General features: G+C 38.9%; 1 protein-coding gene across 5 annotated transcripts; it reads left to right on the top strand.

The window, feature by feature from the left end:
- Positions 1-27,560: 27,560 nt before the first annotated feature.
- Positions 27,561-58,445, top strand: LOC101136009 (zinc finger protein 486-like). 5 transcript variants are annotated; one of them, XM_055372297.2, is made up of 5 exons: positions 27,634-27,696; positions 42,520-42,646; positions 43,433-43,528; positions 53,415-55,019; positions 55,096-58,445. In XM_055372297.2, exons 1-5 carry the CDS (start codon positions 27,694-27,696, stop codon positions 55,299-55,301), a joined length of 2,037 nt encoding a protein of 678 aa, XP_055228272.1. In that variant the 5' UTR covers positions 27,634-27,693; the 3' UTR covers positions 55,302-58,445. The 5 variants fall into 5 exon arrangements, 1 of the variants encoding a protein (XP_055228272.1); XR_008674276.2 differs by lacking the exons at positions 42,520-42,646; positions 43,433-43,528; positions 53,415-55,019; positions 55,096-58,445 and adding exons at positions 34,704-34,821; positions 36,832-37,211 and having other exon boundaries at positions 27,622-27,696; XR_008674272.2 differs by lacking the exons at positions 27,634-27,696; positions 42,520-42,646; positions 43,433-43,528; positions 53,415-55,019; positions 55,096-58,445 and adding exons at positions 31,499-32,047; positions 34,704-34,821; positions 36,832-37,211.
- Positions 58,446-72,089: the final 13,644 nt, after the last annotated feature.

The following is a 72,089-nucleotide window of genomic DNA, read 5'->3' as shown; positions in this document are numbered from 1 at the left end:
ATCCAAAGTAATCTATAGATTCAATAAAATTCCTATCAAAATTGCTGTGATTTTTTTTCACAGTAATGGAAAATACAATTCTAAAATTTACATGAAACTAAAATAAATTTTGAATAGCCAAAGCAATCATGAAGACAAAGAACAAAGCAGAAGGATATCATACTTATAATTTGAAACTATATTTCAAGGCCATATATAATAAAAACAGAATGGACTGTGCAGAAAAATGAACAAAAAAATGCAACAGAAACTACTACTTTCACACATTTCAAACCTGATGAAAAAAAGGGAACTTAAAACATAGTTTTAGTTTCTCAACATCATGCAGATATTTGTGTGTCCCCAAAATAATGGAAAAGCAGTCAGATTGTGCAGTCTCTTCTATGCCATGAAGAGGACATTGGCTCTCACTGTGAACTTGAAGGAAGCTCACCAAAAGAAAAGCAGAATCCTTAGAGAATTTAAAAGCATAAGACAGAAGATGCCCCTTTGTGAGAGCAAAAAAAAACACCTACCTGTGTGTTTGGCAATCATCACCTGTCTCTTCATGGTCAAAGTTTCTTTTCCTTGCTCTAAACAGGTGATCAGGTCTGGGTTAGAGACAACAATACCTGTTTTATTAAAAATAAATACATAAATTTTTCTCATATTCTCCAATTACAAGCTAGTAATGTGCTCAGCAGAGAGAATGTGATAAAATATTCTAGTAAATTAATAGCAAAATACTAAGTTATAACAGAAATTTCTAAATATTTAGAAAATACTTTCAATTTGTGGGTTTCTTAATTTTACTACCTGGTACTGCTGAATCAAAAATTGGTGGTGGCAATTCGATTTTCAGGTGGGGACAAAAATATTTTATGCCACTAAATTTCTGGAATTACCACTAATTTAGAGTGAAGAATACAGCTCAACTCAGGAATGTGGAAAGTTTGGATTAAAATGAAACATCTTGAAGAAATTCTTTACTAAATGAACAAATTTTGAAGATTTTCTGGAAAAAGGGGATCTGAAAGCTTTTTAAGACAAGAATGAATGACTAAAAACATTCTACAAAAAAAAGAAATAGGCTGAGCATGGTGGCTTATGCCTGTAATTCCAGCACTTTGGGAGGCCAAGACGGGCAGATCACCTGAGGTCAGGAGTTCAAGACCAGTGTGGCCAACATGGTGAAACCCCATCTCTACTAAAAATACAAAAATTAGCTGAACGTGGTGGCAGTCACCTGTAATCCCAGCTACTCGGGAGGCTGAGGCAGGAGAATCACTGAGCCCAGGAGGCTGAGGTTGCAGTGAGCAGAGATTGCACCATTGCACTCCAGCCTGGGCAACAGAGTGAGACTCCAACTCAAAAAATAAAAATAAAAAGAAATAAAACCTTTAGGATATATTATGAATTATGTACTCAAGTTATCCTCACCAAGGAAGACCAGGTTTCTGTAGTTCTTTAATATCACATCCCTATAAAAATTTCACTGTGCAGAGTCCATGCAATGCCACTCCTCCAGAGAGAATTCTATGGCCACATCTCTAAATTGCAGTGGTCACTGTAAAGCACACACACATGCATTTTTACTAAGTTGCCATGAGCGGAATTTTTAATTTGACTTAAGGTGAAATGAGAGAGAAAAGAGCACTCATTCTGACTTACAGGACTGACTAAAATTATCCAATAAAATAATTTTCAACACAAATATTTTCTAATGTATTCTTTATCTCTGAGAAAAAAGAGCAGCATAATATCCACAAGATCAGTTCATATAATGATATTTTTCTGGATAATAAAGTATAAAATTAAGGACATGAACACAGACATGTATATTTTTGAGTGCTATATTTACATCTTACAAAATGACTTGTGAATATTTTTCAGATGGAAAAGACATGTTGAGTTACAAGGCACCTCTCAAATTTTGATGTGTAGAATAAGCTGAAGACCTTGTTTTGCAGGGTTTTGTTTTTTTTTTCCAGAAGATCTGGTATAAAGTCTGATTTTTAAATTTATTTACTTTAACAGAGTTTCACTCTTGTTGCTGAGACTGGAGTGCAATGGCGTGATCTGGCTCACTGCAATCTCCACCTCCCGGATTCAAGCAATTATCCTGCCTTAGTCTCCCGAGTAGCTGGGATTACAGGCATGCGTGACTACGCCTGGCTAATTTTTTTTTTTTTTTTTTGTATTTTTAGTAGAGATGGGGTTTCTACATGTTGGTCAGGCTGGTCTCAAACTCACATTCAGCCTCCCAAAGTGCTGGGATTACAGGCATGAGCCACCATGCTCAGCCAATTATTTGAATTTCTAACAAGCTCACCAGTAATGCCAATGTTTTTGTCCCAAGAAGGATATTTTGTCAAATATTCAGTAAGTGCAAGAGTCGGTGTTTTTCCCAGTTTTTCAAGCCTGTAAACAAAACTAAGAGCCTTCATTTACCAAAGAAAAATATGTAGAAAAACATAAGAAAAAAAGACAGCTGCCAGATTAAATGTGATCATTTATGCACATCAGCTGCATAAAGATAGTTAATAATAAAGAGAAAACTAATTAACTCCATAGTAAAAAAAATCTGTCAGCAATTTCACTAAGTGATTCATTAATCATTAACTGCAGGAGGACAAATTTTGATGATGTGCTAATGCACACAGGAGAACACAGCATCAATGTTGAAATATTCTTTCCCCAAAAAAGTAAATAGAATCTGAATTTAACCATAAAGAAACATCAGTTTTATGGAAACTTCAAAATACAAATAACTCCTATGTTCTGTAATTGTTAGTAGTAATTTTAAGGAGGCTTCATTTACCACCCTAGAGAGCAGATATCTCCTAATTTTTTTTCAGAACTTTCTGAGTAATAAATGCCATCCCAGTTAAATAAGGATTTTCTTAATCTTCTTCTGCATAGAGCTAATGGAACACACAGATGGAGCCTCAGCATTACATTTTCTCCATCTTTACTAAGTACCACAGTTTTCTCCAGTAGAAATCTTGAGTATCCACATCTTTTCATGTTCAACAGCCACAAAGGGAATATTTTTAATATTGCTGATCATAAATTATTGCTGAGAATCCTGCATGACATATAAGAAGCTATGATGTAGAGAATGTAGGGAGGGCTCTGGGATACAGGAAAAAAATATTTTTCAGAGACCTTTGACTATAATAAGAATTTTAAGAAGTAGATAAATCAAAGTCATTAGGGAGGAAAAACACAAGTAGAGAAGTAAAGGTTTGTGAGTACTAAATGCATGGCAGTCCAGGAGGCAGAGTGGACACAGCTCTTCATCTGACACATGTTTACCTGAAGAAAAGCCTTTTTTTCTTTCTCCTCCTTCTCTAGAATTCCTTCTCAGATGAGATTCTCTGAACAAATTACACCTGCATATGGAGAATATGCCTTTAAAGCTGTCAGTACCACATGTTTACCTGCTAGCATGACATCAACTGGCAGAAAAAGACAGAAAAAGTCCACCCATTTCTGTCATTTAAAACAGAAGAAGTTCAGGAACAATGAGCTGCTCCATGAAGATAAAAATATAAGTTTCTCCTTTTCTGTTTTTAGGTACCCTCCCCTGCCACAGACACCAGCAATTTCTGCTACAGTAATGCAAATATGTGCCACACTGACCTGTCCCTACCAACTCCAAACAGCACCACCCCTGTGACTGCTGTTTAGTGCAAAGGTGGAACTTAATGCTCAAGAATGTATTTTGAAACCCTCATACTTGATTCTGGCCTCACCTTAGAGTCACATGAGGCCCTTCATTAAAACAACATGGATCCTTCCACCCACAACAATAAACAGAAGCTGTGGGGAGGGCACAAGAGATTTCTGCAAATTAGCCATTTGATCCTAATGAGAAGCCTGGGCTGATAACCACTAAGCTAAGCATTGCCTCTCAGGCTTTAACGAGCTTATAAATGACTTGGTAATTTTGGCCCCACTTTATGTAATGTGATTCTGCAGGTTTGAAAAGAGTCCATGAATGGGCATTTTAAACAAGTCCCCTGTCAGTGCTGATGTTGCTTCCCCTTGTCTCATTACTAGCATTAGTTAGAGAAAGCAGGCACAGCCCATGGTCTCTTACACTCAGCACTCTTGTCACAATCAAACACTTCTGGGTACAAATATGGACAACCCAACTCCATCCTAAAGTTTTATATTCTTTGCTGTCTCTTTAAAGTTTACAGAGGAAACAGAAGGCAGTAATGTCTGAATAAGTCTGGATTTTAAAAACAGCATGTACACATGTACTAATACAATGCTTATTAAACAGGTACTATGTGCTCAAAACTAGGATATGGAGGACTGTACTGGGCATAACATATTATGTGATTTAATTCTCATAATGCCCTGAAATCTGGTACTCAATTTTTTTGTTTGTTTTTTGTTTCTGTTTTTGTTTTTTTGAGATGGAGTCTTGCTCTGTGCCCAGGCTGGAGTGCAGTGACACAGTCTCGGCTCACTGCAAGCTCCACCTCCCGGGTTGATGTCATTCTCCTGTCTCAGTCTCCTGAGTAGCTGGGACTACAGGCGTCCACCACAGCACCTAGTTAATTTTTTGTATTTTTAATACAGACAGGGTTTCACCGTGGTCTCGATCTCCTGACCTTGTGATCTGCCCACCTCGGCCTCCCAAAGTGCTGGGATTACAGGCAAGAGCCACCATGCCCAGCTGGTACTCAGTGTTTAATAATGTCCAGGATTCAGATAAAGGGCCCAGCATTTTTATTTCTTCTTCTATTTCTCTGTCATCAAATTTTTAATAAAATTGCACAGAATAAAAGCTAAATATAGACAGGTGAAAGAGATATAATAAAGGAAGAGTTTAATGTAGTTTAGAGAAAATTTTATTCTCTTTATATTTACTTTTTTGTGACTTGTGGAGCAACTACTGGATCTGCAGGGGAAAAAAACCAGTTGCTAAATAGAATGTCTCTCCAAGCACTGGTTTTAATAGAGCATTTAAAAACTAAGACCCTAAAATACATTCTTTATTTTTCCCATTTATCTGCTTTTGGGTTTCAGGAAATTGTGAACACCAGCTCTAGAAAGGCAGCAGGATTCAGCAGCCAAAACTCTGATCTCTTCTACTCAGTTCTGTGAGTCAAGACTCCAAGGTACAGTCAGACCTAAATAAGGCCTCCAAAAAGGATAAATCTGAACAGGTCTGAGACACTGCAGTGAGGACCCTATGTTGAATTCTGTTCTCTATGCTACTGAAGTACTACCAGTTTTGTTTTTTCTAAGCTTACCTAAAAGAAACTTAAATCCCAGAGATTCTGTAATTTTAATCCTTTCTAGACACTGCTTTGTCAACTTTATACTATGTACTAATATGCAATTTAAACAAATCCCTTAAGGTTTTCTAGGCTAGTTTTTCATTTATTTATTTATTTATTTATTTATTTATTTATTTATTTATTTGAGAGGGAGTTTCACTCTGTTGCCCAGGCTGGAGTGCAGTGATGCCATCTCAGCTCACTGCAACTCCCACCTCCTGGGTTCAAGTGATTCTTCTGCCTCATCCTCCAGTGTAGGTGGAACTACAGGTGTGCACCACAATGCCCAGCTAATTTTTGTATTAATAGTGGAGACGGTGTTTCACCATGTTGGCCAGGCTGGTCTCAAACTCCTGACCTCATGATCCACCTGTCTGTGCCCCCACAAAGTGCTTGGATTACAGGTTTCAGCCACCATGCCTGGCCTTTCTAGGGAAATTTTATTAGAAAATAAATATGTACACTTAGCAAGGTAAAAGAAATAGAAATTATAAGGCTGGGCATGGTGGCTCACACATGTAATCCCAGCAATTTGGGAGGCCAAGGCCAGTGGATCATGAGGTCAGGAGTTTGAGACCAGACTGACCAATATGGTAAAACCCCATCTCTACTTAAAATACAAAAATTAGCTGGGTGAGGTGGCAGGCACCTGTAATCCCAGCTACTCAGGAGGCTGAAGCAGGAGAATCACTTGAACCAGGGCAGCAGAGGTTGCAGTGAGCTGAGATCACACCACTGTACTCCAGCCTAGGCAACAGACTCTGTCTCAAGAAAAAGAAAAAAGAAATTATAATAACAAGGCTGTTCATAAATATGCCTTCAGATGTAGACATCAGAAGTCACAACAATATAAAGAAAGTGGCCTAAATAAAGCCCAAGATTTTGGACACATCTATTTGTTGGACCAAGCATATGATGCACAATTCAATTTTTTATCCAGTTGCTAGTCTAGACTAAAAGTTTCTGGATTGTAGGAACCATGACTGCTTCAAGTATTTTTTTTAACGGCCATATAAAATGGAAGAAACTAGTTTATCTATTTGGGCCTCCAGATTTACTCCTTGTTTATCATCCAAATACCAGGACACTGGAGAAATTGTCATCTGGGTACCAACTGAAGACACCTCTTGTATGAGGGGAGGAACAAACACAGGATGGTTCATTTCTCTTATACTAAGACAGAAACAGAATTAGCCACTCTTCTCAGCCTGACACAATTCTGCTCTGGACATCCTCAAATGCCTCAAAGACATCTAGGTGATTTTGAAGGAATTCCCAGTGACCCTGGGCTGATAGCCCAATGATAAGCCAGTCGGGAGAGACTCAGGCTGATTCTAAATAGAAAATGAAACTGCCTTGGTGGAGCTCCAGAACCTGGATTACCTGTCCTGATTTGCTAGCTCGTGCATAAAAGAAAGAAAAAAATACTCATTTTACAGGTAAAATACAAAAATCACATTTTACAGGTAAACATAGTTGTGGTTATAGCTCTGGATACTTTGTGGCCTTGATCTCTTACTCCTAAGATGCTTATTTACACTTACAGATTCTGCCATCAGATTCTATTTCCTCCTGGATACTCTGACATAACAGTAGCAGGTCAATGAACAAGATGTGAAAAATCTCATAATTCCACACTCCCAAATGGAGGCTGTAAGATATCTATGTTGACATCTCACAATGCAGAAAATGCCTTTTGTTAGTTTTCTGTACATTTTCTATCCAAAGTTTGGCCCTTTTTTGTAAATCCCAGGCAGTAGCCAGACCTTATCTGCAGATTCTAGGTAAAATAAACTTGTCTCTGCATCCTTTGGTGTCACAGCAAGAGGAGTACAATCAAAGGACAGATGCCCTCATAGAGGCCCCTCTAGCACATTCTAAATGATAAGTCTACATTAAAAAAAAAAAAGGCAGACAGGCGCTGTGGCTCACACCTGTAATCCAAGCACTTTGGGAGGCCGCGGTGAGTGGATTGCCTGAGGTCAGGAGTTCGAGACCAGCATGACCAACACGGTGAAACTTCTTCTCTACTAAAAATACAAAATTTAGCCAGGTGTGGTGGCAGGCACCTGTAATCCCAGCTACTCGGGAGGCTGAGGCAGGAGAATCACTTGAATCCAGGAGGCAGAGGTTGCAGTGAGCCGAGACAGGGCCTTGGCACTCCATCCAGCCAAGGCAACAAGAGCAAAACTCCGCCTCAAAGAAAAGAAAAAAAAAGCTGACACAACATAAATATAAGTAGACAGTTTATTTGGGTCAACTTAAGGATTGTAATCTGGGAGCAAAGATTCATTGCCTGGAATCTACACTTTGATTAGTATTTTCAGGTAAAATGGAACTTAAGATAAAAATCTCAAGACCTTGATTAAAAATTTGGAGCTATAGATTTAAGGTCTGAATTGCTGGAGTCGCAGCAGGTTTTCCCTGCACATTTGTGGGCATTTTAGCATGAGGAGGAAGGGGAAAGTGGAGATTCTCATGTGTATATGTCTACTCAATGCACACATGTTACTCTGAATAAGTTTCTGGGCTTCACAGTATCTGAATCAGTTTCAGGTCTGAACATACAAGAGTCCATGAAAGAGGTAAAGTGATTGATTGCTGCCCTGTGAAGTTTGTAGAAATGTGGTCTAGCCTCTCTAGAAGTGACTGTAGAGGACTATAGATACCAAATAGGCAGAGACACAATTCTGCCTGTGTATTTAGGGGACAGCATGCACTTTGCTGCATAAGTATAAGTTGACTGGAAGCCTGAGAAGGAAAATCCCCTCTAGAGTAAATTCTGGTCGGCATTTTATGTGTTTATATCATGTCTGGTAATTCTAGACAGTGTTTGGAAACAATAGTTAACAGAAAAATCGGGCTGGGTGTGGTGGCTCACACCTGTACCACTGCACTCCAGCCTGGGCAACAGAGTGAGACTTCTGTCTCAAAAAAAAAAAAAAAAAGAAAAGAAAAAATAAACAGAAAAAAAAAGCTCTCCGGCCCCAGAGAAACTTCCCAATAATAGAACAGAAAGAAAATGGTTTTATTACACAACTAACCTTGAATGTAACAAGCATCATAGTCAATCTGTTTAACAGATCACAAAGACAGAAAGATGGTCACCATAATTAGTCCACAATTAGAAGAATTTACAGCACCATGTCATACATAGTTCATCCTAAATTCACCTGGAGAATGAAGAGGCCATCTGTGTATGCTAATTACTTATATTCAATGACAAATAAACTTTTCACATCTTCATAACAGGAAGTAGTTTAGCAGCTTAAAGCCAGGTGCCTGCTGAAGGTAGGATTTCGCTTTGCCACAAAAATGGTTTAATAGTGTTCTCTTTTTGGCTATTTACATTTTAGAGCAGTGGCTCTGTACTCCCTGGCACTGGGCTACAGAATTCCTGCTTGCTTTCTCCTGGTTGCTAGTGTTCTCTCTGGACCTCTATCATCTGCCACTGAGGCACAGCCCAGAGCATAGCTGACATTTTATGTGAATCCCATTTGCCACAGCAGCACTCTAGTGTCATATCAGAGAGCTAAGCCTAAGCTGCAGGAGGAGAGCCTACAGGCCCCCTGGATAGAATTGAACCTTCACAATAATGGAAATGGGAGCAGTGTTTCAGGCTTAGTTTCTACTTTTAATGGTGACACGGAAAAAATACTGCTGAATTTCCAGCGTGTCTCTAGATAGTGATAGCTCCAAAAGTTCTCACTGTGACAGCCCACTTTATTCAGACACCATGGGATACTAATAGGGCTTCTGAAACAGAAAAAGCATTGGAGAGAAAAACAGATCTCCATCTGAGCAAGATTATTTTGAGAGAAGAAAGTTAAAAAGATCCTAAGAAAAAGCTCTGACAAGATGTAAGTTTAATCAAGTGAGTCAGAAAATATTCCCTTAAAAGAAATTTCTCTGTAAACACCCAAAGTGCACAGCTACTCTCAGCATGAGAAACATGAGCAATATGAAGAAAGGTGGCAGAATTTCAGAAGAATTTTATAAAGTTTCTTTTCCGTCTCTGCTACTCTCATCTCCTAGTGATTGAATGGGGGTCCTATCTCTTTTTCACTCTCTCTCTTTTTGAATGTATTCAACAGCTTTTACTTCAGTAACAGTGTATTGTCAACACTAAAGCTAATTTTAATAAAACCTTATAAATAAATCAAATTTGTCATTTTTGGCCACTCCAGGTTTACATACATATTTTGTAATTTCTTCTAATATTTTTAACTCTACAATTTATTTTTATTCACTTTCTTTTTATTTTTTCTACTTGAAACAAACTTTAAGTAATTTCAAACTGTTATAGGAGATAGAAAGAAATCATTTTTGGGAGTCTGAGGTGGGTGGGTCACCTGATGTCAGGAGCTTGAGATGAGCCTGGCCAACATGGTGAAACCCTGTCTCTACTAAAAATACAAAAAAAAAAAAAGAAAGAAAGAAAGAAAGAAATTATTTAGGGCACACTGGCACACGCCTGTAATCACAACATTTTAGGGGGCCAAGGTGGGCAGATCACTTGTGGTCAGGAGTTCAAGACCAGCCTGGCCAACATGGTGAAACCCCATTTCTACTAAAAATACAAAAAATTAGCTGGATGTTGTGGTGCATACCTGTAGTCCCAGCTATTCAGAAGGCTGAGGCAGGAGAATCGCTTGAACCCAGAAGGCAGAGTTGTGTAACTGTCCAAGGGGTTCACCTTGCCCATTGCCTAGACACAGCCAATTTATCAAGACAGAGGAATTTGTGGAGGAAAAGTTAAATATTAAATTTGAACTCATGTGAACGTGGACACAATCAATGATCAACAAGTCCTAGAACAAGTTGTGTGAGCCCCTTGAGGCATTAATCCAGTGCTCTTTTGGAGAAATCTCTATTTAAATCTATTCCTATATATTAGTTGTTCAAAAAAATAGACAATTGTAAAAACAAGTTGACTTTTTTGTGTTACTTGAGCCCAGTCGCAAACAGCCCTCGTGACTGAACCTTAGGCCAAACAACTAGTTACAAAAGATCTAGGGTGCAGACTGTACCGAAGCTTCATGAGACCTATCCTCATCTGTGCACAGACTAGTGGCTTACTCTGAAGCCCAGACTGTTGCTTCCCAGTCTGCTGGTGAATCCTCCATAGTCTGGTGGGCATTATATATATATATATATATATATATACACACACATACATATATCTTTTCCCTTCTCCTCTTCCCATTGCAATTTGCTTATTATATAAATCTGCTTATTACATTGATTTGCTTATTATATCATTTGCTTATTATATCTGCATCCCCATTTACATGGGATAAAACTTGTTGACCCTTAACGGTATTGTGTGTGTGTCTTTTCTTCTCCCCTTGTGAGTTTCCCACACAGAACATTTTTGGCGTCATAAACAGAATTCGAAAACAAAAGTGTTCCGCTTTTTGGCCAGAAGGACAGGGATGGAAACTCAAGGAATTCCCATATCCAGGGATGGGAACTCCCCCAGTTTTCCCCTTTGGTGATTGAATGGTCCAGGGGAACTGGCCTTTGTGAGAATTGGAAATCTAAATTAGCGCAATTTAAAATTTGACTGTGCATGAAGTGCTGCAGGGGATTCCAGTCAGCAAAGGAGATGGTGAGGGGATCTCCCAGAGTGGATGGTGTTTGCTTACTGCTTATAAGTTAATGTATCAAGATAGGGGATGGTTGCTACAAGAGAAACGTAAGATGGAAAAGGAAAATGCTAATCTGACTTCCAGACTGGCCCTGGCCCAATGTCAGGCCTATGTCTTGACTGATAAGGCTCAGAAATATCAGCCTATTGATGAAAAAAGCAGCTGTCCCAGTGGCCCCATCAGGATAAAATTGAATAACTAGGCAGCCAGGGTTTGGGGTTGGTAAAAACCCAGCTCCTATCTCAAGGATGGGAAATTAACCTTAGTAAAATTCAAGGACAGGCACCTAGTGTAAAATTCCTTTACATCCTATGGAATGCAGGGAAATCATCCATTTTACCAAAGGCTAAGACCAAATACTAGAATTTGCAACCCCTACCACTAAAAAGGAGGCCCAGAAATTTATTGGCTTGTTTGGTTTCTGGAGACATGATATTCTCCACTTGGGTAACATTTTACAACCTCTGCATGCAGTCACTAGAAAACACGATGACTTTCACTGGAGAGAGAAAGAGAGCATGGCTTCTGAACAAGCTAAACAAGCAAGTCAACTGGCCCTGGATCCATAGCCCTTATGGGATATGCCAGTAGAACTGCAAGTAACTATCCTAAATCAACATGCTAATTGGAGCCTTAGGCAGAAACAAGATGGGAAGAGGGTACCTTTTGGGTTTTGGACCCAGAAACTGCCAGAGGCTGGAAAACCTTATACTCCTTTCAAGAAGAAATTCTTAGCTTGCTATTGGGCTTTGCTGGAAACAGAACACCTCTGCTTCAACCATGATGTCTTTATGAGACCTGAAATTCCTACTATGACTTGGGTCATGAGTTCCACACAATCTCATCAGATAAGGCACACCCAAGAAAGTAGCATCATAAAATGGAAATGGTACATACAAGATCAGGCTAAGCCAAAACCAAAGGGGTTATCACTTTTACATGAGGGTGTAAAAAACTTGACAGCTCAGTAAACCACCAATGAAGTCATGCAGATAGGCAAGGAAATCTCCCTTGTCCAATGGGGCAACTCCTTTAAAGAACTAAGCCCAGAGGATCACAAGCATGCTTGGTTTACTGATGCATCCACAAAATACATTAGTGGGACCTGATGGTGGAAGGCCGTGACCTACAATCCTGTTAAAAACATAAGAATTTCTGATGAAGAAAGGGGTGGGAGCAGCCAGTTAGCTCCCAGTTAGCTGTCTTTTGAGCTATTCAGGAGGAAGTCAGAAACATTTGTCACTTGTATGCCAACATTTGGTCAGTAGTAAATGGTCTTGCTACCTGGATGCTCCAATGATAATGAAACAAATGGTTAATTGGGAATAAAGAGGTTTGGGGTAAACAATACTGGGAAGATATCTGAATCCTCTTGCACACTACCATTATCGCTGTTTTCCATGTTGATGTTTATGTGTCTCTGCTTTCTTTTGATAGACTATTTAATCACCAGGAAGATCAACAGGCCAAAATTTTTATTATAACTGCAAACTTGAATGTGGATGAATGGATTACAATGTGTTCCAAGCCTTGCAATGACAGGCATTATAATGTATGGTGATATAATTGATAGTGATTAGTGGCCTTAATGCTCCACTTAAAAGATACAGAATAGCAGAATGGATAAGAATTTAATAACCAAAAATCTGCTGTCTTCCAGAGACTCACCCAACACATAAAAACACACATGAAGTTAAGGTAAAGGGTTGGGAAAAGATAGTCCATGCAAATGTACCCCAAATGCAAGCAACAGTAGCCATTCTTACATCAGACAAAAAGACTTTAAAGCAAAAACACTTAAAAAAAGAAAAAGACAAAGTGGGACATTATATAATGATAAAAGGACTAGTCCAACAGGAAAATATCACAATTCTAAATATATATGCCCCTAACACTGGAGCTCCCAATTTATTAAAAAATTACTACTAGACCTAAGAAATGAGATAAATGGGAACACAATAATAATGGGGAACTTCAATACTCTACTGACAGCACTAGACAAGTCATCAAGACAAAGTCAACAACAACAACAACAAAAGGACTTAAACTATAACCTAGAACAAACGGTCTTGACAAATATTTACAGAACATTCTACCCAACAACTGCAGAATATACATTTTATTCATCAGCACATGAAACATTCTCCAAGACAGACATATGATAGGCCACAAAACAAGTCTCAATAAATTTAAAACAATCAAAATTATATCAACTACTCTGTCAGAGTACAGTGGGATAAAAGTAAAAATCAACTCCAAATGAACCCTCAAACCAGGCAAATACATGGAAATTAAATAAAACATAAAATTTATGATCAACCTGTTTTTGAATGATTGTTGTACGAAATCAAGATGGAAATTTAAAAATTCTTTGAGCTGAACAATAATAATGGCACAATCTAACAAAATGTCTGGGATACAGCAATAGTGGTGTTAAAAGGAAAGTTCATAGCATCAAGTGCCTACTAAAAAGTCTGAAAGGTCATAAGTAGACAATCTAAGATAACACCTCAAAGAACTAGAGCAACAAGAACAAGCCAAACCCAAACCCAGCAGAAAAAAAGAAATAACAAAGATCAGAGCAGAACCCTAGCAGGAGGGGTGGCTGCAGTCTCTGTGGACCACCAAACTTAGCCTTTCCTCCTGCTAGTTTTGAGGGATTTAAGCAGCCCAGATGAGTGGATTTTCCCCCAGCAAAACACCTCCCTCCACCAAAGGACAGTCAAAGTGCTTCATTAAATGGGTTCTGCTCCCCATCTGCTCCCCATTCCACCTTCAATAGGAATTGTCAGACACCCTATACGGGAGCAATTCTACTGGTATCAGGTTTGTGTCTCTTGAGGTCAGAGATGACAGAGGAAGGAACAGACATTCTTCTTTGCTGTTCTCCAACCTCCTTGAGTAACATCTCTAGGCACGGGAGTGAACCAGATGGATAGGGCCTGAAGTGAACACTAGCAAACTGCAGCAACCCTACAGAAGATGGACCTGACCATTGAAAGAAAAACAAACAGAAAGCAACAACAACAGCATCAACAAGAAAAAAAAGTACCCACAAAAACCTCATCCAAGGCTGCACATGGTGGCTCACACCTGTAATCCCAATACTTTGGCCAACATGGTAAAACCTCCTCTCTACTAAAAAATACAAAAATTAGCCAGGCATCTTTGTGCATGCCTGTATTCCCAGCTACTCAGTAGTCTGAGACATGAGAATCACTGGAACCTTGGAGGCAGAATTTGCAGTGAGCTGATATGGTGCCACTGCAGTCCAGCAAGGGTGACAGAGACTCTGTCAAAAAAAAAAAAACCATCCAAGGGTCAGCACCCTCAAATGATCAAAACTAGACAAACTCAAGATGAGAAAGAATCAACAAAAAATGGCTGAAAGGCCAGAGTGCCTCTTTTCCAAATTATCAAAATGTCTCTTGAGCAAGGGTGCAGAACTGAACAGAGAATGAGATGCATGAATTGACAGAAGTAGGTTTCAGATGATGGTTAATAACAAACTCTGCTGAGCTAAAGAAACATGTCCTAACCCAATTCAATGAAGCTAAGAACCTTGATAAAAGGTTAGAGGAACTGCTAACTAAAATAACCAGTTTGGAGAGGAATATAAATGACCTGATGGAGCTGAAAAACCCAGCATGAGAACTTCATGAAGCATACAAAAGTATCAATAGCCAAACTGACCAAGCAGAAGAAAGGATATCAGAGTTTGAAGACCACTTTGCCAAAATAAGGCATGCAGACACGATTAAAGAAAAAATAATAGAAAGGAACCAACAAAGGCTCTGAGAAATATGGTGTTCTTTGCAGGAAATGAGTGAGTGGAGAAGAAAAGACATACACACAAAATACCTTTAAAGATAAACAAGATTTATCCCGCGTAAATGGCAATGCAGATATAGTAAGTAAATTGATATAATAAGAAAATTGCAATGGGAAGGGGAGAAGGGAATATATATATATATTTACACTCACCAGACTATGGAGGATTTATCACCAGACCAGGAAGCAACAGTCTGGGCTCCAGAGTCAGCCAACGGTCCTTGCACAGACTAGGAGAGGTTTCTTGAAGCTTTAGTGTGGTCTGGGACCCTAGCTCTTCTTGTAACAAGTTGTTTGGCATGAAGCCCAGTCACGAGGGTCCTTTGTGACTGGGCTCAAGAAACACAAAAAGGTCAACTTGTTATTGTGATTGGCTATTGTTTTACAATAACTAACATATAGGAATAGATTGAAATAGAGACTTCTCTGAAACAGTGCTGGATGAACGTCACAAAGGGGCTCACACAACCTGTGCCAAGACTTGGTGACCTTTATTTGTGTCCACGTTCAATTGAGTTCAAATTTAATATTTAACTTTTCGTCAACATTCGGCATCAATTCGGTACTCAATTGTATTAAAATACCGTTATAGATACATGGGGAACTCATAGTTGACATAGATTACAGATACAGGGTAAGCATAGGAGAATTAAAAGCACAATTTAAAAAAAAACCATACTCATGGCTTTGCAAGGAGACTAATATGGTGAGAATTGCCAGGGATATACACACAACATCCAGTATGCAGTAAGGCGCAAACCCCTCCTTGGGCTGCGGTAAGCATATCTAATGCCATTTGATTTTGCAACACAACAGTACGCAGCTGAGCAAATTCATCTGATAACAGCATAAGTCCAGTGCTACCATCATTAAGAGCTTTTTCTACATATAAGCTTAATATTTTAATTTGTTGGTGAAGCAGGATTGTTCCAGCGGCAGGGGAGAATACTGTGATAAGGTATCGCCACCAAGGAGGCCGGCACATTCATAACCAGTGGTGTTTGTAAGCATCCAGATTACTTGGGAGGGGGATATTATCCCGGATGGTGAATGGAATTAATGGCCACCCACAAGTGATCTCCCCACCCAGTGTGGGGGCAGGTATCACCACCCACAGGATCTGCATACCCAGAGGGCCCCCCAGGGGACAGCCATGGACCTACTGTAATCATACTGTACTAATGTGTTATTAAAATAGGAAAGAGATTGTGGTTCATTGGGGGCAATGTTGTTGATTTGGAGTATGTGTTGACAATTGTCTGGAGAAACCCCAGAGTAATATTAGAGGAGCCATTTAAGGCCTCCAGATGAAGCAGGGGCTGTGTGGAATCCAGCCACCAGCACAGCAGGTTTCCAATATATACCATTCCAGGAATATTGGGCAAAATACCAAGGCTTTTGATGGAAGGTGAGGGTGGAATTCACCTTTTGTCTGACCTGGGCAAAGGCAGATTGCTTAGTGTGGTGAAAGGAAGTCCAGGTTGGATTACAAGTGTTGTTGTTGTGGCCCCATTGGTAACGACATAGCCATTCAGAAATATTGTCAGGGACGATTCTTCAAGGTAGCCCATTCCTGGCAGCCTCTGACAATTCGATGTACAGCCAACATTCTCTGTGATTGGCTTTTGTTGCAGCAGTGGCTACCTAGTAAATGAATTTATTCTTGGCTTTAGACACAAAGACACAGGTGCTGACCATTAGTAGATAGGTTATTCCTTGTAGTAACAAAAATGGAGGGGAACATATTGTTTTTCATCTTTAGGAAATTGTACTATGCCTTCATTTTCTGCTTTCATAGCTACAAGGTCACCAGCCTTAGGGGCAGGATCTGATGGACCCTGTATCCATATATTGGCTTCAGGATTTAAGCTACCTGTAGGAGTGGATCTGAATCCCCCAATTCTGTATGTAGCCTCTGTTGGGGCAGAGATTTCCTCACGGGATAATTGTTGACAAGGTACCACTAATAATTGAGCAACATGCATCTGCGGTCTTATAGCAAAAAAATCTGGAGTGGTATTGTATAAAATGTCCTTTAACTCTCCCCGGTAATCACTACCAATTATAGCACCATACATTATAATGCCTCTCATTGCAAGGCTTGAACACATTGTATTCCATTCATGCACATTCAAGTTTACAGTTATGATGGAAATTTTGGCCTGTTGATCTTCCTGCTAATTAAATCGTCTGTCAAAAAAAGCAGAGATGCATGAGCATCAACATGGAAAAAGGGCCAGGAACGATGGCTCATGCCTGTAATCCCAGCACTTTGGGAGGCTGAGGTGGGCAGATCACGATGTCAGGAGATCGAGATCATCCTGGCCAACATGGTGAAAACCTGTTTCTACTAAAACTACAAAAATTAGCTGGGGGTGGCAACGTGTGCCTGTAATCCCAGCTACTTGGGAGGCTGAGGCAGGAGAATGGCTTGAACTGGGAGGTGGAGGTGGCAGTGAGCCTAGATTGTGCCACTGCCCTCCAGCCTGGTGACAGAGCTAGACTCCGCGTTAAAGAAAAAAAAAAAAAGGAAAACAGTGATAATGGTAGGCTGTGCCAGGATTGAGATATCTTTCCAGTATTGTTTTCCCCAAAACACTTTATTCCCAATTAGCCATTTGTTTTGTTGTCATTGGGGCATAGAGGTAGTAAGACCATTTGCTACTGACCAAGAGTCAGTATACAAGTGACAAATCTCTCTGGCCTCTTCCTGAAGAGCTCAGAATATGGATACTAGTTCAGCTAACTGGCTGCTCCCACCCCTTCCTTCATCAGGAATGCTTATGTTTTTGTTTGTTTGTTATGTTTTTTTTCTTTTTGAGATTGAGTCTCAGTCTGTTGCACAGGCTGGAGTACAGTGGTGTGATTTTGGTTCATTGAAACCTCTGATTCCTGGGATTCCAGTGATTTTCCTGCCTCAGCCCCCTGAGTAGCTGGGATTACAGGTGCACACCACCACCCTGGCTAATTTCTTTAATTTTTAGTAGAAATGGGGTTTCACCATGTTGACCAGGCTGGCCTCAAACCCCTGACCTCATAGTCTGCCCACCTCAGCCTTCCAAAGTGCTGGGATTACAGGCATGAGCCACTGCATCTGGCCAGTAATGCTTATGTTTTAACAGGATTAACAGAAGCCACAGCCTTCCAGCATTGGGTCCCACCAATGTATTTTGTGGATCCATCCATAAATTAAGCATGTTTCTGATCATTTGGGCTTAGTTATTTAAAAGATTGGCCCCTTTGGGTGGAGTGTGGGGGGGTTTTCTTTCCTATCTGCAGGATAGTTTGGTGTTTTTTGAGCGGACAAGTTTCGTACATCCTCATGTAAAAGTGATAACACCTTTGGTTTTGGCTTAGCCTGGTCTTGTATGTACCATTTCCATTTTATGATGCTACTTCCTTGGGCATGTCCTATCTGGTGGGTTTTGGGGAATTCGTGACCCCAAGTCATAATAGGAATTTCAGGCCTCCTAAAGACATCAAGGTTGAAGCAGTGGTGTTCTCTTTTCAGCAAAGCCCAATCACAAGCTAACAATTTCTTCTACAAAGGGGTATAAGCTTTGCCAGCCTCTGGCACTTTCTGGGTCCCAAACCCGAAAGGTTTCTGCCTAAGGCTCAAATTAGCAGGTTGATCTGGGACAGTTACTTGCAGTTCTACTGGCCCATCCCATATGGGCCACAGATCCAGGGCCAGTTGCACCGCTTGTTTAGCTTGTTAAAAGCCATGCTCTCTTTCTCTACCCAGTGAAAGTCATAGTGTTTTTTAGTGACTACATGCAGAGGTTGCAAAATGTTACCCAAGTGGGGAATATCATGTTTCCAGAATCCAAACAAACCAATAAATTTCTGGTCCTCCTTTTTGGTGCTAGGGGTTGCAAATTCTGGTATTTTAGCCTTAGCCTTTGGTAAAATGGGCTATTTCTCTGCATTCCATAAGATGTCAAGGAATTGTACACTTTGCGCAGGTCCTTGAATTTTACTAAGGTTAATTTCCCATCCTTGAGACAGGAGCTGGGTTTTGCTTATTTTGTTTGTTTGTTTGTTTGTTTGTTTGTTTTGAGACGGAGTCTCACTCTGTCGCCCAGGCTGGAGTGCAGTGGTGCAATCTCTGCTCACTGCAAGCTCTGCCTCCCTGGTTCACGCCATTCTCCTGTCTCAGCCTCCCAAGTTGCTGGGACTACAGGGAGCCACCACCACGCCTGGCTAATTTTTTGTATTTTTTAGTAGAGACTGGGTTTCACCATGTTTGCCAGGATCGTCTCAATCTCCTGACCTCATGATCCACCCACCTCAGCCTCCAAAAGTGCTAGGATTACAGGCATGAGCCACCGCGCTTGGCCAGGAGCTGGGTTTTTACCTGCTCCAAGCCTAGCTAACTAGTTCTTCAGTTTTACCGTGATGGGGCCATTTGGACAGCTGCTTTTTTCATCAATAGGTGGATATCTTTGAGCCTGATCCATCAAGACATAGGCCTGGCATTGGGCCAGGGCCAGTCTGGAAGTCAGACTAGCATTTTTCTTTTCCAGCTTACATTTCTCTTGTAGCAACCATCCCCTGTCTTGATACATTAACTTATAAGCAGTAAGCAAACATCATCCACTCTGGGAGATCAACTTAGCATCTCCTTTGCTGACTGGAATCTCCTGCAGCACTTCAAGCACAGGCAAAGGTTTAAATTGCACTAATTAAGATTCCCAGTTCTCACAAAGGTCAGTTCCCGTGGACCATTCAATCACAAAGGGGGAGAACTGCGGGAGTTCTCATCCCAGGTTATGGGAAGTCCCGTAGCCATCAGCCCTGTCCTTCTGGCCAAGAAGTAGCACACTTTTGTCTTCGATTTCTGTTTGTAATGACAAAAATGTTCTGTGTGGGAAACACGGAAGGGGAGAAGAAAAGACACACACACAATACCTTTAAGGGTAAACAAACTTTATCCCACATAAATGGCAATTCAGATATAATAAGCAAATCAATGTAATAAGCAGATTGATAAAAGCAAATTGCAATGGGAATAGGAGAAAGAAAAAGAGATGTATATATATTTACACTCACCAGACTACGGAAGATTCACCACTAGAATGTGAAGCAACAGCCTGGACTCCAGAGTCCGCCACCCATCTGTGCACAGATGAGGAGATGTCTCATAAAACTTTGGCCCCCTCTGGTGAGGGAAGAGAGAGACCCTCTCATATTGTTTTATTGTTTTATACTCAGTACCTGTTTTAAGAAAAAAACAAGGAAGCGAAATCAAAAACAGGCAGCCTGGTGCCAGGCCCAAAACCAGCCCTGGGCCTGCCTGGCCTAAACCCAGTAGTTAAAAATCAACTCATAACTTAAAAATCAATGTTATTCATAGATTCCAGACATTGTATAGAAGAACACTGTGAAACTCCCCGCCCTGTTCTGTTCCTCCCTGACCACTGGTGCATGCAGCCCCTGTCACATACCCCTTGCTTGTTCAAATCAATCTGACCCTTTCATGTGAAATCTTTAGTGTTGTGAGCCTTTGAAAAGGACAGAAATTGTGCATTCAGTACAACTCAATGTCTGAGAGGTTTTGTCTGCGGATTGTCCTGCTACATTTCTTGGTTCCCTGACTGGGAAATGAGGTAACTGATGGACAGCCAAGGCAGCCCCTTAGGTGGCTTAAGCCTGCACTGTGGAGCATCTCTGCGGGGGACTCCAGCCAGCCTGAGTTACATGATCCAAAGAGTGCTCCCAGGTAGGAAATTGCCCTGGCGGAACACCTCACCAGAGCAGCGCGTAGCAGGTCCCCACAGAGGATTAACACAGTGGCTGAACACCCAGAAGGAACTGGCATTTGGAGTCTGGACATCTGTAACTTGGTAAGACTAGTCTTTGGAACTTGCCCCACTCCATCTGAGTGGAAGTGTGGCCTGATTACCCATAGTGTGCCTGTATTGGCACTTTTGTTCTGGTTTTGACTTGGCTTGACTTGGTAAGATTAGTCTTTGGAACTTGCCCCACCCCATCTGAATGGAAGAGTGGCCTGATCACCCACAGCGTGCCTGCATTGGCACTTTTGTTCTGGTTTTGACCTGACTCAGATTGCATGATACTTTAGTTTTGGTTTTGACCTGGCTTAGATTTCTGGATACTCTGATTTTGGTTTTGATTTTAGTTTGGTGTAAACTGCAAAAGTGTGTGTGTGCCCTTTTTACCTGTTTTTTTTTGTTTGTTTGTTTGTTTTGTGATGTGTGTGTGGTGTAAGCATAGTGTTTTGTCTCAAAGAAGCATGGGTCAGGCATAAGTAAGCCCACTGCATTAGGAACTATGTTAAAACATTTTCAAGAAAAGATTTAATAGAGATTACAGTGTTACTATGACACCAAGAAAACTTAGAACTTTGTGTGAAATAGACTGGCCAGCATTAGAGGTGGGTTGACCATCAGAAGGAAGCCTGGACAGGTCCCTTGTTTCAAAAGTATGACACAATGTAATCTGCAAGCCAAGGCACCCAGACCAGTTTCCATACATAGACAGTTACAGCTGGTTTTAGACCCCCTTGCCCCCTACAGTAATTAAGAGAACAGCAGCATAAGCAGCTGGCAGAGGCAAGGAAAGACCAGCAGAGAGAAAAAAAGGCCATCTATACCAATTCTAAGTTAATTTAAACTAAACGAGGTCTTATTAATAGCAAAGGATAAATAAAATCTCAAACTTACAAAGTTTTCAACAAAAGTGAAGTTTGCTAAAAGTTAACAGTGTAACGTGTATTATGGTAACTTCTAATCTTGTGGCCTTAGACAGTCTAGTCCAAAGACATAAAGAAATTTCGCTTTAAAAAAAGGAATGGTTATCTTCAAAAAAAAAAAGGCGGGGGGGAGGTAGAATTTACATAAAAAGAGTGTTATATGGTAAATTCTTGTCCTGAAATAAATTAGCTAGTTGTTTAAAGAAAAAATAAATGTTTGTAATAAGTCAAAAAGTTGAGACATGTTGAAGAATTGTTGGTGAAAGTTGTGAAAGAGAAAGTGTTATAAAAAATTAGTCAAAAATGTTATATAATTTAAAAGTAATAAAGCCTCCTGAGTACTATTTAAAAAAAAGTTTATGTGCAAAGTGTATAAGTAAAATATACCTTTAGTAAAAAGATTATAAAAAGGCATAAGAATGTAGATTTTTACCAACATTAAAAGGTTAAAAAAATTATTGTTTTAAAAGTTTAAGCAAGTTTTAAAACGTTAATTATAAAGAAAATTCTGTGTGTAAACACATTAGATAAGTTAAAACAGTATCATCCAGTTTTTCTGTGAACTGGACATTAAAGTATAAATGCAACAGGTTTTTCTTAAAGCATCAACCTGCTCTTTAACAAAAATTATAAAAGGTTAAAAAATAGTCTATAAAATCTTACCTTATGGTCAAACATGAAAAATTTGATAAATATGTCTACAAGGTTATGTTAAAATTAAGATTAATATTAATAACACACTAATATAAAGGTAAAATTTAGCTTATCTGGTATAAAAATCATACAAGAAACATTATTAAATATAAAATGGTGTTTAGCTTTCTTTAGTCTAAAAACTAATAAAAATTGGTGCTAAAGGAGACGTTCATTTTACTAGAGGATCATAAAAGTTAAAGAGTTAAAACAAACTTTGGCAATTAAGACAGCATACCAAGATGCAAATTCCTGGTTAAAATAGATCACATATTCCATTTGCACCTTAAACAAAAGCAACTGTTATGCTTGTGCACATGGCAGGCCAGAGGCCTTGATTGTCCCCCTTCCACTAATGTGGCTCTCCAGTTGACCAGGCATAGGCTGCATGATAGCTCTTTTCCAGGATTCTACAGTCTAGAGTAATAAGTCATGCCAAGTTCTCTCTGCTATATTCTGAAGTCCCTGCAGGTCAGTCCCCGAAGGCCATCCAGCTTCCATCTCCCAACACTAAGTTCACTTCCTAACACTTAGGAACACTAAGACTTAGCATTCCTTAGAGATCTGAAAGGATGCAGTGAGCTTAAGAATTTTCAAGAGCTTATCAATCAGTCAGCCCTTGTTCATCCTTGAGCAGATGTGTGGTGGTATTGTGGTAGACCTTTACTGGGCACTCTGCTGAATAACTAGAGTGGCACTTGTGTTTTAGTCCATTTGGCTATCCCTTTCACACTGGCATTTCATCAAACAGAGGAAATAAATAAATAAATAAATAAATAAATAAATAAATAAATAATAAGACATCATAAAGCAAGAGAAGCCCTTATAGGTCTTTCAACTCTCACATCTATTTAGATGCAATTAGAGCCCTGCAAGGAATACCAGATCAATTTAAAGCCTGAAATCAAATAGTTACAGGATTTAAGTCAATATTTTAGGAGATGACAGTCAATAAAAATGTAGATTAGATAAACTACATCTATTACAACCAACAGCAATGAGCTTTTCATGAGTTAAAAAAAAAAAAAACTCTTGTCAGCCCCAGCCCTGAGGCTACCTGACCTGACAAAACTCTTTACACTCTATGTGTCGGAAAGAAAAAAAAATGGCAGTTAGAATTTTAACTCAGACTGTGAGGCCCTGGCCAAGGCCAGTGGCCAATCTCTCAAAACAACTAGTTTGGGTTTCCAAAGGCTAGCCCCCATGTCCAAAGGCCCTAGTAGCAATGGCCCTGTTACCACAAGAAGCAGATAAGCTAACTCTTAGACAAAACCTAAACATAAAGTCCCCCCATGCTGTGGTGATTTTAATAAATACCAAAGGACACCATTAGCTAATGAATGCTAGACTAACTAGATACCAAAGTTTGCTCTGTGAAAATCCCCACATAACCATTGAAGATTGCAACACCCTAACCCTGCCACCTTACTCCTAATATCAGAGAGCCCAGTTAAACATAAACTGTGTAGAAGTATTAGGCTCATTTTATTCTAGTGGGCCCAACCTCGGAGACCACCCTTAAAAGTCAGTAGACTAGGAGCTGTACGTAGATAGGAGCAGCTTCGCCAACCCCTGCAAAGTGACTCTGAAGAAGACCACAAGCCCTGCTCCAGTCAAACCCGGAAGCTAACTGGTCCACGCATGGCCGAAGCATGAAGAAACTCATTGCAGCACTCATTTTCCTTAAAATTTGAACTTGTACAGTAAAGACTTCAACTGACCTTCCTCAGACTGAGAACTGTTTCCAGTATATACATCAAGTCACTGAAGTAAGACAAAAGATTGCTACAGTCCTATTATTTTATAGTTATTGTAAGTGTACCAGGACTCTAAAAGAAACTTGTTTGTATAATGCTATTCTATCCAAGGTATGTAGCCCAAGAAATAACCAACCTGATGCGTGTTATGACCCATTTTAAGCCTCCCATGATCACAGTTTTTAAAATAAAATTAAGGACTGGTCCTTTTCTAAGTGACACAAGTAAAGTAATAGCTAGAACAGAAGAAAGAGGGGTCCCCAAAAATGTAACCTTAAAATTTGATACTTGTGCGCTATTGATAGTAAGCAGCATGGAATAAGATGCAGTTCTCTAAATTAGAAAAAAAAGTTACACAGTAAAAAATTACATATATGTCTGTCAAGAATCATATTTATCTAAGATGTGTCAATACTAGTCTTGTGTCATTTAGGCTACTTGAAAAAAAGATAAAAAAGATCATGTTTAGCTCCAAAAAGGAAAAGTCAGCCCCTCCTGCACAAGTAGGAGCTGCAACCTTTTAAAATTGATAATCACAAACCCCTCAGACCCAAAGTAGAATAAAAAATATAATGTAACATTAGGCATTGATGGAAAAGGACTAGATCCTAGTATAACCATGCTAATAAAAGGAGAGGTTCAAAAATGCTCTCCAGAACCAGTAGTTCAGACTTTCTATGATGAACTAAATGTGCCAGTACCTGAGATTCCAGGAAAAACTAAAAATTTGTTTTTGCAATTAGCCGAGCATGTAGCCCAATCTCTAAATGTCACTTCATGTTATGTTTGTAAAGAAACTGTAATAAAAGATCAATGGCCATAAGAAGCCCAAGAATTAGTGCCTATGGACCCAGTTCCTGATGAATTCCTGGCCCAAAAGAATCACCCTGATCATTTCTAGGTTCTAAAAGTCTCAATTATTGGACAATATTGCATAACCAGAAAAAGAACAAAATTCACTCGTTCTGTAAGTTGACTTAGTTGCCTAGGACAAAAGCTGTGTAATAATACCACAAAAACAGTTACATGGTGAAGTTCCAATTACATAGAAAGAAATCCATTCAGTAAATTTCCAAAGTTGCAGCCTGTTAAGTCCACCCAGAATTCCACCGGGACTGGACGGCCCCCACCAGGTTATACTGGATCTATAGACACAGAGCTTATGCTAAGCTACCTGATCACTAGATGGGTAGCTGTGTAATTGGCACCATTAAGCTGTCTTTCTTCTTGCTGTCCATAAAAACAGGTGAACTTCTAGGCTTCCCAGTCTATGCTTCCCACGAAAAATGAAGCATAGCCATAGGTGATTACAAAGATAATGAATGACCCCCTGAAAGAATCATACAATACTATAGACCCGCCACTTAGGCACAAGATGGCTCATAAGGATATCGAGCCCCCATCTACAGGCTCAACCAAATCATAGGGTTACAAGCTGTTTTTAAAAATTATTACTAATAAAACTGGTCAAGCCTTGACTGTTCTTGCCCCGTGAGAGACTCTGATGAGAAATGCTATCTATCAAAATAGACTAGCTCTTGACTACTTGCTAGCAGCTGAAGGAGAAGTTTGTAGAAAATTTAACCTTACTAATTGTTGTCTACACACAGATGATCAGGGGCAAGTAGTTTAAGATATAGTTAAAGATATAACAAAACTAGCACATGTACCCGTGCAAGTGTGGCACAGACTCACTCCGAGAGCCATGTTTAGAAATTAGTTCCAGAAATAGGAAGATTTAAAACTCTTATAATAAGAGTAATAATAGTAACAGGAACCTGCTTACTGCTCCCTTGTCTGATACCTGTATTTCTCCAAATGATAAAAAACTTCGTCGCTACCTTAGTTCACCAAAATACTTCAGCACAAGCATACTATATAAATCACTATCAATCTATTGCACAAAAAGACATAAGTAGCAAAAATAAGAGTGAGAACTCCCACTAATAAAAAGTGAGAGTCTCAAACAGAGGAAATGAGGGAAGAGAGAGACCCACTCATATTGTTTTATTGTTTTATACTCAGTACCTGTTTTAAGAAAAAAACAAGGAAGTGAAATCAAAGACAGGCAGCCTGGTGACAGGCCCAAAACCAGCCCTGGGCCTGCCTGGCCTAAACCTAATAATAAAAAATCAACTCATAACTTAAAAACCGATTTTATTCGTAGATTCCAGACATTGTATAGAAAAACACTGTGAAACTCCCTGCCCTGTTCTGTTTCTCTCTGCCCCTGTCATGTAACCCTTGATTGCTCAAATCAATCACGACCCTTTCATGTGAAATCTTTAGTGTTGTGAGCCTTTAAAAAGGACAGAAATTGTGCATTCAGAGAGCTTGGATTTTAAAACAGCAGCTTGCTGATGCTCCCAGCTGAATAAAGCCCTTCCTTCTACAACTCGATGTCTGAGAGGTTTTGTCTGTGGCTTGTCCTGCTACACTGGGACCCTAGCTCTTTTTGTGGCAAGTTGTTTGGCATAAGGCCCAGTTATGACAGCCTTTCGAGACTGGGCCCAAGGAACACAAAAAGGCCAGTTTGTTTTTGTGATTGTCTATTGTTTTTCAATAATAAATGTATGGGAATAGATTGAATTACAGATTTCTCCAACACAGCACTGGATAAATGCCTCAAGGGGCTCACACAACCTGTTCTGGGACTTAGTGACCATTGTCTGTGTCCACATTCAATTGAGTTCAAATTTAATATTTAACTTTTCCTCCACAAATTCTCCTGTCTTAATTAATAGGCTTTGTCTAGGCAAAAGGCCTGTCTTGATAAATCAGCTCTGTCTAAACCAAAGGCAAGGTGTACCCCTTGGGCCATTACACAACCTCTGCCTCCTGGATTCAAGTGATTCTCCTGCCTCAGCCTCCGGAATAGCTACAACTACAGGTGTGCACCAGCATGCCCAGCTAATTTTTTGTATTTTTAGTAGAAATTAGGTTTCACCATGTTGGCCAGGCTGGTCTTGCACTACTGACCTAAAGTGATCTGCCCACCTTGGCCTCCCCAAGTGCTGGGATTACAGGCGTGAGCCACTGTGCCTGGCCTTAAATGATTTCTATCTCCTACAACAATTTGAAATTACTTAAAGGTTGTTTCAAATTGAAAAAATAGAATGTAGATAAAAATAAAATATAAAAAGTTAAAAAAATTACAAGAGATTACAAAATATATGTGTAAATCTCGAGAGGTTAAAAGTGGCAAATTTGATTTATTTATAAGGTTTTATTAAAATTAGCTTTAGTATTGATAATACACGATTACCAAAGTAAAAGTTGATTTTCTCTTGAACAAAAATATTATGTATTATTCATATGACAGAAAAATACTCCTGTTCACCTTTTGAATACATTCAAAAACAGAGAGAGTAAAAAAGACACAGAATTGTTCCCTTCTCTGGGGTGAGCCTGGCTCAGCTCAGGGAGGAAGCCCTGTCTGGAAAGGCTGCATCTTAGGCTGTTACTCCTTCACTCAGCCCAGAATCTGATTACACCTTCTGTCACTCAGGGACTGAGGGGGCAGAGCCTTAAGCATAATCCAATCAGGGACGCTGGTCTGGAAACCCTCCAATCAGGCAGGCAGCTGGAGCAAAGAGGACGGCTTTCTGGTTTGGCGCCGCCTTTGTCTCTTGCTGCAGATGGAGCTCCAGATCTCTTGTTCACTGCTCTGTGTTCTCTGCTCATAGAGGCCCAGCCTCTGAGGCCCTTTGACCTGCAGGTATTGGGAGACCCACAGCCAAGAGCCAGGACCCCCTAGAAGTCTAGAAATGGTAAGAGTGCCGGTCCAACATCCCCAGAGAGGGGAGGGGCTGGTTGATGGGAAGTGGCTGTGGCGGGACTCAGGCCTCCCCGCAGTCAGCTCCACAGTCTGTGTCCGGAGTTCTCCTTGCCCAGCTTGGCCTTAGTCCCCACCATCCATAAGATGGCGGCTGCTCGGCCGGGCGTGGTGGCTCATGCCTGTAGTCCCAGCCCTTTGGGAGGCCGAGGCGGGCGGATCACGAGGTCAGGAGATCGAGAACATCCTGGCTAACACGGTGAAACCCCGCCTCTACTAAAAATGCAAAAAAATTAGCTAGGCGTGATGGCGGGCGCCTGTAGTCCCAGCTACTAGGGAGGCTGAGGCAGAATTGCGTGATCCCGGGAGGCGGAGCTTGCAGTGAGCCGAGATCGCGCCACTGCACTCCAGCCTGGGAGACAGAGCGAGACTCCGTCTCAAAAAAAAAAAAAAAAAAAAAAAAAAAGATGGCGGGTGCTCTATAAGCCGGTCCCGGGCGTCCTGACTCTTCCCTTCGCAGCGTGTGTGCCCCGGCCTGGAGCCCTTTCTGGGCAGCTCTGCACCCACAGCTCCGGGTATCTCCCAGATTGTGCAGGAACCACGAGAGGGTCTTTAGGGGAGAATCTTGGCTCGGGGTGCGGGTTCCCGAATGGGAAGAGCTTTGGTCCGTGGGGCTCACAGTTTCTCTTTTCTCGTATTAAAAATTTATGGGGCCAGGCGCGGTGGCTCACCCCTGTAATCCCAGCATTTTGGGAGGCTGAGGCGGGCGGATCCCTTGAGGTAAAGGGTTGTTAGGACAACTAAGTTCCTCTTGAAAGATTCAACTTCCAGGTCATAAATTGTAAAAATTGTAAATCAAGCCTACCCCTTCTTCCCTCTTCTTTCCCTGCAAATCTCGCGTTTATCCTATTTGGAAAAAGCTGGGGTCTAAGCCAGTCGGAATCAGTTTAGATGATCTGGTCTGACCCCAGGCAATAGGGGAAGAACACAAAAGCAAAACTGCGTTAGGGTTAAAAAACCACTTCCTGGTCGGGCGCGGTGGCTCACGCCCGTAATCCCAACACTTTCAGAGAGCGAGGCGGGCGGATCACGTGGTCAGGAGTTCTAGACCAGCCTGGCTAACATGGCGAAACACCGTCTCTACTAAAAATACGAAAATTAGGCGTGATGGCAAATGCCTGTAATCCTAGCTCCTTGGGAGGCTGAGGCACGAGAATTGCTTGAACCCGGGAACCGGAGGTTGCCGTGAGCCGAGATCGTGCTGTCGCATTCCAATATGCGCGACAGAGCGAGACTCCATCGCAAAAAAAAAAAAAAGTAAGGATCTTAAAATTTCCTTCCTTTATGTAAACCGGGAGGCGGAAGTTGCAGTAAGCTGAGATCGCGTCATTGCACTTTAGCCTGCATGAGAGAGCGAGACTCCTGTTTAATAAAATTTTTAAAAAGTATCTTAAAATCTCCGTTTATGTAAACACTATGTTTGAGTAATTTCACTGGATTTTTCAAACACTTAGTTTCAAAAACCAGGTGAATAACACTGACATGGAAACTGAAGCTTGAACCTCGTAATTCCAAGCTAAGGCTAATATTAAGACTGCAAAAAGAAGGTGTTTTTATTTTGTTTTTTGTTTTTTTTAAATTTTGAGATGGAGTTTAGCTCTTGTTGCCCAGGCTGCAGTGCAATGGCTCGATCTCGGCTCGCCGCAACCTCTACCTCGGGTTCAAGGGATTCTCCTACCACCGGCTCTCGAGTAACTGGGATTACAGGCCTGCGCCATCACACCCGGCTAATTTTGTGTGGTAGTAGAGAGGAGGTTTCTCCATGTTTGTCAGGCTGGACTCCAACTCCCAACCTCAGGTTTTTCGCCCGCCTCGGCATCGCAAATTGCTGGGATTACAGGCTTTAGCCAGCGCACTCGGCCAACAGGAGGTTATTAAAGGCCCAGTTCGTTTTTTGCTGGGGAGACTTCCCTGCAGATGTCCCAGCCTGCTCACCCCAGCTATGGAAAGAGACTTTATCCTGAGAGAAGCTACAGAGCCCTGGAAAGCTGGAGCCCCACAGGCAGATGCAGTTAAGATTAAGATGAAAGGAAACTGGGAGGGTTTTACTGATAATGAAGTTTTTGTTTTGAGGCAAGTTTTAGACTTTGTAAGATAACAACGTTAGATTTATGTAAAACAATGAATTCCAAAAAAGTATTGCAATAGGAGAAAGTCTCAACTAACTATAAGGTCTTTGTGGCTTGCAAAACTGTAGGCACAAAAGGACTTTCTTTCCTAAGGAGGATTAAACAAGATTAGAAAGGAGGTGGGAGGGGAATGGCAAATGGAGGGTGAAAAGGTCAGATTTTAGATCACAGAATGTCTTACCCTGAAATCAGCATGTTCTTAGGAGGGACATAAATGGGGTTGTATGTCGACTCAGACCGAGGGTAGCTCAAAGTTCAGGAGCCTGACTGAGGGAGATAAACTTAAGTAAATTTCATTAAGAATTACTTTATTTTAGGCCGGGGTGGTGATTTACGCTTGTAATCCCAGCAGTTTGGGAGGCCGGGGCAGGCAGATTACCTGAGGTCAGGAGTTCAAGACCAGCCTTCCCAACATGGTGAAACCCTGTGTCTACTAAAAATACAAAAATTAGCTGAGCGTTGTGGAGGGCGCCTGTAGTGCCAGATACTGGGAAGGCTGAGGCAGGAGAATTTCTTGAACCTGGGAGGCGAAGGTTTCACTGAGTGGAGATGGTGCCACTGCACTCCAGCCTGGGCAGCAGAGCAAGACTCGATCACACCAAAAAAAAAAAAAAATTGACCACTGAAGAAAAAATCAGCTGATTTTTATAATGAGAAATAGGAGAAAATGTGCAGAGTGTGTTTGCCTGTGTGATAGGTAAGAAAAAAGAGCACCATTGAAGTCATAAGGTGAAGGGTGTTTCCATAAACTGTTCCTGGAGTACACAAAGGATGGACAATTTATTTTTTATTTATTTATTTATTTAGACGGAGTCTCTATCTGTCACCCGGGCTGGAGTGCAGTGGTGCAATCTCCAATCACTGCAAGCTCTGCCTCCCGGGTTCATGCCATTCTCCTGCCTCAGCCTCCTGAGTAGCTGGGACTACAGGCACCTGCCACCACTCCCGGCTAATTTTTTATATTTTTAGTAGGGATGGGGTTTCACCGTGTTAGCCAGGATGGTCTCCATCTTTTACCTCGTGATCCACCCTCCTCGGCCTCCCAAAGTGCTGGGATTACAGGCGTGAGCCACCGTGCCCAGCTGGAGAATTTTATTAATCACAAACATTTTTCATGATTATCTATGTGTTTCATCTTTCCCCATCTCTTTTCTTTGTTCTATGCATTTCTTCCATTTGGCTTTTCCTGGGCTGCATCTTATATATTAAACCGGTAAACATAACTATAGTGTTTTGATGAGTTCTGTGAGTAGCTCTACCAAATCATTGAACTTCAGGGAGGTTTTGGGAGCCCCCAGTTTTCAAACTAGCTCAGAAGCATAGATGGGCCCATGGGGTTTGTGACTGGCATCTGCAGTGAGGACAATGTTGTGGAACTGAGCCCTGAATCAGGATCTGTGCTGACTCTGGGTGGTGTCAGAATTTAAATGTTAGACAATAAGTTGTTGTTGGAGAATTGTTTGATGCTCGGCAAACTCTACAGATTTGGTGCCAGAAAAAAGATATCACAGAGGTCTGGACTGGAACAAAGCTCTGGGTGTTTAGAAATGGGAAGCTCTGCTCTCCTGTACACAGGCTGTCACATTGCCCATTGTCCTGTGATTCCAGGTCTTCTCCCAGGGTGACAGAGGACTGAAAACTCAGAAGAAAGAAGCTCTTATGACAGACCCCCTTTTCTTGCAGCTGCTACTACAGGATTCCCACCCACTCACAAACACACACACTAGGAATTGAGGTATCCACACTCCTCCCAGGACTCGGCACCACCCTCAAGAACTTCACCATGGCATTTTTGATCCTAGTGTTTCTTGCCAAGAACCCAAAAATCTCTACAAGTCTCCTGGCATATCCCCACCCCTAGATACTAAATCTGCAGCAGCAACCTGTTTTCTCCACCAGCATAGGGTCTGGGCCACCTGTTTATAATTTCATCTGCCTGCATTCACACAGAAATAAATCAGAGTACGGCCCCACCTGGGCCACTATCTATAGTGAAAAGCAGTCCATGCACCTACATTGCACTCTCCCCCACCTTGGAATATTTTTATTTGTGGTTCGGTGTACATGTGTGGGTTTTTTATACAGCTAAAATTATGTCATGGGGATTTGGTGTGCAGATTATTTTGTCATTGAGGTCCTACCCGTAGTACCAAACAGGTATGTTTTCTGATCCTCTTAGTTTTCCCACCCTCCACCCTCAACTAGGCCTCGGTGTCTGTTGTTCTCCTCTTTGTGTTCATGTGTTCTTATTATTTAGCACTTACTTAAATAATAACATGCATTTGGTTTTCTGTTTCTACATTAGTTTTATTTATTTATTTATTTGTTTCATTTTGTTTTGTCTTTTGAGATAGAGTTTTGATCTTATTGCCCAGGCTGGAGTGCAATGGTGTGATCTTGGCTGACGGCAGCTTTTGACTCTCAGGTTCAAGCAATACTCCTGCCTCAGCCTCCCAAGTAGCTGGGATTACAGGTGCACACAACCATGCCTAGCTAATTTTGTATTTTTAGTAGAGACGGGATTTCTCCATGTTTATCAGGCTGATCTTAAACTCCTGACCTCAGGTGATTAGCACACCTCAGCCTTTAAAAGTGCTGGGATTACAGGTGTGAGCCACCGCACCCAGCCTTTGCCTACTTTTTTTTTTTTTTTTTTGAAACGGTTTTGCTCTTGTTACCCAGGCTGGATTGCAATGATGTGATCTCAGCTGGCTGCAACCTCTGCCTCCACCTCCTGGGTTGAGCGATTCTCCTGCCTCAGCCCCCTGAGTAGTTGGGAGTACAGGCACCTGCCACCACACCCAGCTAATTTTTGATATTTTTAGTAGAGACGGGGTTTCACCATGTTGGCCAGATTGGTCTTGAACTCCTCTCCTCAAGTGATCCACCCTCCTTGTCCCCTCAAAGTGCTGGGATTACAAGCGTGAGCCACCGTGCCCATCCTGACTACTTTTTAAAGAGGTTGCTTGGTTTTTTCTTGTAAACTTGTTTAAGTTCTTAATAAATTCTGGAAAATCGACCTTTGTCAGAGGCAAATATTTTCCTTTATTCTGTAGGTTGTCTACTCTGTTGATAATCTCTTTTGCTGTGAAGAAGCTCTTAAGATCTTCACAATTGAAAAATAGGTCCCATTTTTCAATTTTTGCCTTTGTTGCAGTTGCTTTTGGTAGCTTCCTCATGAAGTCTTTGCCAGTTTCTATGTCTAGAATGGTATTTCCTAGGTTATCTTGGAGGGTTTCTCATAATTTTAAGGGTTTATTTGTTTGTTTTCTGTTTGTTTTTTTTTTCAGACGGAGTCTCGCTCTGCCGCCCAGGCTGGAGTGCAGTGGTGCAATCTCGGCTTACTGCAAGCTCCACCTCCTGGGTTCACACCATTCTGCCTCAGCCTCCCGAGTTGCTGGGACTACAGGCACCCGCCACCATGCCTGGCTAATTTTTTGTATTTTTAGTAGAGAGGGGGTTTCACCGTGTTAGCCAGGATGGTCTCAATCTCCTGACCTCGTGATCCACCCGCCTCGGCCTCCCAAAGTGCTGGGATTACAGGCATGAGCCACTGCACCCCGCCATAATTTTAAGTTTTACACTTAAGTCTTTAATTTATCTTGAGTTGATTTTTGTATATGGTATAATGAAGGGGTCTAGCTTCAGTCGTCTACATAATGTTAGGTAGTTATTCCAGCACTGTTTATTAAATAGAGAATTCTTCCCACATTTCTCTTGTCAGCTTCATCAAAAATCTGATGGTTGTAGGAGGGTGGCATTATTTCTGGGCTCTCTATTCTGTTGCATTGGTCTTGTGCACTCATGGATTTTTTATAACATCTTTCTCTTTTCTGGTTTTTCCTTCATAAACATTCTGTCAAGTGCATAGAATGTGCAAATTTCAGATGTCCAAGAGTTCAAAACTCTTCAATAAGTTCCAAAAAAATATTTTGCTATTCCCTCATTGCTTAAGGGATTTAGATTATATATAGACAATTTTCTCTGCTTTTTTGAAATATATGTAAATCATATTAACAGCTAAATAATACCTTTTGTCATTTTTTGTTTTTCATTTTCTTTTTTTTTTTTTTTAAGACAAGAGTCTCACTCTGTCGCCCAGGCTGGAATGCAGTGGGGCAATCTCGGCTCACTGCAACATCTGCCTCCCAGGTTCATGCCCTTCTCTTGCCTCAGCGTCCCAAGTAGCTGGGACTACAGGCGCATGCTGCCACACCTGGCTAATTTGTATTTTTAGTAAAGATGGGGTTTCACCGTGTTAGCCAGGATGGTCTTGATCTCCTGACCTTGTGATCCGCCCACCTCTGCCTCCCAAAGTGCTGGGATTTACAGGCCTGAGCCACCATGCCCAGCCCCTTTTGTCATTTTTCTGACTCCAGATTATTGTTATCTAGTACTTCAGATTTATTGGTTTGTTTTTGGTTCTGAAAACTTTATTTTTTTCATTTTTTTTCCTTTAAAATAGACACAGATTTGTTTAGGTAAAAGCTAATTTTTAGAGCACAAAAAAGCTTAGCACAAAGATAGGATTAAATTTAGTAACACAGAATGGTAAACAATAAAAGATACTATGTTTCTTTGACAGAAACCTGATGATCTAAGGAAATTATCCAATATTTGCAGGCTGAAGTACTTGCACTGCAAAAACAAGAACAGTCTAGTGTGTAAACTTAACAGTGGAGTCAGTAGTTGTACCTTGCTTTCTATTTATTACTTCAGAATAATTAGCATAGTTATACGTAATGTTTGTAGACAACCTGCATTTATATACATTTAACAGTATTCTCCTTTTTTTTTTTTTTTTTTGAGACAGAGTCTTACTCTGTTGCTCAGGCTGGAGTGCAATGGCATGATCTCGGCTCACTGCAACCACTGCCTCCCGGGTTCAAGCGATTCTTCTGCCTCAGCCTCTTGAGTAGCTGGGATTACAGGTGTGCATCACCATTCCTGGCTAAGTTTTTGTATTTATAGTAGAGATGGGTGTCACCATGTTCTCCAGTTTGATCTTGAACTTTTGACCTCAGGTGACCCACCCATTTCAGCCTCCCAAAGTGTGGACAAGGCATGAGCCATAAACAGTATTTTCTACAGTAACATGAATATAAAGCCACAATACTTACTTTGAATGAATCACTTACATGGTTATTTTAATATTGTAATTTATACTTTTGAAATATAAAGTGTTTTAACTGAAGTATAGTTGCAATTTTTAAAACTACATATATTATTACTAGTTTATTAAAATTATTCATACTGATATTTATATCTAATATCTAAAGAAAATTTACTACCAAATTGTCACAGTAAGTAGATATTAGTGTGACATGTTTATTACTTTATTCAATAGGGATAATTATGAGTAAAATTTTAATATCTTTTATTTCACTAAATTGGTATGCTGCTATTACATGACAAATAAGGACAGGTGATGTGGCCACCAAAAACCATAGTAGCTCTTCAGTTAGCTATGTTGCAAGTTCTAATATATTCCAATAAATGAACACAGTCAGATTCTATTTCTTCATCAGAAAGTGTTGTGGGAAGTTGTCAGATGTATTTCAATACAGAACCCCTATTCAATGACTAGGAGATGACGGAACAGCAGAGTTAGAAAAGAAACTATAAAATTCTTCTGAGACTTTGCCCCTTTCTTCATAATGCTAATGTTTCTCATGCAGAGAGTAGCTGTGCACTTTGGGTGTTTAGAGAGAAATTGCTTTCAGGGGAATATTTTCTGGCTGACATCATCAATCTTACATCTAATCTGAGCTTTTTCTTAAGATAGTTTTAACTTTTTTCTCTCAAAATCTTGCTCAGATGGAGATCTGTTTGTCTCTCCAAAGCTTTGGGTGTCTGTTTCAGAAACCCTATTAATATCCCATTTTTTTCTGAATGAGGTGGGCTGTCATAGTGAGAAGTTTTGGAGCTATCTCTATCTTGAGTCATGCTGGAAATTCAGCAGTATTTTTTCTTGTCACCATTGTAAGTAGAAACTGAGGCTGAAACACTGCTCTCATTTCCATTATTGTGAATGTGTAATTCTACCCAGGAGGCCTGCAGGCTCTCCTCCTGCAGCTCAGGCTTCACTATCTGATGTGACACTAGAGTGCTGCTGTGGCAAATGGGATTCACATAAAATGTGAGCTGTGCTCTGGGCTGTGCCTCAGTGGCAGATGGTAGAGGTCAAGAGAGCATACTAGCAACCAGGAGAAAGCAAGCAGGAGTGCTGTAGCCCAGTGGCAGGGAGTACAGAACCACAGCTCTAAAATGTAAATAGCAAAGAAGAACCCTATTCAACCATTTTTGTAGCAGAGTAAGAGGCTACCTTCAGCAGGCACCTGGCTTCAAGCTGCTAAACTACCTCCTGTTATGAAGATGTGAGAAGTTTATTTGTCACAGAATATAAGCAATTAGCATACATAGATGGCCTTTTCAATCTCCAGGTGAATTTAGGATGAACTATTTATGACATGGTGCTGGAAATTCTTCTGCTTGTGGACTAATATTGGTGACCATCTTTCTATCTTTGCAGTCTCTTAAGCAGACTGACCATAATGCATGTCACATTCAAGTTCAATTGTGTAATAAAACCATTTTCTTTCTGTTGTATTATTGTGGAGTTTCTCTGGAGCTGGATAAAATCTGTCTTAATTATTGTTTCCAAACACTGTCTAGAATTACCAGACATAATAGAAACACAAATAAGGTGCCAACCGGAACTTACTCTAGAGGGGACTATTCCTCTCAGGCTTCCAGTCAACTCACACTTGTGCAGCAAAGTGCATGCTGTCCCCTAAATATGAAGGCAGAATTGTGTCCCTGCCTATTTGGTATCTAGAGTCCTCTACAGTCACTTCTGGAGAGACTAGATCAGACTTCTACAAATTTCACAGGGAAGCAATCAATAATTTTTTCTCTTTCAATGACTCTTGTATTTTCAGACCTTAAACAGATTCAGAGACCGTGGGGCCAACAAACTGACCTGGAGTAACATGTGAATTGAGTAGACATGTAGACAACAAAGTCTCCACTATCCCGTTTCTACTCTTGCTGAAATGCTCACTAATGTGCAAGTAACACCTGCTGCTACTCCTGCCATTCAGGACCTAAATCTGTAGCTCCATATTTTGAATCCAGATCTTGAGATTTGGAAAACAAAAAACTTTTATCTAAAAAGTGCAAGCCCTTTTGGTTATCAAACTTAGAGAGATGTTAAAATGAAAGAGCAGTTACATCGTTCTCTCCCCTTTGAACTATGTATTCATCCCTTGAAACTGTTCACTATTGCCACAAGTAGCTATAAAGTAAATTAACAATGCCACATTGGATACTATATTCTATACCCTAAACAATAATGATATCAATAATCAATGTTATTTATGTAAATAAATAAAAACTTCTGACAAACAACTTTGTATCAGACCACTCTATGTCCCTCTCTTGTCTTTACAAATCTTGTAACTGCTGCTAATCAAAGTGTAGATTTCAGGCAACTTGAATCTTTGCTCCCTGGTTATAATCCTTAAGTTTAAACCAAATAAACTGTCTACTTATATTCTTGATATGTCAGCTTTTTTAATTTAGACTTATCACTTAGAATGTGCTAGAGCAGCCTCTATGAAGGTACTCTCCTTTGATTGTACTCCATATGCTGTAACACCAAAGGATGCAGAGCCAGGTTGATCCTATCTAGAATCTACAGATTAGGTCTGGCCTCTGCCTGGGATTTAAAAAGTGCCAGACTTTGGATATGGAATGTACAGAAAATTAACAAAAGTTATTTTCTGCATTGTAAGTTGTCAAGATAGACATCTTACAGCCCCCATTTCAGAGTGTGGCATTTTGAGTTTTTTTACATCTTTTTCATTGACCTCCTACAGTGATGTGAGAGGCTCCAGGAGGAAATAGAATCTGATGGCAGAATCTGTAAGTGTAAATAATCATCTTAGGAGTGAAAGATCAGGCCACAAAGTATCCAGAGCCATGACCACAACTATGTTTACCTGTAAAATGGGATACTGGAGTAGAGTATTTTTGTTCTGTCTTTTACCCAAGTGCTAGCATATCAGGACAGGTGATCCAGGTACTGGAACTCCACCAACGCAGTTTTATTTTCTATTTAGAATCAGCCTGAGTCTCTCCAGCCTGGCTTATCATTGGGCCATCAGCCCTGGGTCACTGGGAATTCCCTCACAATCACCTAGGTTTCTTTGAGGCATTTGAGGATGTCCAGAGTAGAATTGTGTCAGGCTGACAAGAGTGGTTAATTCTGCTTCTGTCTCAGTGTAAAGAAAAATGAGTCATTCTGTGTTTGTTCAACCCATCATACAAGAGTTGTCTTTGGTTTGTACAGGGATGAGAGTTTCTCCAGTTTCCTGGTACTTGGATGATAAACAAGGAGATCTGGAGACCCAAGTAGATAAACTAGTTGCTTCCATTTCTTATGGTCATTAAAAAAAATACATGAAGCAGTCATGGTACCTATCACCTGAAGGGATATTTATGAACAGTAGAATTGTTATAATTAATTTTTCTTTTTTTGAGTTGGAGTCGTAGTCTGTCACCCAGCCTGGAATGCTGTGTCATGATCTTGGCTCACTGCAACCTCTGTCACCTGGGTCTAAGCGATTCTCCTGCTTCAGCCTCTCAAATAGCTATGATTACAGCTGCCTCCCACCACAGCCAACTAATTTTTGTATTTTTAGTAGAGGAGAGGTTTCACCATCTTGTTCAGGCTGGTCATGAACTCCTGACTTCATGATCCATCTACCTTAGCCTCCCAAAGTGTTGGTATTATAGATGTAAGCCACTGTGCCCAGCCGTATAATTTCTGTTATTTTACCTTCGTAAGTGTACACACTGATTTTCTTATAAAATTACCCTAGAAAACCTTAAGAGAATTGTTTAAATTGCATATTAGTATACAGTATAAAGTTGACAGAGCAGTGCTAGAAAATATTAAAATTACAGAAACTCTGGGGTTTTTCTTTTAGGTAAGATTAGAAAAAAAGAAAACTTAGTACCCCAGTGGCATAGAGAACAGAATTCTATAGGATCCTCACCTTGTCCCAGACATGTTCAGATTCACCCTTTTTGGAGGCCTTATTTAGGTCTGACCCTACCCTGGAGTCTTGCCTCACAGAACTGATTAGAAGATATCAGAGTTTTGGCTGGTGAATCCAATTTCCTGAAACCCAAAAGCAGATAAATGGGAAAAATAAAGTATGTATTGTAGAGTCTTAGTTTTTAAATTTTCTGTTAAAACCAGTGTTGGCAGAGACATTCTATTTAGCAACTTGTTTTCTATTCCTGCAGATCCAGTAGTTGCTCCACAAGTCACAGAAAAGTAAATATAAACAGAACAAAATTTTCTCTAAACTACAATAAACTCTCTATATCTCTTTCATCTGTATATATTTAGCTTTTATTCTTTACAATGTTTAAAAAATTTGGTAACAGAAACAGAAGAAGCAGTAAAAATGCTCTGCCCTTTATCTAAATCCTGGAAATTATTAAACCCTGAGTACTAGCTCCAAGAATGTTACAAGAATTAAATCACATAATATGTTATGCCCAGCATAGTGCTCTATATCATACTCTTGAGCACAAAGTACCTGCTTAATAAACATTGCATTTGTACATGTGTACATGTTTTTTAAATGCAGACTTATCCAGACATTGCTGCCTTCTGTTTCCTCTGTAAACTTTAAAGACCCAGCAAAGAATATAAAACTTTAGCATAGATGTGTTGTCCTTATTTGTACCAGAAGTATTTGGTTGTGACAAGAGTTCTAAGTGTAAGGGACCCTCTGCTATTCCTGCTTTCTCTAATGCTAATAATGAGCCAAGGAGAAGCAACATCAGCATTGACAGGGGACTTGTTTAAAACACCCATTTATGGACCCTTTTCAAACCTACAGAATCACATTACATAAAGTGGAGTCAAAATTACCAAGTGAATTATAAGCTCGTTAAAGCTTGAGAGGCAATGAATGCTTAGCTTAGTGGTTATCAGCCCAGGGTTCTCATTAGGATCACATGGCCAATTTGCTGAAATCTCTTGTGCCTTCCCCACAGGTTCTGTTTATTGTTCTGGGTGGAAGTATCCATGTTGTTTTAATGAAGGGCTTCATGTGACTCTAAGGGGAGGCCAGAATCAGGTATGAGGGTCTCAAAATACATTCATGAGAGTTAAGAAGTTGCACCTTTGCACTAAATGGTGCGCACAGGACCTGTTCTGTTTGGGTTTGGTAGGGGCAGGTCAGTGTGGCACATATTTCCATTACTGTAGCAGAAATTGCTGGTGTCTGTGGCAGAAAGGGCACAGAGGACATGAAAGGAGAAACTTATATTTTTATCTTCATGGAGCATCTCATTGTTCTTGAATCTCTTTGTTGTAAAAAACAGAAATGGGTGGACTTTTTCTGTCTTTTTCTGCCAGTTGATGTCATGCTAGCAGGTAAACATGTGGTACTGACACCTTTAAAGGCATAGTCTCAAGATGCAGGGGTAATTTGGCCAGAGAATCTCATCTGACAAAGAATTCCAGAGGAGGAGGTGAAAAAAAAAGGCTTCTCTTCAGGTAAACATGTCTCAGATGAAGAGCTGTGTTCACTCTGCCTCCTGGACTGCCATGCATGTAGCACTCACAAACCTTTACTTCTCTACTTGTGTTTTTTCTCCCTGGGTTTGGTTTAACTACTTAAAATTCTTAGGATAGTCAAGGGTCTCTGAAAAAATATTTTTCTTCTGTATCCCAGAGCTTTCTCTGCATTCTCTGTGTCATAGCTTCTTATATGCCATGCAGGATTCTCAGCAATAAGTTATGATCTGCAATATTAAAAATGTTCCCTTTGTGGCTGTTGAACATGGAAAGATGTGGCTACTCAAGATTTCTATTGGGGAAAACTTTTGTCCTTAGTAAAGATGGAGAACTTGTAATGTTGAGGTTCCATCTGTGTGTTCCATTAATTTATGCAGAACAGGATTAAGAAAATACTTATTTATATGGAATGGCATTTATTACTCAGAAAGTTCTGAAAAAAATTATTAGGAGATACCTGATCTCTTGGGTGCTAAATGAAGTCTCCTTAAAATTACTACTGAACATTACAGAACATAGGAGTTTTCTATACTTTGAAATTAGCATAAAACATGTTTCTTTATGGTTAAATTCAGATTTTATTTACTTCCTTGGGAGGAATATTCCAACAGTGATGTTGTGTTCTTCTGTGTGCATTAGCACATCATGAAAATTTGTCCTTGTGCAGTTAATGGTTTATAATTCACTTGGTGAAATAGCTCTCTGACAGATTTTTTTCACTGTAGAGTTAATTATTTTTCTCTTCATTATTAATTATCTTTTTTATTTTTAATTTTTGAGACAGAGTCTCGCTCTGTCACCCAGGCTGGAGTGCAGTGGTGCAATCTCAGCTAACTGCAAGCTCCGCCTCCTGGATTCACACCATTCTCCTGCCTCAGCCTCCCGAGTAGCTGGGATTACGGGCGCCCCCTACTATGCCCGGCTAATTTTTTGTATTTTTAGTAGAGACAGGATTTCACCGTGTTGGCCAGGATTGTCTTGGTCTCCTCACCTCGTGATCTGCCTGCCTCAGCCTCCCAAAGTGCTGGGATTACAGGCATGAGCTACCGTGCCCAGCCCCATTATTAATTATCTTTATGCAGCTGATGTGTATAAACCATCACATTATATCTGGCAGCTTTTTTTTTTTCTACATACTTTTCTTTGGAAAATGAAGGCTCTTTGTTTACAGGCCAGGAAAACTGGGAAAAACACATGCTCTTCCACTTACCACATGTTTGACAAAATATCCTTTTTGGGACAAAAACATTGACATTATTGGTGAGCTTGTTAAAAATTCAAAAAATCAGACTTTATGCCAGATCTTCTGGAAAAGAAAAAAAACCTGCATAAAGTCTTCATCTTATTTACATATTAAAATTTGAGGCCAGGCGCGGTGGCTCACGCCTGTAATCCCAGCACTTTGGGAGGCCGAGGCGGGCGGATCATGAGGTCAGGAGATTGAGACCATCCTGGCTAACACGGTGAAACCCCGTCTCTACTAAAAAATACAGAAAAAATTAGCCAGGCATGATGGCGGGCGCCTGTGGTCCCAGCTACTCTGGAGACTGAGGCAGGAGAATGGCTTGAACCCGGGAGGCGGAGCTTGCAGTGAACTGAGTTCACGCCACTGCCCTCCAGCCTGGGCGACAGAGCGAGACTACGTCTCAAAAAAAAAAAAAAAAAAATTTGAGAGGTGTCTTCTAACTCAACATGTCTTTTCCATCTGAAAAATATTCATAATTCCATGTAATGTAAATATAGCACTCAAAAATGTACATGTTCATGTTCATGCTGTTAATTTTATACTTTATTATTTAGAAAAATATACATGAAATAATGTTGTAGATCTTATGCTGCTCTTCTCAGAGTCAGAGAATATAATAGAGAATATTTCTGTGTTGAAAATTGTTTTATTGGATAATTTTAGTCCTATAAGTCAGAATCAGGTCTCTTTACTCACTCATTTCATCTTAAGTCAAAAATTCCACCCATGGCGACTTGGTAAAAATGTGTGTGTGTGTGTGTGTGTGTGTGTGTTTTTCAGGGGCCATTGCAATTTACAGATGTGGCCATAGAATTCTCTCTGGAGGAGTGGCATTGCCTGGACACTGCACAGCGGAATTTATATAGGGATGTGATGTTAGAGAACTACAGAAACCTTGTCTTCCTTGGTGAGGACAACTTAAATACATAATTCACAAAAAACCCTAAAAGTTTTATTTCTTTTTTAGTGGAATGTTTTTTAATAATTTATTCTTTGCATAAGAGTTTCAGATGGTCTTTTTCCAGAAAATCTTCAGAATTTGTTCATGTAGAAAAGAATTTCTGCAAGATGTTTCACCTTAATCCAAACTTCTGCATTCCTGAGTTGAGCTCTATTCTTCACTCTAAATTAGTGGTAATTCCAGAAATTTAGTGGCATAAAATATTGTTGCCCCCACCTGAAAATCTCATTGACACAAGCCATTTTTGATTCAGTAGTACCAGGTAGTAAAATTTAAAAAACCTATAAGCAGGGCCCAGTGTGGTGGCCAGGTACCAGCACTTTGGGAGGCTGAGGCAGGCAGATCACCAGAGGTCCGGAGTTCCAGACCAGCCTGACCAATGTGAAGAAACTCCATCTCTACTGAAAATACAAAATTAACCAGGCATGGTGGCTCAGGCCTGTAATTCCAGCTACTCCAGAGGCTGAGGCAGCAGAATCACTTGAACCTGGGAGGCTGAAGTTTTGGTGAGCCAAGATTGAGTGATTGTCCTCTAGCTTGGGCAACAAGAGCAAAACAAAAGAAACCTACAAGTTGAAATTATTTCTTAATATTTAGAAATTTCTGTTATAAATTAGTATTTTGGTATTAATTTACTAGAATATTTTATTTCATTTTCTCTGCTGAGCACATTACTAGCTTGTAATTAAACAATATAAGCAAGATTCATGCTATTTATTTTTAATAAAACAGGTATTGTTGTCTCCAAGCCAGAGCTGATCACCTGTCTGGAGCAAGGAAAAAAACCTCTGACCATGAAGAGACATGAGATGATTGCCAAACCCCCAGGTAGGTGCAAGTGAAAATGAATACAACAGATGACACAGATAAGAGGTAGCAACATCCAAGAGAAGGCCAGTCCATAAAATGTGATCTGGGAAGCTGTGTTCTAAAGGAAATAGTTCCTGGGCAGCTGTTTTTTGTTTGTTTGTTTGTTTGTTTTGTTTTTAATTTTGTTCTCACCAAGGGACATCTTCTGTATCATGCTTTTAAATTCTCTAAGAATTCTTCTGGTGAGCTTCTTTCAAGTTCACAGTGAGAGCCAAAGTCCTCTTTATGACATATGAGTCTGCGCAATCTGGCTGCTTTTCCATTGTTTTGGGGACACAAAAATATCTGCATGATTTTGAGAAACTAAAACTATTTTTTAAGTTCTCTTTTTGCATCAGATCTGAAATGTATAAGAGTAATAGTTTGTATTGCATTTTTTGTTCATTTTTCTGCACAATCCATTCTGTTTTTATTACTATGTAGTCTTGAAATATAGTTTGAAATTATATCTTTCTGCTTTGTTCTTTTTCCTCAAGATTGCTTTGGCTATCAAAGTTATCTTAGTTTCATGTAACTTTTAGAATCGTATTTTCCACTACTATGAAAAAAATACCACTGCAATTTTGATAGAAAGTTTATTGAATCTATAGATCACTTTGGATAATATGCCAATTTTTAAATTTATTTGGATCTTCTCTAATTTTTTCTTATTTGTTTATTGTAAAGATTTTTTATCTCCTTGCTTATTTTTTTCTAAGAAGTATATTATTTAATGCTATAGTAAATAAGGTTTTTGTCTTTATTTTATCAGATAGTTTGTTTTAAATGTATGAGACCATACATATACTTGTATGTTAATCTTATATATACTTGTATGTTAATCTTATATTTCGCTAATTTACTGAGTGTATTTATCAGTTTAGACAGGTTTTAATGTGCTGTTTATGGTTTTTTAAATATAAGATTGTATGATTTACAAACAGCAATTTTTACTTATTTTTCTTTAATTTTAATGGATGTTTTTTATTTCTTTGACTAATTCTGCCATGTTTCCAGTGCTACATTAAAATAGAAATATTGACAATGGGCACAATATAGGTTTGTATTGGTGTCTGAATTTGATGGAGCAAACACTTCATGTTTTCATAAACTTATTTTAGAAGGTAATGATCTTTTGTTGGGCCCTTAGGGTGATGAGACACCCTCTGAATTTGTAGTGAAGAGGGGTTGTAGCTTGGTCACAAGGCTGCTGGGTCTGCACTAGGGTCCACCCTTAGTTGGCTTGTTACAGGGGCTTGGGTAGTTGTAACTCCCATTTTATTTTTGGACAGACTGAATATCCTTCAGGACTTTGCTCAGTAGGGCAGACACTACAGCATGTTTTTGCAGTCGGGTCTGCATACGCTCAGCCTTATATCAGGATGTGGATGAGTGTGGCTTTTAGTGAGTACCAGAGAGCATTTCCTCAGGTAACTGTGTGAGTTTCTATAAAGGCAGAACTGACCATAAAATTTTCTTGTTTAAGTGAGTAGTCATAGACACAGTCTTATTTTCACCATGTGTTTAATGATGAACATATATTTTCTTTTGTGAGAGAAACATTTTTGTGATTTGAAGGTAATTTTCAAAATGATTTATAATTCTGGACATTTTTCAGTTTTTCTTTAAAAAAATTGTTTTAAGAACATGTAACATAAAATTTACCATCTTAAATCTATTCAAGTCTATATTTCAGGGTCATGCATGGTTGTGGCTCCCATCTGTATTCCCAGGATTTTGGAAGGCCAACACAGGAGGATCCCTGGAGCTCAAAAGTTTGAGATCAGTCTTGGCAACATATGGAGACCCCTCTATATAAAATAAATTTAGTAATAGCTAGGCATGGTGGTGTGCAGCTGTGGTACCTGCTACTTGGGACGTTGAGGAGGAGTCAAAGTTGTGCCACTACACTTTAGCTTCGGTGACAGAGTGAGACCTTGTCTCAAAAGAAAAGCTGTTCATTTCAGGGATGTTAAGTATATTCACATTGTTATGCAAAAGACTTCTAGAAACCTTACATCTTGTAAAATTTAAACTCAATACCCATTAAGTAACATCTGCTCATTTTACCCTCTCTCCTGTCCTTGACAGACAAACCTTCCACTTTGTTTTTATGATTTTGATTACTTAAGGTATCTCATATGAGTGGAATCATACAGTACCCATAATGTTCTTACTGGATTAATTCAAGTGACATAATATTCTCAATGTTCATCTTAAAATGTGACAAGATTGTTCTTTTTAAGGTGGAACGATATTCCATTGTATGTATATGTTATATTTTTTGATATGATTATAAATCAAGAGAAATTTGAGTTGCTTCAGCCTTTGGGCTTTTGTGAATACTGATGCAATAAACATAGATTTTCTTTTCTTTCTTTCTTTTTTTTTGTTTTTGTTTTTGAGATGGAGTCTTTCTCTCTCACCCAGGATGCAGTGGCACAATCTTGGCTCACTACAACCTCCACCTCCCAGGTTCAAGTGATTCTCCTGCCTCAGCCTCCTGAGTAGCTGGGATTACACGTGCCCACCACCACACTGGCTCATTTTTGTATTTTTAGTAGAGACAGGGTTTCACCATGTTAGCCAGGCTGGTCTCGAACTTCTGACCTCAGGCAATCTACCCACCTTGGCCTCCCAAAGTGCTGGGATTACAGGCATGAGCCACCAAGCCCGGCCATGGATTTTCAAATAAGTCTTCCTGGTCCTCTGTTGCATTTATTTATTTATTCATTCATTCATTCTTTCTTTCATTCCTGTGATTTATTTATTTATATATTTATTTTTGTAGAGATGGAGTCTCGCTCTGTCACCTAGACTGAAGTGCAGTAGTGTGATCTCAGCTCACTGTAACCTCTGCCTTTTGGGTTCAAGCAATTCTTCTGCTTCAGCCTCTCTAGTAAGTCGGATTACAGGTGCCCGCCAAAACGTTCAGCTAATTTTCTGTATTTTTAGTAAGATAGTGTACATTATGTTGGCCAAGCTGGTCTCAAACTCCTGACCTCAGGTGATTTCCCCACCTTGGCCTCCCAAAGTGCTAGGATTACAGGCTTAAGCCACTGCACCTGGCCTGTGTTACATATTTTGTATATAGATATACAAATGAGGAACATTAATAACATTTTAAAATAATGGCTACATCTTTGTTTTCCACCAACAACCAACATGGGTTTCATTTTTATTGCATCATCAACAGAGTTGGCATTTTTTTAAAAATATATAGTGGCCATTCTAATGGGTGTGAGATGATTTCACTGTCATTGTGGTTTTTTTTCATTTCTCTGCAAATGAGTAATTTTGTGCATCCTGTCAAATGTTTCTTCCCATTTGTGTAGTTTTTTGATGAAAGTTTTGTTTGTTCATTTATAAATCAAGTTATTGAACTTTATGGTTTAGTTTTTAGAGTTGTTGATACATTTTTAATATTAACTTTTTTCACATGTAATTTGCAAATATATTCACCCATTTTCTAAGTATGTTGTCATTCTCAAATTTTCTTTTGATGTACAGAAATTTTGACGTCTACTGTAGTTAATGGTTTCTATTCTTGTATTTGTTACTCATGCATTTAATGTCATATCTAAGAAAATGGTGTCAAGACAATGTCATGTCTTTTTCCTGTATTTTTTCTAAAAGATTTGTTAGTTTTTTATGTCTAAGTATTTTATTTAAAATATATTTTTGTATCATTCAAGAAAATAATCCAACTTTGTTTTATCGATGTTGATATTCAGTTTTCAACATCATTTTTTGAAGAGATGATTTTTCTCTATTTTGTACTCATGGCAACCTTTTGGAAGATCATTTGATCATACACAAAAGGGTTCATTCCGGAGCTCTCTATTCTGTTCTTTCATCTGTTTATCTTTGTGTCAGTATCACATTGTTTATATTACTGTAGCTTTTAACTGTAGGTTGTATTGACATCTTTGAAAAATAGTTTTTTGACCCCTGAGCAAGAATATGTTGAAGAATGTGTCTTATATTCACATATTTTTGAATTTGCCTGTTTGGCTTGTGCTTTTAATTCCTAGTTTCATTCAGTTTTTGTTAGAAAACACAAGAGTGTATAATTTTAGTGTTTTTTAATTGATTTGTTGTTGTTTTGAGACAAGATCTTATGGACATTGAGGCTGGAGTGCAGTGGCATAATTTTGGCTCACTGTAGCCTCAGCCTCCTGGGCTCAAGTTATCCTTTCACCTCAGTTTTCTGAGTAGCTAGAACTACAGACATGCACTACCATGTCTGGCTAATTGTTTGCTTATTTGTAATGTTAGGATCTCACTATGTTGCCCAGGCTAGTCTCAAACTTTTGGCCCCAGTGGATCCTCTTACCTTGGTCTCCCAAATTGTTAGGATTATAGGTGAGAGTCACTGCACCCAGTCAGTACTTTTAAATTTAATAAAACTTGGTATATGTCATAACAGAATACACCAGATGCAAGTGGGAATATTATGTATTATCTTGGTTTTGACTGGAGAGTTTTGTGTGTGTCTGTGAAGCCTAGTTGGTCTATAATATGGTTTGGATGTCCCTGTTCTCCAGACCTCATGCTGCAAGATAAATCCTCAATGTTGGATGTGGGACCTGCTGGGACACGTTTGTGTCATGGGGGCAAATTTCTCATGAATGGCTTGGTACATCCTCTTGGTAACCAAAAAGTTTACACTCCATTCAAATGAGAGCTGGTTCATTAAAAGAACCTGGGTCCTTCACCTCACACTTGCTCTGTCTCATACCATATAATATGTCCAGTTACTCTTTACCTTCTACCATGATTGTAAGTTTTTTGAGACCCTCACCAGAAGCAGATGCTGGCACACACTTCTTGTACAGTCTGCCAAAGTGCGAGCCACATAATTTTTTTCTTTATAAATTATAATCTCTGAAGTATTCCTCTGTATGCAAAATAATATAGTCTAATGTTGTCTAAGTTTTCTGTTTTTCATTTTTTCCTCTGAATTTTCTATTATTGCAAATGGGGTCTTGATGTCTACAACTATTACGTTGCTGTGTATGTCTTGCTTCAGTTGTGTCAATATTTGCTTTATATATTTTGGAGCTCTAATGTTATGTACACATATACATATAGATAGATGAATATAGTTATAGATTCCTGGTAAATTAACTCACTTTACTATAATATAATATCAGTCTTCACCTAATGGTAGTGCTGGACTTAAAGCATGTTATGTCTAATATAATTATGACCACCTCACTCAATTGTGGTTACAATTTTCATGAAATACACATTTTTTTCCTTCTGTTACTTTCAGTCTATTTGACTCAATGCTACAATGAGTCTTTTGTGGGTAGCATAACAGTATGCTTTTTAAGAAACCACTGAGGCATTCTGTAGATTTTTCTTTAGATATATTTATTTATGTATGTATTTATTTATTTTGAGACAAAGTTTCACTCTTGTTGCCAAGGCTGGAGTGCAATGGCATGATCTCAACTCACTGCAACCTCCACCTCCCACGTTCAAGTGATTCTACTGCCTCAGCCTCCTGAGTAGCTGGGATTACAGGCACCAACCACCACACCTGGCTAATTTTTTGTATTTTTAGTAGAGATGGGATTCCACCATGTTGGCCAGTCTCTTAAACTCCTGACCTCAGGTGATCTGCGTGCCTCAGGCTCCCAAAGTGCTGGGATTTCAGGCATAAGGCACTGTGCCCAGCCTCAGTTATTTTTGAGATAGGGTCTCACTCTGTCAACCAGGCTGATTTTCATGGTTCACTGGTGACTGAACCTCCAAACCTCAGATGATCCTCTCATTTTAGCCTCTCAAGTAGCTGGGTTACCAGTAAGTGCCATCACACCCAGGTAGCTTTTTTTCTGTAGAGACAGAGTTTTGCCATGTTCCCCAGGCTGGTCTTGAACTCCTGGGATCAAGTGATCAGCCTACCTTGGCCTTTGAAAGTCCTCAGATTACATTTCATTTTATTAAGCAGTTTAATTAATTTATATTTACAATGATTACTTAAAGAAATGAAGTTGTTATTACCAGTTATATTGTTATTGTTTTATGTTTTTCTTGTAGTTATATTTTTCTCATTTGCTGTTTTACTTTCTTAATTTTCATTTAATTTTGTACTGGCATGCTTTGATTATTTTTTATCTTTTCCATACTTTCTACAAATATTACCTTTGTAATCATTTTGAAAACCGGAGATTACATACATCTTAAAGTTAAAACAATATATTTTAATTTCATAACAACTTCAATTGAATACAAAAACTATGCCTCTACATTTTCTAGTTTTTGTTATAAAAATTATTTTATGTGGTGTATCTATTGACAGATTTATGCAAATTTACATATTGTTTTTTATATTTTATAAAAGAATTTTAAAGTTTTTCTGTACCGTCTTTTTTTTTTTTTTGAGACTGAGTCTTGCTTTATTGCCCAGGATGGAATGCAGTGGTGTGATCTTGGCTCACTGTAAACTCCACCAGATGTGGTGGCTCATGCCTGTAATCTCAGCACTTTGGGAGGCTGAGGTGGGTGAATCACAAGGTCAGCAGTTTGAGTCCAGCCTGTTTAACACGGTGAAACTGTGTCTCTACTAACAAATACAAAAAGTAGTCAGGTGTGCTGGTAGGCAACTGTCATCTGAGCTTCTCAGGAGGCTGAGGCAGGAGAATCACTTGAAACTGGAAGGCAGAGGTTGCAGTGAGCCGATAACACCACTATCATACTCCAGCCTGGGTAACAGAGCGAGACTCCATCTCAAAAAAAAAAAAAAAGTATGTTTCTTTATTGGAAAGATAACATATATATTTAAATAGTTTTCTGAAATAGAAAAATTTACTGTTATTTTTATTGTTTTATTTGATTGTTGTGTCTTTGTCTCTCATTTTCTCTTTCTGCCTTTTTTGTGTTTTTTTGATTTTTGTATTGATAGGCTTTCAGTTCCCTCTTATTTACTTTTGTGTAGCTCTACAGATATAATCTTAGTGGTACCAGGGGACTCCATAAAACCTCTAAAATATCAAAAAATGTATTTTAATGTGGTAAAAAATTAACTTCAGTTACATACCAAAATTATTCATCATTACAGCTGCCTTCAACTTTGTTATTGATTTTGTTAATTATATTTCTTAAGTTGTATATCCATTAACAGATGATAATAATTTCTGTACTTTTATCTTTTAAATTTAGAGAATAATTAAAAGTGTTTTCTGTACCATTATGATAATGTTAAGAAATACCATTTTTGTGAATTTGCATATCTTTTCCAGAAAGTTATGTATTTTCATATGATTATGTGTTGTTTTCTTACATTTTGTTATTTTCAGTGGAAGAAACTCCTTTCAGCATCTTTGATATGTAGGGTGTATGCAGTGCCAATATACTTCTCAGGATTTGGTTATTTTGGAAGGACTTCTTTTTATTTGATAGTACAATTTTGCTGATGGTATTATTCCCATTTGACAGCTTTTTTATTATTATTATAACTTTAACAATATCAGTTTCCTTTTGACATGCAAAAATGTTTTAAATAAATTCACTGGTTATCTCATGAGACTATGCTTATAAACGGAACATCATTTTTATCTTCAGCACCCAAAATTCTATTCTTATATGTGATTTTTGAAATTTTGCTTATTTGGGTGTTATAAATATATTTGTGTGTATCTAAGTTTGTTTTTTCAGCTTTTTCATGTTTACGTATTTTCTTGTAATAAATTTTTCAGTTATTTTTTGTACTTTTTATATCCACAATTTTTTGTGTGTGTTTATTTTAGTATTTCTTTTTGTTCTCATTTTTCTGATCTTCAATAATTGTCTGTGTTTCTGGGTTTTTTTCTGATACAGAGTCTTTTCCTGTCACCGAGGCTGGAGTGCAGTGGTGCAATCTCGGCTCACTGCAACTTCTGCCTCCTGGTTCAAGCAATTCTCCTGCCTCAGCCTCCCGAGTAGCTGGGATTACAGGTGCCTGCCACCATGCCCAGATAATTTTTTGTATTTTTAGTTCAGACGGGGTTTCACCATGTTGGGCAGGCTGATCTTGAACTCCTGACCTCAAATGATCTACCCACCTCAGCCTCTTAAAGTGCTAGGAATACAGGCATGAACCACTGTGCCTGGCCTTTTTTATTTTATTTTTGAGACAATGTTGCTCTGTTGTCCAGCCTGCATTGCAGTGGTACAATCTCCACTCACTGCAACATTCCCCTCTTGGATTCAAGCAATTATCCTGTGTCAACCTCCCAAGTACCTGAGATTACAGGTACATGCCACCATGCCCAGCTAATTTTTGTATTTTTAGCAGAAACAGGGTTTCACCATGTTGCTTAGGCTGGTCCCAAACTTCTGACGTCATGTGATTTTCCCACCTTGATCTCCCAGTGTGCTGGGATTACAGGAATGAGCCACCAACACTGGGCTGTTCAATTCATTTGGAAATTTAAAAATTACTTTATACACTTTTTATGGTTGCTTTTGAAAATTTTATAATTTTTTTGATGGGGCCATGTTGCTCTAATATTTGGTATACATTATAACCTTTGATTGAGATTAGGACATTAACAAAAAGCTACCTGTTACAGTCTTTATAATATAGCTCTGTCCTGGCATAGTCTGAAATCAATTGTCTTGACTCTAGATTCTGAGAATTCCTCAAACATGTTTGTAGGGTGTGTCTTGTTTAAAATTTTATGTTTATTGTTTAGTTAATAATAAGTAATCATTTGCTACACCCATTCCCTGTTTGGGTTACTGCAGTTTCTCTGCTTCTCTATAATTTACCTTCAGACTCAAAGTGTCATTCTAACATATATCACCTTTATTTTGGCATTTTGTGTCATGGGACATATCAACTAGTGTCTAAAAAAGCCCCTAGAAGCCAGAAATAAAGATGTATGTGCCAATATTTTTCTTGTTTTTTAAAAAAGAAACCAGGAGTTGGCAATTTACATTTTTGTGTGTATGTGTGAGACAGAGCCTCACTCTATTAACTAGTCTGGAGTGCAGTGGCATGACCTTGGCTCAGTACAATCTCTGCCTCCAGAGTTCAAGCAATTATCCTACCTTAGCCTCCCAGGTAGCTAGGATTACAGGTACCTGTTACCACCCCTAGCTAATTTTCTGTATTTTAGTAGAGATGAGGTTTCACCATGTTGGTCAGGCTGATCACCTCTGGTGGTCCTCCATCTTGTTCACTCATATTGCTGGAATTACAGGCATGAGCCATCATGCCTCGTTGGCAATTAACTTTTTTTTTAATTTTTATTTTTTGTGGTGGGGTCTCGCTCTGTACCCAGGCCAGAGTACAGTGGTGCAATCTCAGCTTACTGCAACCTCCACCCCCTGTGTTCCAGCAATTCTCATGCCTCAGCCTCCCCAGTAGCTGAGATTACAGGTGCCCATAACTAAGCCTGGCTAATTTTTTGTATTTTTAGTAGAGATGGGGTTTCACCATCTTGGCCAGGCTGGGCTTGAACTCCTGACCTCAAGTGATTCACCCACATCTGCCTCCCAAAGTGTTGGGTTTACAGACACAAGCCACCACACCAGCCCAATAATTTACTTTTAAAGGCACAGTGTTATACTGGAGATATGGAAGAGCTGTGTTGGGTATAAGTAACAGGCTTTTCTTTATCTTCTATGTGGCTCTTTGCATTGTGCTCACCTGGGACCCTTCACACACTTAATTCATGTATACATTTTTTACAAATGTATTTTGGTTAATATGTTTTTATTACATTTATATGTCCAGGAAGAAATTACAGCTTGTGGTATTTTGCCATGTCATCTTCCTTAGGTAGTCTGTGAAATTTTATAGGTTAGATTTGTAAAATATATTTATCTGAGTCTAGCAGTTGAAGTTTTGTGTTTTTATTGTCTCTTTCAGTTATTTGTTCTCATTTTGCCCAAGAACTTTGGCTAGAGCAGAACATAAAAGATTCTTTTCAAAAAATGATACTGAGAAGATATAAAAAATGTGGACATGGCAATTTACAGTTAAAAAAAGGATGTGAAAGTGTGGATGAGTGTAAGGTGCACAAAAGAGGTTATAATGGGCTTAACCAATGCTTGACAACTACCCATTGCAAAATATTTCAATGTGATAAATATGTGAAAGTCTTTCATCAATTTTCAAATTCAAACAGACAAAAGAGAAGACATACTGTAAAAAAACCTTTGAAACATAGAGAATGTGGCAAATCTTTTAACCAGTCCTCAACGCTTACTACACATAAGAAAATTCATACTGGAGAGAAACCCTACAAATGTGAAGAATGTGGCAAAGCCTTTAAGTACTCCTCTACCCTTACTACACATAAGATAATTCATACTGGAGAGAAATCCCACAAATGTGAGGAGTGTGGCAAAGCCTTTAACTGGTCCTCTCAGCTTGCTATTCATAAGATAACTCATACTGGAGAGCAACCCTACAAATGTAAAGAATGCAGCAAAGCTTTTAACCATCCCACAACCCCTTCTTCACATAAGAAAACTCATACTGGAGAGAAACCATGCAAGTGTGATAAATGTGGCAAAGCCTTTATTTTTTCCTCAACCCTTAGTAAACATGAGAAGATTCATACTGGAGAGAAACCCTACAAATGTGAAGAATGTGGCAAAACCTTCAGATGGTCCTCACACCTTACTACACATAAGAGAATTCATACTGGAGAGAAACCCTACAAATGTGAAGAATGTGGCAAAGCCTTCACCTGTTCCTCACAGCTTACTAGGCATAAGAAAATTCATGCTGGAGAGAAACCATACAAGTGTGATAAATGTGGCAAAGCCTTTATTTTTTCCTCAACCCTTAGTAAACATGAGAAGATTCATACTGGAGCGAAACCCTACAAATGTGAAGAATGTGGCAAAGCCTTCAGATGGTCCTCACACCTAACTACACATAAGATAACTCATACTAGAGAGAAACCCTACAAATGTGAAGAATGTGGCAACGGCTTTAAGTATTCCTCTACCCTTACTAAACATAAGATAATCCATACTGGAGAGAAATCCTACAAATGTGAAGAGTGTGGCAAAGCCTTTAACTGGCCCTCACAGCTTGCTATTCATAAGATAACTCATACTGGAGAGCAACCCTACAAATGTAAAGAATGTGGCAAAGCTTTTAAACATCCTGCAACCCTTTCTTCACATAACAAAGCTCATACTGGAGAGAAACCATACAAGTGTGATAAATGTGGCAAAGCCTTAATTTCATCCTCAAACCTTAGTAAACATGAGAAGATTCATACTGGAGAGAAACCCTACAAATGTGAAGAATGTGGCAAAGCCTTCACCCATTCCTCACACCTTACTAGGCATAAGAAAATTCATGCTGGAGAGAAACCATACAAGTGTTATAAATGTGGCACAGCCTTTATTTTATCCTCAACCCTTAGTGAACATGAGAAGATTCATACTGGAGAGAAACTCTACAAATGTGAAAAATGTGGCAAAGCCTTCAACCATTTTTCACACCTTACTATACATAAGACAATTCATACTGGAGAGAAATGCTATAAATGGTATAAAAACCTTTACATGGTCCTCAAGCCCCCATAAACATAGGAGAACTCATACTGGAGAGAAACCCTACAAATGTGAAGAATGTGGCAAAGCCTTTACTGCATCCTCAACTCTAAGTGAATATAAGACAATTCATACTGGAGAGAAACCTTACAAATGTGAAGAATGTGGCAAAGCTTTTAACTGGTGCTCAGACTTCAATAAACATAAGAGAATTCATAGTGGACAGAAACCAATACTGTAACAAAGCTTTATTTATTTATTTATTTATTTTTGAGATGGAGTTTCCCTCTTGTTGTCCAGGCTGGAGTGCAATGGTGCAATCTTGGCTCACCTTCACCTCCATCTCCCAGGTTCAAGCAATTCCCCTGCCACAGCCTTCCTGTGTAGCTAAGATTACAGGCATGCGCCACCACACCTGGCTAATTTTGTATTTTTAGTACAGATGGGGTTTCTCCATGTTGGTTAGGCTAGTCTTCAGCTGCCAACCTCAAGTGATCCACCCATCTCAGCCTCCCAAATTGCCAGGATTACAGGCACAAGCCACTGCACCAGGCTGACAAACCTCTTTGTAAGGAAGTTCTCAACACTTATTACACATAATTCATACTGGACAGAAAACCTACAGGTGTGAAGAATTTGGCAAAGCCTGTAACAAGTTCTCAATTTTTTTTTTCTTTTTTTGAGATGCAGTTTCACTATTGTGACCCAGGCTGGAGTGCAATGGCATGATCTTGGCTCACTGCAACCTTCGTCTCCTGGGTAGCTGGGATTACAGGTACCCACCACGACACCCAGCTAATTTTTGTAGTTTTAGTAGAGATGGGGTTTTGCCATATTTGCCAGGCTCGTCTCAAACTCCTGACTTAAGTTGATCCACCCACCTTGGCCTCCTAAAGTGCTGGGATTACAGGCATGAGCCTCCATTCCTAGCCATAAGTTCTCAATTCTTAAGAGACATGGCAATAATTCATGCTGAAGAGGAACTCTACAAACCTAAAAGATGTGACAGTGCTGTTCCCAACACCTCCAACGTTTCTATACATAAAAAAAATTATACTAGTGTGAAACTGTAGAAAAGTATAAAATGTGACAAAGCCTTTATTTGGTTGCCACACTTGATAAATATAAAAAAATAAAAAATTGTTTAAAATTATTTGTATATAGCTTTAAAAGGAGATTTTTGGAAGCATTGTAATTACATTAAAGGTATACTTCTTGAAAAAAAGTTTTTCAAAAGTGAATAATGATGTCATACAGCTTTCAAATTACTTTATGCTGTTATTTTATTCCTATTCACATGTGAAAGCATATGAGCAATTTTTGCTGCATCAGAGATACCAGAGATTCTTTTTTTATTGGGCACTATTTATAACCTTTTCTATAAAAGTAAGGACACTAAAATGTAAGATGCGTGATGAAAAGATAAGTGGAGAGGCTCATTGTAGTTAACCTATATTAAGTAAAGTATAAGCTAGGTGTTCAGACTATTTTCTACATTATGGTGGAATTATTAATTATAGTTAAAAGTATATTAAAATAAGTATATTATTAATTGTACTTTTATGTAATAAAATGCAGTATATTTAAAAATCATTAGATTACGTGTGAACTTAATTTTTTTTTTTAACATGTTAAGACTATGGTGCATTTAATGAAGCATTATTCCACTAACTTTAACCTATCCCACCTTACTCAAGGGTGTAGGTAAAAGATGGTAGCAATATACTATTTGGTACATAGTGAAATAACATCTCTAGTAATCACTTTGCCAGTGGCTTTAAACAGCAAATGAATTTAAGAATATTGTTTCCATAGGTTAGATTTTTATTCTTTTTTCTTATTGAAATTTATTATTGGTATTTGTGGGTATATAGTATGTGTATATATTTATGCCTTATATGGCATATTTTCATTCAGGCCTACAATATGTAGTAATTACATTAGGGTAAATAAGGTATCCGTCACCTCTAACATTTATACTTTTTATTACAAACAGTGTAATTATATACTTTTAGTTATTTTAAAATGTACAATTAAATTGTTATTGACTACAGTGTTATTTTTATGGTCATAATAAAAATTATACAGAAATATAAATAGAATATGACCCAGCCCAGTGGCTCATGCCTGTAATCCCAATACTTTGGGAGGCCAAGGCAGGTGGTTTCCCTGAGGTCAGGAGTTCAAGACCAGCCTGGCCAACATGGTGAAACCTCGTCTCTACTAAAAATACAAAATATAGACAGACATGGTGGCACATGGAGGCTGAGGCAGGAGAATCACTTGAACCCAGGAGATGGAGGTTGCAGTGAGATGAGATCCTGCAGCTGTGCTCCAGCCTGGGTGACAGAGTGAGACTCGATCTCAGGAAAAAAAGAAATAGAAATCCATAGAAAATCCTGAAAATTTATTAAAAAATATTTGTTATATAGTTTTCTTTGAACATGTGGTCTCTGCCTGCAAACATAGACTTTTAGTGTTAATTTGCACAGGGTTAAATATACACATATCATTCTGAAGATAAACCTTAGGTGTAAGAAAATTATGAAGTGAGTGTTTGTCTAAGTATGAGTTTCTGCTTATTTTCAGAAGAAAAGAACAATTATTGGAACAAAACTTTATTTTCATTAGGTGACTAATAAAAAACTAAACACCTCGGGAATGCTGAAAGCAAATCTATACTTTCTGCTTTGTCTTGAATTTATTAACGTAAAATTTTGTTGCTTATGGTTTAGATTCTCCCAAGAATCTCCCTATTAAAGCACAGGCAACTTAGTATCCAGAAATAACACTCTGGAGTACAACAATAAAAGCCTTCTCAAAACAGAAAACAAATAAATCTTTTTAACACTTATTTTAATGAAAATTCAACCAAAATTGAATAATTGGATGTATTTTTAATGTTCTATATGTGTGTGAATGTATAAAATCACGCATAAAGGATAAATAAAAGAAAAATGATGTTAATATTTGTAATGAATAAAACTGGACATTTGTTAATTATTATTTGTAGAGGATATCTTTTTTTATGTGGATAACAAAAGTAGCAGAAAGACTTTTTTTCCCAAAACAATAAATAGAGGACTCTAATGAGAAACATTTAATAAGCATTTAAAAGAAACTAGGGTTACTCTTTATGTTTAAAATATATGCTATTATTACACAAAATGAAACTGTTGTAATCCAACTTTAGAAGCAAAGAATAGACTTAAATTGTTGAACATAGAAAAAATTATATACATATATATTTGGCAGAATAGGGTTAGGCACTGTGATATGTGAAACAAATATTAGGAAATAAACTATGTTATTCTTTAGATATAGTCTGAAGAATGTAAATGAAAATTCTGTAATTCCTTTTTGCCTGCAACAAACTTGAATTTATAACAAAGTATTTTGGTAAATATGGAGTGCCTACTACTTGTGTAATTTACTTCAGGCATACCATGCAAATTCTAGCATATTGTCCTAAATATCTGAATCTAAATTTACAGACAATTTGAAATAGAAAATAGAAAGTAAAAATGTATAGGGAGAGTGACATCAATAAGGTTAAAAGAGCCCTATTTTCATATTTCCTTAAAGCAAAAAAAATCAGCCATCCCTGATGCCTTTATTGGCTGAGTGCTGTGGCTGATGCCTTTAATCCCAGCACTTTGGGAGGCTGAGGCAGGCAGATCACGAGGTCAGGAATTCAAGACCAGCCTGGCAAACATGGTGAAACCCTATCTCTACTAAAAATACAAAACAATTAGGCAGTTGTGGTGGCACACACCTGTAATCCTAGCTACTCAGGAGGCTGAGGCAGGAGAATTGCCTGAACTCGGGAGGCAGAGTTTGCAGAGAGTTGAGATGGCACCACTGCACTCCAGCCTAAATGACAGAGTGAGACTCTATCTCAGAGGAAAAAAAAAATGCCTTTATTAGAGAACCAGTCATTATGGCTCACACCTGTAATGACAGCTACATGGTACATTAAGGTTGGAGAATTGCTTCAGGCCAGGATTTCGAGACCAGCCTTGGTTATGAAGCAAGACGTCATCTCCAAAATAAGGGCCTCTATGAGAGATTTGAGATCCAGGGAGGGAGTTGTGAAACACTGTTAAAGCTTAAGGTTGAGAAGTGTTCTATTCGGAAGGCAGGCCCTCATTCAGGTGGAAAACTACATGACCCCTGTTCTTGGCTACAGACTAGGATAGGGTTCACCCAACTTGATCCCACTGAGAATTCTGAACTTACTCTGTAATTATCCCAAACTCCTACCAGCCACAGTCTGGCCAAGGTCCTGCCATTCCAGAGACCTGGAGGAAGGCACCCATTTACAGCCATGTAGGCAGGCCTGCAGACCTTGGCCTTTACCAGGGTCTGTGAAGCAGTTCAATGACTCAGTTTCAGTTACCTGAGCCTCAGTTTATGATCAGTTCTGCCTACATAGAAACCCACACAGTTACCTGAGGAAATGTTCTCTGGTACTCAGTGAAAGCTACACTCATCCACATCCTGATATGAGGCCCACTATATGCAGACCCGACTGCAAAAACCTGCCCTAGTGTCTGCCCTATGGAGCAAAGTCCTGAAAAACATGTGGTCTGTTCACAAATAAAATGGGAATTACAACTATCCAAGCCCCTGTAACAAGCCAACTAATGGTGGACCCTAAAGCAGACCCAGCAGCCTTGTGACCAAGCTGCAACCCCTCTTCACTACAAATTCAGAGAACATATCATCACCCTAAGGGTCCAACAAAAGATTTTTATCTTCTGAAATCAGTTTATGAAAATTTGAAGAGGTGTTTGCTCCATCAAATTCAGACACCAATATAAAACTATATTTTGCCCATTGTCAATGCTTCTATTTTAATCTAGCACTGGATGTATGTGGCAGAAGAATTAGTTGAAAAAAGTTAATCCATTGAAATTAAAGAAAAATAAGTAAAAAGTTGCAGTTTGTAGATCATACAATTTTATATTTAAGAAACCATAAACAGGGCCGAGCGCGGTGGCTCATGCCTGTAATCCCAGCACTTTGGGAGGCCGATGCAGGTGGATCACGAGGTCAGGAGATCGAGACCATCCTGGCTAACATGGTGAAACCCCGTCTCTACTAAAAAAAAAAAAAAAAAAAAAAAATACAAAAAATTAGCCAGGCACGGCAGCGGGCGTCTATAGTCCCAGCTACTCCAGAGGCTGAGGCAGGAAAATGGTGTGAACCTGGGAGGTGGAGCTTGAAGTGAGTTGAGATTGTGACACTGAACCCCAGCCTGGGTGACAAAATGAGACTCTGTCTCAAAAATAAACACAAAGAAACCATAAACAGTATATTAAAACCTGTCTAAACTAAATACACTCAGTAAATTAGCAAAATATAAAATTAACATACAAGTATATGTATGATTTCATACACTTAAAACTATCCGATAAAATACAGGAAGAGGCTGGGCATGGTAGCTCATGTCTGCCATCCCAGCACTTTGGGAGGCTGAGGGGGGTCGATCATCTGAGTTCAGGAGTTCAAGACCAGCCTGGCCAACATGGTGAAAGTCTATCTGTACTAAAAATATAAAAATTAGCTGGGCCTGGTGGTGGGCACCTGCAATCTCTTCTAGTTGGGAGGCTGAGGCAAGAGAATTGCTTGAATGCAGGAGGAGGAGTTTGCAGTAAGCCAAGATCATGCCACTGCACTCCAGCCTGGGTAACAGTGCAAGACTCTATCTCTAAAGGAAAAAAAAAAAGAAAGAAATCTTATTTGCTATAGTATTAAATAATAAATGTCTGAGAAAAAATTTAACCAAGGAGGTAAAAAAATCTTCACAATAAAAAAATGAAAAAAATTAGGGAAGATCCAAATAAATTTTAAAATATTTTATGTCTATGAATTGAAAATAAATATTACTAATGTGCCATATTATCCGAAGTGATCTATAGATTCAATATAATTCCAATCAAAATTGCAGTGCTATTTTTTTCACAGTAATGGAAAATATAATTCTAAAATTTACACGAAACTAAAATAAACTTTGAATAGCCAAAGCAATCAAGGAAAAAGAGCAAAGCAGAAGGATATCATACTTATAATTTCAAACTATATTTCAAGACTAGCAATAAAAACAGAAAGGACTGTGCAGAAAAATGAACAAAAAAATGCAAAAGAAACTACTGCTCTCATACATTTCAAATCTGATGCAAAAAAAACTTAAAAAGAGTTTTAGTTTCTCAAAATCATGCAAATATTTGTGAGTCCCACAAACAATAAAAAAGCAGCCAGATTGTGCAGTCTCTTATATGCCATGAAGAGGAATTTTGCTTTCAGTATAAACCTGAAGGAAGCTCACTGAAAGAAAAGTAGAATCCTTAGAGAATTTACAAGCATAAAGCAGGGCTGAGTGTGGTGGCTCACGCCTGTTATTTCAGTACTTTGGGAGGCTGAGGTGGGTAAATCACCTGAGTTTGGAAGTTCGAGAACAGCCCGACCAACATGGAGAAACCCCATCTCTACTAAAAATATAGCATTAGCCGGGCATGGTGGTGCATGCCTGTAATCCCAGCTACTAGAAAAACTGAGTCAGGAGAATCACTTGAACCTGGGAGGTGGAGACTGTGGTGAGCAAAGATCACACCATTGCACTCCAGCCTGGGCAATGAGAGTGAAACACCATCTCAAAAAAAAAAAAAACAAAAAGCATAACAAAAAAGATGCCCCTTTCTGAGAGCAAAATTAAAAAAACTAAAACAAACAAAAAACCCCAGATGCCCAGGAACTATTTCCTTTGGAACTCAGCTTCCCCAATCACATTCTAAGGACTGGCTTTCTCTTTGACCTTGGGACCTCTTATCTGTGTCATCTGTTGTATTCATTTTCACTCGCACCTACCTGGGGCTATGGCAATCATCTCATGTCTCTTCATAGTCAAAGGTTTTTTTCCTTGCTCTGGACAAGTGATCAGGTCTGGCTTAGAGAAAACAATAGCTGTTTTATTAAGAATAAATAACATGAATCTTGCTCATATTCTCCAACTACAAGCTAGTAATGTGCTCAGCAGAGAGGATGTGATAAAATATAATAGTAAATTGATACCAAAATACTAAATTATAAAAGAAATTTCTAAATATTTAGAAAATACTTTCAATTTGTAGGTTTCTTAATTTTCATACCTGGTACTACTGAATCAAAAATTGGTGGTGGCAATTAGATTTTCAGGCGGGGCAACAATATTTTATGCCACTAAATTTCTGGAAGTACCACTAATTTAGAGTAAAGAATACAGCTTATCTCAGTACTGTGGAAAGTTTGGATTAAGATAAAACATATTGAAGAAATTCTTTCCTATATTACCAAATTCTGAAGATTTTACAAATAAAGGGGGATCTGAAACTCTTTTTTTTTTTGAGATGAAGTCTCACTCTGTTGCTCAGGCTGAAGTGCAATGGCCCAATCTTGGCTCACTGCAACCTCTGCCTCTCAGGTTCAAGCAATTCTCTCCCTCAGCCTACTGAGTAGCTAGGAATACAGGTGCCCACCACCATGCCTGGCTAATTTTTTGTATTTTTAGTAGAGACGGGGTTTCAGCATCTTGTCCAGCCTGGTCTTGAACTCCTGACCTTGTGATCCACCTGCCTCGGCCTCCCAAAGTGTTGGGATTACAGACATGAACCATCATGCCCAGAGCTGAAACTCTTTTATGCAAAGAATAAATTACTATAATATATTCTATAAAAAAGAGAAATAATATACTCTTCAGAGTATATTATGAATTATATATTAATGCTATCTTCACCAAAAAAGACCAGGTGTCTGTAGTTCCGTAGCATCACATCCCTATAACAATTTCACTGTGCAGTGTATAGGCAATGCCACTTTTCCAGAGAGAATTCTATGGCCACATCTCTAAATTGCAGTGGTCCCTGAAAAACACACACACGCACATTTTCACCTCGTGGCCATAGGCAGAATTTTTTATTTGACTTAAGATGAAATGAGAGAGTAAAGAGAACTGGTTCTGACTTATTCGACTGACTAAAGTTGTCCAATAAAATAATATCAACACAGAAATATTCTCTAATATATCCTCTAACTCTGAGAAAAAAGAGCAGCATAACATCCACAATATCAGTTCCTATATTTTTCCATATAATAAAATATAAAATTAAGGCCATAAACATAAACATGTACATTTTTGAGTGCTATATTTACATCATACAGAATGAGTTGTGAATATTTTTCAAATGGAAAAGACATGTTGAGTTAGAAGGCACCTCTCAAATTTTTTGTTTTGTTTTGTTTTGTTCTGAGACAGGGTTTTGATCTAGTTGCCCAGGCTGAAGTGCAGTGATGCAATCTTGGCTCACTGCAACCTATGTCTCCCAGGCTCAAGCGATTCTCCGGCCTCAGCCTCCTGAGTAGCTGGGATTACAGGCATGCACAACCATACCCAGATAATTTTGTATTTTTAGTAGAGACGGGGTTTTCTCTATGTTGGCCAGGCTGGACTCAAAATCCTGACATCATGTGATCCACCCACCTCGGCCTCCCAACGTGGTAAGATTGCATGCTTGAGAACAGCACTTGGCCGATTTTTTGAATTTCTAACAAGCTCACCAGTAATGCCAATGTTTTTGGCCCAAGCAGGATATTTTGGCAGACATCCAGTAAGTGGAAGAGCCCGTGTTTTTCCCAGTTTTTCTAGCCTGTAAGCAAAGATAAAAGCCTTCATTTTCCAAAGAAAATTATGTAGAAAAAATTAGAAAAAAGAACAGCTGCCAGATTAAATGTGATGGTTTATGCACATCCACTGCATAAAGATACTTAATGATGAAGAGAAAAATAATTAACTCTGTAGTGAAAATAATTCATCAGAGAGCTATTCCACCAAGTGAATCATTAACCACTAACTGCACTAGGACAAATTTTTATGATGTGCTAATTCACATAGAAGAACACAGCATCAGTGTTGAAATATTTCTCCCAAAAGAAGTAAATTATAGTCTGAATTTAACCATAAAAAAAATCAGTTGTATGCAAACTTCAAAATCCAGATAACTCCTATGTTGTGTAATTTTAATAGTAATTTTAAATAGGCTTCATTTGGCAACCTAGAAAACAGTTATCTCCAAATAATTTTTTTCAGAACTTTCTGGTTAATAAATTCCATTTCATTTAAATAAACATTTTCTTAATCCTGTTCTGCATAGAGCTAATGGAACACACAGATGGAGCCTCAACATGACATGTTCTCCATGTGTACTATGGACCACAGGTTTCCCCAATAGAGATCTTGAGTACCCACATCTTTCCCTGTTCAACAGCCACAAAGGGAACGTTTTTAATACTGTGTATCATAAATTGTAGAGAAGGCTACTGGATATTGGAAAGATACATTTCTCAGAGACTCTTGATTATCATAAGAATTTTAAGAAGTAGTTAAATCAAACTCATTAAGGAGGAAAAACACAAGTAGAGAAATAAACTTTTGTAAGTACTAAATTCATGGCAGTCCAGGAGGCAGAGTGGACACAGCTCTTCATCTGACACCTGTTTACCTGAAGAAAAGCCATTTTTTTCTCTCTTCTCTTTCTCTGGAATTTCTTCTCAGATGAGATTCTCTGGATAAATTACACATGCGTCTTGAGAATATGCCTTTAAAGGTGTCAGTACCACACATGTACCTGCTAGCATGACATCAACTGACAGAAAAAGTCCACTCATTTCTGTCCTTTAAAACAGAAGAGATTCAGGAACAATGAGCTGCTCCATGAAGATAACAATATAAGTTTCTCCTTTTCTGTCCCCAGTTGCCCTCCCCTGCCACAGACACCAGCAATTTCTGCTACAGTAATGCAAATATGTGCCACACTGACCTGTCCCTACCAAACCCAAACAGAACTGCCCCTGTGACCACACTTTAGGGCATAGTTGGAACTTAACTCTCATGAATGTATTTTGAAACCCTCATACTTGATTCTGACCTCACCTTAGAGTCACATGAGGCCCTTCATTAAAGTAACATGGAGCCAGATGCGGTGGCTTACACCTGTAGTCCCAGCACTCAGGGAGGCAGAGGCAGGATGATAGCTTGAGTCCAGGAGTTCGAGACCTTCCTGGGCAATATAGCGAGACCCTGTTCTCCACAAAAAGGAAAAAAAAAAAAGGCAAAAAAAAACAACATGGATATTTCTACCCACAACAATAAACAGAAGCTGTGGGGAGGGCACAAGAGGTTTCTGCAAATTGGCGTTGTGATCCTAATGAGAAGCCTGGGCTGATAACCACTGAGCTAATCATTGCCTCTCAAGCTTTAACGAGCTTATAATTCACTTGGTAATTTTAGCTCCACTTTATGTAATGTGATTCTGCAGGTTTGAAAAGGGTCCATGAATGGGTGTTTTAAACAAGTTCCCTGTCAATGCAGATGTTTCTTCCACTGGGCTTATTATTAGCATTAGTTAGAGAAAGCAGGCACAGCACAGGGTTCCTTGCACTTAGAACTCTTGTCACAACCAAATATTTCTTGTACAAATAAGGACAACCCATCTCCATCCTAAAGTTTCCTATTCTTTGATGGCTCTTTAAAGTTTACAGAGGAAACAAAAGGCAGCAATGTCTGAATAAGTCTGTATTTAAAAAACATGTACACATGTACTAATGCAATGTTTATTAAGCAGGTACTATGTGCTCAAGAGTATGATATGGAGCACTGTGCTGGGCGTAACACATTATGTGATTTAATTCTCATAACACCCTGGGAGCTGGTACTAAGGGTTTAATAATTTCCAAGATTTAGATAAAGGGCCCAGCATTTTTATTTCTTCTTCTGTTTCTCAGTTAGCAAATTTTTTAAAAAACTGTAAAGAATAAAAGCTAAATATAGACAGATGAAAGAGACATAGAAAGGAAGAGTTTAATGTAGTTTAGAGAAAATTGTATTCTGTTTATATTTACTTTTTTGTGACTTGTGGAGCAACTACTGGAACTGCAGGAAAAGAAAACAAGTTGCTAAATAGAATGTCTCTGCAAGCACTGGTTTTAACAGAAAATTTAAAAACTAAGACCCTACAATACATACTTTATTTTTCCCATTTATCTGCTTTTGGGTTTCAGGAAATTGTGAGCACCAGCTCTAGAAAGGCAGCAGGATTCACCAGCCAAAACTCTGATCTCTACTAATCAGTTCTGAGAGCAAGACTCCAGGTTAGATTCAGATCTAAATAAGGCCTCCAACAAGTGTGAATATGAACAGGTCTGGAACAGGGTAAGGACCCTATAGAATTCTGTTCTCTATGCCACTGGGGTAATACCAGTTTTGTTATTTCTAAGCTTACATGAAAGAAACTTAAATCCTAGACTTTCTCTAATTTTAATCTTTTCTAGCAACTGCCCTGTCAACTTTATACCATATACTAATATGCAATTTAAACAAATCCCTTCAGGTTTTCCAGTGTAATTTTATTAGAAAATAAATACCATACACTTAACAAGGTAAAAAAATAGATATTATATGGCTGGGCATGGTGGCTCATGCCCGTAATCCCAGCACTTTGGGTGACCAAGTTGGCTGGATCACAAGGTCAGGAGTTCCAGGCCAGCCTGACTAAGATGGTCAAACCCTGTCTTTACTAAAAATACAAAAATTAGCCAGGTGCGGTGGCAGGCATCTGTAATCCTAGCTACTCAAGAGGCTGAGGCAGGAGAATTGCTTGAACCCGGGTGGTAGAGGTTGCAATGAGCCAAGATTGAGCCACTGCACTCCAGCCTTGGTGACAGAGTAAGACTCCATTTCAAAAATAAAAAAAGAAATTATAGCAATTCTTCTGTTCATAAATATCATTCAGGTGTAGACATCAGAAGTCACAACAATATAAAGAAAGCAGCCTAAGTAAAGCCCAAGATTTTGGACACATCTGCTTATTGTACCAACCATATAATGCATAACTTAATTATTTATCCAGCTGCTAGTCTAGACTAAACGTTTCTGGATTGTAGGAACCATGACTGCTTCATTTTTCTTAATGGCCATATGAAATGGAAGCAACTAGTTTATCTATTTAGGTCTCCAGATCTCCTCCTTGTTTATCATCCAAGTACCAGAAAACTGGATAAACTCTCATCTGGGTACCAACCAATGGCACTTCTTCTATGAGGGGATGAACAAACACAGAATGACTCATTTCTCTTACACTGAGACAGAAGCAGAATTAACCATTCTTGTCAGCCTGACATAATTCTGCTCTGGACATCCTCAAATGCCTCAACGACACCTACGTGATTGTGAGAGAATTCCCAGTGATGCAGGGCTGATGGTCAATGATAAGCCAGGCTGGAGAGACTCAGGCTGAATGTAAATGGAATAGGGAATTACGCTGGTGGAGCTCCAGAACCTGGATTACCATTCTGATTTGCTAGCTCTTGGGTAAGAGAAAGAACTAAAATATTCTACACTCTAGTATCACATTTTACAGGTAAATATAGTTGTGGTCATGGCTCTGGATATTTTGTGGACTTCACCTCTCACTCCTAAGATGCTTATTTACACTTACAGATTCTGGCATCAGATGCTATTTCCTCCTGGAGCCTCTCACATAACTAGCAGGTCAATGAACAAGATGTAAAAAAACCTCAAAATGCCACACTCCCAAAAGGGGGCTGTAAGATGTCTATGTTGATATCTAAAAATGCAGAAAATTTCTTTTGTTTGTTTTCTGTACATTCTCAATCCAATATCTGGCCATTTTTGTAAATCCCAGGCAGAGGCCAGAATTTATCTGCAGATTCTAGGTAGGATCCACCTGGCTCTGCATCCTTTGGTGTTACAGCAAGTGGAGTACAAAGGAGGGATCCCCTCATAGAGGCTGCTCTAGCACATTCTAAATGATAAGTCTACATAAAAAAAAAAAGCTGACACAACATGAATATAAGTAGAGAGTTTATTTGGGTCAAGTTTAAGGGTTATAACCTGGGAGCAAAGATTCAATTTGCCTGGAATCTACACTTTGATTCACAGCAGTTACAAGCAGATTTGTAAAGACAACAAGAGAAGGACAGAGAGTGGGCTGATACAAAGTTGTTTGTTGGAAATTTTTATTTATATACAGATATGGCATTGATTATTGATTAGATATATATCGTTATGGTTTAGGGTATGGGATATACTGTCCAATGTGGCATTATTTGTTTAACTTATAGGTACTTGTGCCAATAGTGAACAGTTTCAAGAGATGAATACATAGTTCAAAGAGGGGAGAAATAACTGCACTTTTATTTTAATGTCTCTCTGAGTTTGATAACCAAAAGGACTTGAATTTTTTAGATAAAAGTTTTTTGCTTCCCAAATCTCACAACCTGGATTCAAAATGTGGAGCTACAGATTTAGGCCTGAATGGCTGGAGTAGGAGCAGGTGTTACCTGCACATTTGTGAGCACTTTAGCAAGAGGAGGAAGGGGAACATGGAGATTCTCATGTCTCTATGTCTACACAGTGCACACATGTTATTCTGATTGGGTTTCTGGTCTATATAGTTTCTATATCAGTGTCACATCTGAAGATACATGAGTCATTGGAAGAGGTAAAATGGTTAATTGCTCCCCTGTGAAGTTTGTAGAAATGTGGTCTAGCCTCTCTGGAAGTGACTGTAGAAGACTATAGATTCCAAATAGGCAGAGACACAATTCTGCCTGCATATTTAGGGGACAGCATGCACTTTGCAACACAAGTGTGAGTTGACTGGAAGCCTGAGAGAAAAAGTCTTCTCTAGAGAAAATCCTGGTTGGCACCTTATGCGTTTATATCATGTCTGGTAATTCTAGACAGTGTTTGGAATCAATAATTAAAAGAAAAATTTTTGCCAGGTGTGGTTGCTCATGCCTGTAATCCCAGCACTTTGGGAGGCTGAGGCAGGTGGATCACGAGGTCAGGAGTTCAAGAGCAGCCTGGCCAATGTAGTGAAACTCCATCTGTACTAAAAATACAAAAAAAATAGCCAGGCGCAGTGGCAGGTGACAGTAATCTTAGCTACTAGGGAGGCCGAGGCAGGAGAATTACTTGAACTCAGAGGGCAGGGGTTGCAGGGAGCCGAGATCATGCCACTGCACTACAGCCTGGGTGACAGAGTGAGACTCCGTCTCAAAAAAAAAAAAAAAGAAAGAAAGGAAAAGAAAAATTTTCTCAAGCCCTAGAGAAACTCTACAATAATAGAACAGAAAGAAAACGGTTCTATTACACAAGTGAACTTGAATGTCACATGTGTCATCATCAATCTGCTTAAGAGGCTGCAGACAGAAAGATAGTCACCATAATTACTTCACAAGTAGACTAAAGAGGCCATCTCTGTATGCTAATTCCTTATATTCAATACAAATAAACTTTTCCCATTTAAAAGAAGTGGCTCTGTACTCCTTGGCACTGGATGCTTTCTCCTGGTTGCTAGTGTCCTCTCTTGACCTCTACCATCTGCCACTGAGGCACAACCCAGAGCACAGCTCACAATTTATATGAACACCATTCACCACAGCAGCACTCTAGTGTCACATCAGTGAATAAGGCCTGAGCTGCAGGAGGAGAGCACGCAGGCCTCCTGGGTAGAATTGCACCTTCACAATAATGGGAATGTGAGCAGTGGTTCAGCCTCCATTTCTATTTATAATGGTGATGTGGAAAAAATACTGCTGAATTTCCAACATGAGTCCATACAGAGATGGACTCTATATAGAGTCCATACAGAGAAGCTCCCCTCATTCAGACACCATGAGATATGAATAGGGCTTTTGAAACAAACACAAAAGCATTGGAGAGAAAAACAGATCTTGATCAGAGCAAGATTATTTTGAGGAAAAAAAGTTAAAAAGATCTTAAGAAAAAGTTCAGATTAGATGTAAGATTGATCAAGTCAGTCAGAAAATATTCCCCTAAAAGCAATTTCTCTCTAAACACCCAAAGTGCACAGCTGCTCTCAGCATGAGAAACATGAGCATTATGAAGAAAGGGGGCAGATTTTCAGAAGAATTTTATCAAGTTTTTGTTCCATCTCTGCTGCTGTCTCCTCTCCTAGCCATTGAATGGAGGTTCTATATTGAAATACATCTGACAACTTCCAACAATACTTTTTGATGAAAAAATAGAATCTGACTGTGTTCATATAGTGGAATACATTAGAACTTGCAACATAAGTAACTGAAGAGCTATTATGAATTTTGGGTGGACATATCACCTGTCTTTATTTGTCCTGTAATAGCAGCATACCAATTTAGTGAAATAAAATATACTAAAATTGTGTTTACTCATAATTATCCCTATAGAATAAAGTAATAAACATGTAAGCCTAATATCTACTGTAACAGCTTGGTAGTAAATTTTCTTTAGATATTACATATAAATATCTAAGTATGAATAATTTTAATAAACTAGTCTTAATGTATGCAGCATTTTTAAAATTGCAACTATAGCCAGGAGTGGTGTCTCACGCCTGTAATCCCAGCACTTTGTGAGGCTGAAGCATGCAGATCACGAGGTCAGGAGTTCAAGACCAGCCTGGCCAATATGGTGAATCGCCATCTCTACTAAAAATACAAACAAAAAAAAATCAGGCATGGTGGAGTGTGCCTGTCATCCCAGCTACCCAGGAGGCTGAGACAGAAGAATCGCTTGAACCCAGGAGGCAGAGATTGCAGTGAGCTGAGATCAAGCCAGTGCACTCCAGCCTGGGTGAAAGAGTGAGACTCTGTCTCTAAATAACTAAATAGCAACTATACTTCAATTAAAACACTTTATATTTCAAAACTATAAATAACAATATTAAAATAACAATTAAAATGATTCATTTGAAATCAGCATTGCAGCTTTACATTCATACAATTTTAGAAAATACTGTTTATGGCTCACACCTATAATCCCAGCACTTTGGAAGAGTGAGTTGGATGGATTACCTGAGGTCAGGAGTTCAAGATCAAGCTGGCCAACGTGGTAAGACCCCGTCTCTACTAAAAATACAAAAACATAGCCATGCATGGTGGTGTGCGCCTGTAATCCCAGCTACCCAGGAGGCTAAAACAGGAGAATCACTTGAACCTGGGAGGCAGCGGTTGCAGTGAGCTGAGATAATGCCACTGCACTCCAGCCTGGGAAACAGAGTGAGACTCTGTCTCAAAAAAAGAAAATATTTGGGGGGAGGGGGGAGGGAAAGCATTAGGAGATATACCTAATGTAAATGACAAGTTAATAGGTGCAGCACACCAACATGGCACATATATACATATGTAACAAACGTGCACATTGTGCACATGTACCCTAGAACTTAAAGTATAATAAAAAAAGAAAATACTGTTTAATTTATATGAATGCAGGTTGTCTACAAACACTACACATAACTATGCTAATTGTTCTGAAGTAATCAATAGAAAGCAAGGTACAACTACAGACTCCACTCTTCAGTTTATACACTGAACTGTTCTTGCTTTTGCAGTATAAGTACTTCAGCCTGCAAATATTAGATAATTTCCTTGGATCATCAGGTCTCTGTCAAAGAAACTTAGTATCTTTCAGTCTTTATCATTCTGTATTACAAAACTTAATCCTATCTTTGTGCTAAGCTTCTGTGTGCTCTTGAAAAGAGCTTTTATCTAAACAAATCTGTGTCTACTTTAGAGGAATAAAAATGAAAAAAATAAACCCTCAGAACCAAAAATAAAGCAATAAATCTGAAGTACTAGATAAAGAAAATCTGGAGTGAGAAAAAAATGACAAAAGGTTTATTTAGCTGTTAATATGATTTACATATATTTCAAAAAAGCAGAGAAAAACATCTACATATAATCTAAATACCTAAGAAAAGAGAAAAAGCAAAAATTTTTTTTGAACTTTAAAAATTTTTTGAACTCTGGGACATCTGAAATTTGCACACTATATGCACTTGAAAGAAGGTTTATGGGGGAAAAAAACAGAAGACAGAAAGATGTTATAAAAAAATCCATAAGTGCACAAGACCAATGCAACAGAATAGAGAGCCCAGAAATAATGCCACCTTCTTACAACCAACAGATTTTT

This window comes from Gorilla gorilla, chromosome 20 (assembly GCF_029281585.2).
Source record: "Gorilla gorilla gorilla isolate KB3781 chromosome 20, NHGRI_mGorGor1-v2.1_pri, whole genome shotgun sequence".
Classification (NCBI taxonomy): domain Eukaryota; kingdom Metazoa; phylum Chordata; class Mammalia; order Primates; family Hominidae; genus Gorilla; species Gorilla gorilla.
This window is presented reverse-complemented; position numbering and strand designations above follow the sequence as displayed.

What these genes read in the sequence shown, in the direction of transcription:
- LOC101136009 (XM_055372297.2), top strand. An exon ending in GATGATTGCCAAACCCCCAG is followed by an intron (nt 43,529 to 53,414) that starts GTAGGTGCAAGT and finishes TGTCTCTTTCAG; the next exon opens with TTATTTGTTCTCATTTTGCC. An exon ending in TTTTTCACACCTTACTATAC is followed by an intron (nt 55,020 to 55,095) that starts ATAAGACAATTC and finishes GCCCCCATAAAC; the next exon opens with ATAGGAGAACTCATACTGGA.